Below are 69,747 nucleotides of genomic sequence, written 5' to 3'. Positions count from 1 at the left end.
GCCCAAACCTCCCTGTTCTTTGGATGCCAGTGTAGGCCTTCTGGGACCATCATATCTCAAATATAGACAGTCCCCAACTTACGGTGGTTTGATTTAGGGTGTTTTGGCTTCATAATGCCGTGAAAGCGGTGCATCCATGGAAAACTGTATTTGGAATTTTGAGTTCGGATTGTTTCCCGGGCCAGCGATGTACAGTGCACTCTTCTCGTGATGTAGCCACGCCCTCAGGAGGGTGAATAATCAATACGTATGTTACCTGCATGTAACAATCATCCTGCATCCACACAACCCTGCTGCTTTTCACGTTCAGTGCCCTAAAGGGAGTTGGGATTCGACATTGTTATAAAATATATCGGCTTTGTGTTAGATGATTTTGCCCAGCTGTAGGCTGATGTAAATGTTCTGAGCGTATTTAAGGTAGGCTCGGCTAAGCTACGATGTGTAGTGGCTAGGTGTGTTTAGTGCATTTTTGATTTGTGATAGTTTCAACTTTTGATGGGTTTATTGGGACAGGAGTTGGTGCTGGACAGGGAGGCCTGGCGTGCTGTGATTCATGGGGTCGCAAAGAGTCAGACACGACTGAGCGACTGAACTGAACTGAATACTGTTGTAAGTTGAAGCTCTATATGTCTTTTCCTATCTTAATTTCTAGCTGAGCATCTCAGTCTTCGGAGCCCTCATCATAGTGTACACAGTGTGTCATTATTGTATTTATTTGTTGATTTCCTCCCTCCCATCCTTTTTCTCTGTTGTGGGAATGTCTGTTCTCAGATGCCTATCTGGTTGACAGGGTCAATAGTTAGCAGGTATCTGCTGAATGAGTAGTGATGCAATGAAATGGCAAGTCACCATTAAACAGAGTTGGAGATCTGTATAGTTAATTGGAGGGGTTTTTGTGTTGTGATGTTAAGGGAAAAAATCTTGTTATAGAAGGATGCTTAAGTGCTGGGCTTAGAGGGGAGGGAAGGGCATAGACTTTTTTTTTTATGTGTTCTTGTTTGACTTGTGGCATTAAGTACAAATTTCATGATGAAAAGTTTGGCCGACAACAACAAAATCACAAAAGAAAAAAACTCATATTCAGTCAGAGGGAGCATCAGCACTTGAACCCTGGTCCTTCTGATTCCCAGCTCGTGTTCTTACGCACCACGCGACACTTCTATAACCTTTCCACAGCTGGCTTCTCAGAGTCACCTCACTGCAGTTCGCAAGACAGAGTATGAGTTACTAGCTGTTTGTATTTTATTTTGTAAATTGAGATGCAATTTTCAGACAGTAAATCAGGGTATAGTTTGATGAATTGTTACAGGTGTATCCCCTGTGCAACCCATATTCAGAGCAAGATGTGGAACATTACCAGTGGCCTGGAAGGTTCCTGGTATCCTTTCCCAGCCAGTTACTGGACCCTCCCATCCTCTCAAGTGGCCACGCTTCTGAGTGCCTTTCAAGGATTGGTCTTGTTTGTTCTTGAACTTTATGTGAATGGAATCATACAATATGAGGTGTTTTTATCTGGCTTCTTCTGACTTCTTCCTTTCAACGTGAGCCCTGTGATTCATCACTGATGCTGCAGCTTGCTCCTTTTCACTGCTGTGTAGTATTCCACTGTATGGATGTATCACTATATATATATATATATATATATATATATATATATTTTTTTTTTTTTTTTTCCTGTAGCTGGACTTTTGTCTTTTTTCCAGTTTTGGAGGGATTCTGAGAAAAACTACTGGACACTCTTGCCATCTCTTGGTGGACACAAACACTCGCTTCTCTAGGATGTAGATTCAGGGGCGCTTGCTGGGTGATGGGGTAGAATCCTGGTTTTACAAGGAAGGCAAAGAAGATTTCAGAAGATCCAGAAGGGGAAATGACTTGCTCAAGGTCACATGGTGACTTATGGGGGAAGTTCAGTCTATCCACCCACCCCGCCAAGGCCTCTCACCTGTGGGCTTACCCGCTTTCTGCCCTTGGCCTGCTTCTCCCCAGCGTTGGTGGGTGTTGGTCAGACCCCAGCTCACATAGGAAGGAGCCTGGCTAGCGCTGCCTCCTCTCACAGCCCTCCCAGGCAGCCTTTTGTCTCTTTGTTTAGCTTCCTCCACTCAGGTTGGTGCTACCAACTTCCTGGCGGGTGGAGCCTTTAGCTTTTCACATACCTGTTCCAGCTCTCGATCCTGAGCTCTCCAAGGAATGTGAACATTCACAAAAAATGTTCTTAATGGGTCTTACATTTTTTATTGAGGTAAAATATACAGACCATAAAATGTACCCTTCTAACCGTTTCAAAGTGTACAATTCACGTTGCTGTGTAACCCTCATCACCATCCAGAACTTCTTAGGCTCCAGAGCTTCTTAATTTTCCCAAACAGAAACTGTGCCTGTTAAACACTGCCTTCCCACCCCCTGCAGCTCCTTGCTGCTTTCTGTCTCAGCGAATTTGACTTCTCTAGGTACCTCATATAAGTGGAATCATTGTAATTGTCCTTTTGTGTCTGGCTTTTTACACACTTAGCATGTCTTCAAGGTTCATCCAGGTTGGAGCATGTGTCAAAATTTCATTCCTTTTCAAGGCCTTCATTGTTCTTTTGAGCACATTTTAAAGGCACCTCAGATCTTCAGGACTGAGTCAGGGGATCAACTTGACAGTGTGAGTGAGAAATAAATAACATTTATTCACATCTACTAGGCGCCAGCCCTTCCCTTATGTTGTCTCATGTAATCCTCTCCACATCCTTATGGAATATGTACTAATATTATCCTCAACTTACAGATAAGGGTATTAGGCTCAGAGAAGCTCACTAGCTTGGCCAAGGTCACACAGCAGGCCATTGGTTAGCTGGGATTGGATGCTGAGTCTGCCTGCCTGCACAGCCTGTGATCTGAGTGCCCAGCACCACCCAGGGCAGTGCCCAGCCCAAGCTTAGAGTTGTTCCCTTGAATCCTCATCAGCTGCTGGGAGCTGAGTATGGAGCCGACAGGTGCCAGCTGGCGCTGAGGAGGCAGTGGCAGCGGCCCCTCCTCCCTCGCCTGGGTCCCTCTTCCTGGACCCTGGCTTCTGTTGAAAGTCCCTTTGTGAAGCAGCGTTCTTGGGCCAGATAGGGAGCTGCAGGGGTGGGTGTGGGCCTCAGCGTCCCCTGCACTGAATCTGGCACAAGCCTGGCTGGGCAGTCACCAGCAGGATGTCTCTCTTGGCAGACCTTGCTTTGGACAAATAGCTACCAGGAGCTCTGGGTTTGAGAGGATAGATAAACAGGAAGAGGGAAAAGCTTAGAAATATTTTTCTTCCCCTTCTGTGCCCTGGTGTTTGCTCCCCGCTCTTTCCTTGGCCACTGGAAATTTGAGGTGGTGGAGCTCTCCACCTGTCAGAAACCACGCTGAGGCTAGGGAGCCGAGGCTAGGGAGCCGAGGCTGGCGCTTTAGGTCTGAGGGTTTCAGGTTTTGTTTTCCCTGATGGGCTGGGCTAAGCGTGGGTCTGGCCTGGGTTTGAATCTTGGCTCCGCTATTTCTTTGGCATGTGATCTAAGCTAATTCACTCCGCCTCACTGTGGGTCAGAATGGAAAGATAACAAACTGAATATGCATTGAACACGGGCTGTGGGTGCTCAAGTGGTGTGTACAAGGATTATCATCTCAGTTAATCCTCACAGTCCTCAAAGTGGGGCAGGGGTTTGTCTTTATGTGACAGCTGTTGGAGCAGATAGATCAAGTGTTTCTGTCAAGGTCACACAGGTGGGGGTGGTGGAGCTCACAGGAACCTAAGTGGCTATGTACGTAGGGCCCTGCTGTTTTATCAGTTTGGCATCTGGTGCAGACCTGGGTGCACTGAACTGTCAGTTCAGTTCAGTTCAGTTGCTCAGTTGTGTCCGGCTCTCCGCGACCCCGTGAATCGCAGCACACCAGGCCTCCCTGTCCATCACCAACTCCCAGAGTTCACCCAAACTCATGTCCATCGAGTCAGTGATGCCATCCAGCCATCTCATCCTCTGTTGTCCCCTTCTCCTCCTGCCCCCAATCCCTCCCAGCATCAAGGTCTTTTCCAATGAGTCAACACAGGTAGTATGAATACCTTTCCCTTCTTTTTTACAGAGAAATCAAGTTGAACTGGGTGTGATGGCATGGTGGAGTAAAGCCTGCTGAGGTCTAGGCCCCAGACGTCCCCCTTGCTAAGTTGGCTCCCCTTAGGTTGCCTCCTCCATGCAGCCGTTTTGGGTTGACACAGGGCATTGTCATGGCTCTCTCCTATTGCCTTGGCCTGGACAGCACATCTCACCCCACAGAGCAATATTCTAACTCTCTGGCATGGTCCTCAAGACACTTGGGACTTAAATCAACCTTACCTTATCTTGTATTCTGGCCTCGCAAGGCCAGAGTAATATTACTTCCTAGGAGGCTCTGCACAGTGCCAGGCATCTCTCTCTCTATGCTGTTCCCTCTGTGCTGAATGACTTTCTTATCTGTCATATGTTGCTTATCATTCAGGGCCCAGCTCAGTGGCCTCCTCTTGCAGGAAGTCTTCCCGGAGTTCCCAACTCTGAATTAGCGTCTCCCTCCTCTGTGCAGCTCAGGGTAGTGGGAAAGGTCTCAGAAACCCTGCTCTGTTGTCAGCCTCTCTGAGCCTCACTTTTCATCTGTAGGTTGCGGATCCAAGGACAGAGGGAGAGGAGAAAGCCTTCATTTTCTTGCCCCGGCCTGTGTAAAGGTGGCCGGGGCCAGTGAAGCGTGGCCACCTCAGGGTTAACTCCCTGCCATGCCAGGGGCGGAGGCGAGGAGGACTGAGTGTGAAATGAAGTCACTTCCCCGCCTGGGGGTCTGCCGTGTGCCTGGCCTTCCGCAGTAAATCCTGTTTCCTCCTGGGCTTCTGTGTGCCCACCCACTCCTGGCTCCCATGACCCTGAAGGTCATCAGCAGGTGGGGCTCCCCATGGAATGTTTGGCCTGTCATTCATCCGGCAAGGTCACTTCCTGTCTGGATAAGTCAGCCACTTTTCCTGCCATAGCCTTCCATGTGGGGGTTTCACAGGAATCATGGGTGTGGGGCCCAAGGGAGGCTACCTGAGGTCAAGTTCAATGTCCAGCTGATGCCTTTTATTCTGGGGGCACTGAGACCCAGGGAGGGCAGGGCACTTCCTGAGGTCAGGACTCTGGACCACACTGCAATTGTAGGGCCTCTGTGGGTTTCCCCTGGGGTCGCAGTCCTGCAGGGTAAAGGAAGGAGGTCGCTTGGCCTCCCTGGGCCTCCTTTTCTTCTCCTGTGGAACCTGGGGGAGCCTGTTGTCAGATCTGCCTCCAGAACTGATCTGGTCAGCCCTGGACGTCCTTGACTTCGTTTAGCCCTCACGTCACTGCAGGGACCCTGAGTTTCATGGAGGTTCAGGAGCTGACCTGGGTCTCTATCGGGAGTGGTGCTGAGGGTCTAGCCAGGTCTTTCTGACTCTAAAACCCTGGTTTCTTCCATCTTCCAGGGAAGGTATTTAGTTTTTGCTCAATGACAACTCAGGAACAGCCTCTTCTGACCTTTTCCTGTGGATCATGGTCTTTTGGGGCTGTTGAGTTGACACAGAACCCTGGTTCCTGGCATCAGTGTGGTGTGTATACTGTGAATGTCCTTTTATCCCCCTCTTTTTTTTTTTTTCTCTGTAGATAGTCTCTGTTCACATAGGAAAATCAGAGAAATAAAAGATATGCAGAAAGATTAGGAAAATCATCCGTGGTCCCACTTCCCAGTGATAACCACAGTTGACCATTCATGTTTGGAGATTTGTTCTTCCGGACATTTTTCGTTGTGTAGCGTGAGTGCGTGTTCTTGTACAGGATCCCTCTCTCCTTTTTAATGGGGCAAAGCTCTAAATTGCTGTTTAGTGTCTTTTCTTCCCCCACCACCAAACTAAACGTACAGTAGATATTTTCCTATCAGTAAATAAGGGGCTCCTTCTTTCTTTTGAAACTCTTAAGTTGGAGCTTAACAACACATCACGGATGTACAGCTTGATGGTCATATGAATTGAGCACAGCCTTCAGAGCTTTACCAGGTCAAAGAACATAATTCCTCCAGCACCCTGGCCCCGTATCCCATCGCTGCCCGCTCCTTCCTGCTTCCAGATGTGACTCCCAGCTCCCTGCACCAGTTTGGCTTGATTTTGAGTTTTAGACAAATGGAATCATATAGTGTTTGCTTAGTCTGGCTTCTTCGGCTCCACAGTCTGTTAGTGACGGTCATCTGAGGTTCCGTCTGTTTGAATGATGATGTGATGACGTCTGTGGTATGTTCAACTTCGACCACTGTTGATGTGAGAGATGTTTCCAGTCTTTGACTAATGTAAACAGAGCTGTACCGAACACCTTAGTGGCCATATCTTTGAGTATTTCCTGTGACTTGATTGAAAAATTGCTGAAGAGATGTACATTTTTAAGGTACTTTAGAATTATTGCCAGTTTGTCCTCCAGGGAGCCATGCCAGTTTACACCTTGCCCCGTCCTTAGGAGGGCGCCCATCCCTGGCACCCTTGCAGAGACCAGGTGTTTTCACCCTGCTGAACCTGTGAGGCCATGAAAGGCAACACGTGGCAGCCGCTCCCAGTTTTAAAATTACAGCTTAGGGTGAATATCTTTTCTCACATTTATCAGTCATTTGTAGTTCTTCTTTGTTGTGTCTTTGGGTTTTTTTTTGTTTTGTTTTGTATGCTTTACTTTTAAGATATACTTGTTTTCTCATTTAAAAAAATCCCTCTATATAAAATGATAAATAATAAAAATATGTTGAAAGTATTTTTATCCAATTTGTCAGTTGTCGTATAACTTTGTGGTTTTTCTGTGTTAGATGAAACCTGACCATTGAAAAAAAATTATTTTTAATTGGAGGATACTTGCTTTACAGCGTTGTGCGGTTTCTGCTCTACAGCAGTGTAAATCAGCCATAAGTATACATCTATATCCCCTCCCCCTGGAGTCTCCCTCCCCACCCCCAGTTCCACCCCTGTCAGTTGTCACAGAGATCAAACTGAGCTCCCTATGTCTGCAGCAGGCTCCCACCTGTTCTCTGTTTGACACTTGGTAAAGCATCTCTCAATTCGTCCCACCCTCTCCTTCCTTTGCTGTGCCCATAAGTCCATTCTCTATGTCTCCGTTGCTATTCCTCCCCTGCAGACAGGTTCATCAGTACCATTTTTCTAGATTCCATAAATATGCATTAACATATATTTGTTTTTCTCTTTCTGACTTACTTCACTCTGTATAACAGGCTCTAGGTTTGTCCATCTCAGTTCAACTGACTCAAATTTGTTGAAAAGCTGGCTATTTTATAATGTAGTCTGCTCTATCAATATTTTACTATATTTGTCCCCTAGCATTATGCATAGAAAGTTCTTTTCTGCCCCAAGATTATCTACATATTTACTTAGGTTTTCTTTTTTCGCTTCTCTGGTTGCCTTTGTAGTATCCCATTATATGTTACACATAAATAATTTTTTTTCTGAAATATAACTATAGTGGGATAAGTGGCATTGTTTGGCCAATCTATAAATCTCTTTAATGTCTGGTTGAATAGAAGACAGCTGGATTCTGATATCTGTTCCTGCATTTGGTCTGTCATGATATGCTGATCAGTTGAAGTATAGGAAGAAAATCTAGCTTCACACAGGTAAGTCATTGGAAAGGGCAGGAATAGCCTTTGTTAGCCTGAGGATGTTTTCCTTTGATGCTGCATAAAAGTAATAATTTCTTAAAGGGAATATAGAATCTGAAAACACATTGATGAACTTTTCATATTTTGTTACATTAAAATTCACTGGACTCTCTGGTACTGTGAATGGCTCTGTGACCAGGTGTGGTTTGGTGACATATATCAGTGATTGGGAAAATACTGGTTCATTGAGTTTGGATCTTCCAAATGTGGGACAGCTCATTTCATCATATTCCACAATTGCATGTGTTAGCATCATCAGTTATATCATTGCAAAATCTCTATGTTTTAGGAAGCTTTCAGATTCACAGTGACTGATTGAGGTTTTCCAGAATTCTAATTTTTCTTTAAGTGTTCAAACTTATCACTGGCAACAAATGCTGTCAGTTATTTTTCTTGAAGGGACAGGCTCACTTAGTTCGTTCTGGAGAAAATGTGTACCAGATACCCAGTTCTGAATAACATTTTTTTGTCTGTCAGCCATTCTTTTGCATAAAAGGGATGCTCCACGGACAAAGGGGCTGCTTCAGCACAGTGCAGACCGGTTCACGAGGGTTTATCTTGCAGACAGCTGCCGTGTGCTGGTAACCAGCCCACGTTCTTCCCAGGTTATTACTCACGTTACTGAAAAGACATGTACTTCACTGCTCTATCAAGGACATCTTTAAGTGACACTGGTGTATTTTGTCATCGCAATTGATGACCAGCCCAGTCTGGGGCCACTGCTGAGCCTCCTGCTGAGCGTCTAGCACTTTCACCCACTGTGGCCTTTGTTCCTCATGGTGAGAAGGGCAATGATGTCTTAGTACCTGAGATCACTTTGACCTTGTGCTTCATTCATTGGAGCAAAAGAGCTCTTCCTGGTCAGGGTCTTCCCTGCTCAGGAAAGTGAAGCAGATGTACAGGGAGGTGAGGGAGAAGGGTGGGAGGCCCCCGGTCCTGGCTCTTTCTTCCACTGTCTCTGTGACTGGGCAGGTCTCTGGACCTCAGTTTGCTCTTCTGTAAAATGAAAGGGACAGACTGGAGTCTCAGAGGTGGGTGTGGCTCTAACTTAAGATACGTGTTGCTGCTTAAGGGGAATTTAGACCCTCTCCCGCGTCTGCATGTGTGTGTGTGCTGGATGTTGGGGGATGAGACCCAGGGCCGAGGGTGGGCTGGTGTGAGCCCCTGCCCTGGGCCCAGGCTGAAAATCTGAAACCCCCCCTCTCTCCCCTCCTCCCCAGCTCTCCCCTGGCCCCGCAGTAGGGGAATCCTGGAGCATGGTGACTTCCTCTGTGTTTGTTCTGTGGCTGAGACAGATGTTTCCTGCAGCTGGCCACTCAGCCTCCTGCCCTATTTTTAGCTCCATTGTTACCCGCCCCAGGCATCTGGCTGCCAGTGGTCTGTGAGAGGCTGTGGCCCTGGAAGGGGCACTCTTCCCTGGGTCCAGCTTGTTCTCTGCCTGCTGCAGGTCCCTGGGTTAAGCTTCCCAGTGTCTTTTGGGAAACTGAGGCTGGCTTCAGGAGAAATGGGAGAGTGTTGGGTGGATGGTGCAGTGGAAAGGGCCCAGGCTGCGGAACCAGAGGCCTGGCTCTGTTATGTCATGTAGTGAACTCTCTGAGCCTCAGTTTTTCCATCTGTTAAATGGCACAAAAGGTTGCGCGTCTGCCTTTCTCATAGGGTTGTTCTGAAGCTGAAATGATAGTAGATGTGCAGTTTGTTCAGCACAGTGACATATTGGAACCTACAACTATTGTGGATTCTACCCTGGGTGGGGGGTTGAACAGGGCGTGGCGCAGAGGAGCATCAGATCCAGAGTGGGAGATGAGGCTTGTACTTACCAAATGCCAGTCCAGTGGGTTCAAGGTCAGGGTCGTTTGGGGTCCAGCCTGTGTATTGGAAGGTTTGGAGGGGAAGGGGACATTTCCACTGCACGGTAATGGATGGGATGAAGGCGTGAGGGTAGGGATGGCATTCCTGGTTGTAGGACCAGGAGGGCAGAGGCATGGAGGCAGGGAAGGGCCAGATGCATCCTGGGAGATTCCAGCAGTCAAGGGCCTTGAGCATCCCTGGTCAGCGGCTCTGGTGTGTTCCTCCCTGGGAGGGGCCCCACAGTGGGTCTGGGGACCAAAAGCTTGGCAACCGTCTTCCTGGGCTAGCCGTCAGCACAGCAGCTCTGCTTCTAGCTGTTTTATACATTGAACTTCGGTGAAAGATTGATTTTGTGCAGAGGGTTGAGCTGCTAAAATCTCATCCTACCAATCTTGACCAGGCCTCCTACTTCCTAGGTGGACATCAAGTGTGACCCACAGAGGGCTCGGTCGAACTTGAGGCTTCTCAGAGAACCTGTGCTGGAGGGGAACATTTCCTGTGGCTTCACCTGCTCCATCCCATGGGGCAGCTGAGAACTTGGCTTTGCCTGGAGTGTCAGGGGTGTGGAGGGTAAATAGGGGATGCTGAGGGTGGGAGCTGGAGGCTTGAAGGCCAAGCCCGGGAGTCTAGACTGGAGGCCACAGGGCTGGGACGGATGGGGACCAACTGCAGAATTGGGTCATCATTCTTTCCAGCTCCTTAAAGTGATGCTTCAGGTCCCTGTGGCATTGCTGGAGGTCAGGGATGGGGTTCAAGTGTAAGTTCCCGCTGGCCCTTTGGAGCCCAGTCCCTGGAAGCAGCCAGGAGAGTGTTGGCAGGGTCAGGGCCCTAGACGTGGTGTCAGGAAACTGTAGGTTCTGCTGGCCTTGAGAAGCCCAAATGGCCAGCTTCTTGAGGCAGCGTCACTGGGCGTGTGAGGGTGTCCAGATTCTTCTAACTCTGCTCTCTCTGGGGCCCTCCCACTACTCCTAATCATAGATGGAGAGGAGTTTCAGCCTCTTTCAGGCACAGAAGGAATGTCCTTCCCAGAGTTGACTGACATCTTCCCGGGGATGTCTGTACTCCCCTCCTGCTCGACAGACCCTGTAGGCAGAGTCCCTCCCAAACGGATAATACCTTCTTGTTTTCTGCAGAGTTGTCCTCCTCAGAAAGGCCTCGAGAGGGACTTGGAGAGACTCCAGATGGGGAGACTTGTGGTCTCTGTCTTCCTTTTTGGAGGAATGGAGCCCAAGCCTCTATCTATAGGGTGGAACGAACGTTTAGCAGCTTGGAACTTCTAGATTTCTGCAGCTGGTTTGGAGAAGGCTTCTGCATCACATGATCTGTCAGTCAACGGTGGAGTGACATTTGTGCATATCCTCAGCTACCCCATGGGCCCTGGTGGCTGTGGACAGCGTCTTCTGTATTCCGTGAGCCGCTGTGGCCCCAGCGTGGGATCCTGGTGTTGTTGACCTGCCGGAGCACGACCAGAGAGAACTTGATGTTCTCCTGAGAAAGGAGGAAGAAGGAAGTTGTGCCTTGCAGCTTGTGGTCATTGAGGGCCATCCCTAAAAATAACGGAGTGTGCATTAGTCAGGATTAGATTTGGCTGCGAGTGGTAGGAAAAGCCAAATGACAGTGGTTTACACAAGATGGAAGTTTATTTCTGTGTCCTGTCTGAGCCCGGAGCTCTGCAGTCCAGGCCATGATGTGGTGTTTCTGCTACACAGATTCCCAGGGTGTGGCTTCATGTGCTCACAGCTCAAGACGGCTGCAAAATGTCAGCCATCATGTCTGTGTTCCAGGCAGCAGGCTGGAGGAAAGGAGTAAAGGGGGCTTATAGGGAAGGATCCAGAATTTGCCAAGGACACTGCTCCTAATGTTTCATTAGCTAGGATTAGTCACCTGGCCCAAGTAGCTGCGGGGGAGATCAGGAGTTTGGCCCTGGCTGTAGGCAGCCACACGCTCCGCTAGCTGCCCTGTCCCTTGTCCGGTTTGTTTAATACAGATGAAGGGAGGGAGGGGGGCTGAAGACAATGTGGGCCTTCCTTTTTTTGTGGGGGGGCTATGCATCTTGTGGGATCTTAGTTCCCCAGCCTGGAATTGAACCTGTGCCCCTTGCAGTGAAAGCACAGAATCTTAACCACAGAACCACCAGGGAAGTCCCCACTGTGGGCATTTACTGGAGGTTTTTCCCAGGCTGAGAAGCTGGGCCAGTGGTTCAAAGGTGGCAGAATCTCCACGAGGGAGATTTCTCTGGAGGAGGCCAGTCCTGCCTTGGGACCAGAAAGCCACATGCTCCAGGACAAGAATGGAAGCAGGGGCTGAGCCTAAGAGAGAAAGGCTTTCCAGGGGCTGGAGCCAGCCCGATGGAGTGGTCACAATGAGGGAGGTGGGCCACCTTCTGCTCAGAGGGTTGGTGTGTGCTGGGACAGTGTGGCCCTGTCTGGGCTGCTGGGGCCTGGGGGAAGAGGACTCACTTGGGAAAGATGGAAGACCCACAGGTGCAGGGACACGAGTGGACTGGATACGGTGCCCATGGGGCTGGCCCAGGACGAGGGCTAAACCGGAGCATGGTCCCCACCTGGCCCACGGCCTGGAGGGTGGCAGGGGCCCCTCCAGGGGCATCCCGTAGCACCCTGTTGTTGGGCATATTTGGGTTCTCTGGAGATCTGGAGCTGTGTTTGAAATTCCTTGACTTTCAGGTCCTAGCAGCTAATGAGAATGGAAAGAAACAAAACCACAGGCCTCAAGCACTTTGCCTGTGTGGACTGAAGACTTTCCCCTTCCAGATGAGATGCCTTCTCTGAGGCTTCAGTGAGGGGAATGTGTGGGAAGGTAGCTTCTTATAAGGTAGCTAAATATTTAAACGTTTTTTAATTTTAAAAATACTTTAAATACCAGTTTTTTATTTTGAAAAATTTCGAAGCTACTGGAAAGTTGAAAGAAGAGAACGCAAGCCCCTCCTCACCCGTCGCTAGCGTTTGCTCCCTCTGCTTCCCACTCCCTGAACCATATGAAATTCACAGACGTCAGGATCCTGTACCTGTAAACCCTTCAGCTTGTATCTCCTAAGAATGAGGGCATTCTCCTCGTTTCCACATTTCATTGTGGCATCCAAGGAAGTCAGCTTATTTATCCAACAAAATATAATCTATGTTCAGATTTTCTGACTTTTCCTCAAGATGTCTGTTGTAGCCCCCTGCCCCCGTCTCCAATCTAAGGTCCCATCACATAGGCAGAGCTTCCTCTCAGGACAGCTGACCCACCATGGGGAGCTCCTGAGGTAGGGGGCTCCCTAAACCTGGGGGCAGACAACAAGGGGTGCTGGAAAGGGTGCTTTTCCTTCCTGAGGGTCCCAGATTCCAGGAGCGTGCAGGCCCTACTGGAGCCTCTGGTGACACGTGGCAGGGTCTTTGCTGGCGGCAGGAGCCCCCTCTCTGTTCTCCACCTGTCAGATGAGCTGAGAGTGACGCTCCTTTGCCCCTCATAGAGAGTGGGGGCCTGCTGTTCCGCCTGCAGCTTCTCCCAGCCCAGGGGTCCACCTGCAGGGTGATCCCCTTACTCTGACCTTGGCCCCTGCTCACTGTACTTCTTCAGCTGGCTGCCCAGTCACTCTGCCCTGCCTGCCTTTGTCCCACTTCGAGTTCCATCTCTTGGGGCTCCCCATTGTTTGCAGGCCGAAATCTGGAACTCAAGGCCCGCCTCACAGAGGCAGCCCACTGCTGAACATATGGCATTATTTCCAAACATTCATTCACCTTCTGATTTTAATTTTAAACCTTTTTTTTCTCAGTTTAGAAAAAATGGAAACATTTCAGAAAGATATTCAGCTGGTGAAGGTTTCCTGCAATCTCAGATCCCAGATAGCTTCATTTTATTTTATTAAAATATTTATTTCCTTATTTGGCTGCACTGGGTCTTAGTTGCAGCAGTGGGATCTTTAGTTGGGGCATGCAGGAACTAGTTTCCTGATTAGGGATTGAATCTGGGCCCCTTGCATTGGGAGTGCGGAGTCTTAGTCACTGAATCAGGGAAGCCTCTTTTAATTTTTTTGAATTGACCTCATCCTAGTTTTAAAGAGGCTAAGGAGCAGAGATTGTGTGAAGGGATGGATCTGGGTGACCTGCCAAAGACATGAGGTGATGGGCCACGCAGCAGGAATCAGATTTCTGCCTCTGCTAAGCCATATAGCCTGGGGAAATTCACATAGCTGGCCCTGCTGAGCGGTTTTCTTTTGGGAAAGTGGGAGCCATAAACCCTGTTCACCTGCCTTGAGGGTTGTTGTCAGGAGCAAAGACAGAGAAACAACAGAGACACCCCTCCAGGCTGTAGAAATAGAATGATTATCATGGGAACATGAACGACCACAGGCAGAGGGCACGCGGGTGGCAGACACCGAGCTGAGGGTGCACTGGGGGACCACGGGTGGGTGAGGTGTTGGCTACACTGGGTGGGGAGCTGTGACCTTTGTCCAGCTTTGAAACCGTTGCAAAAACATTCCCCAAGTAATAATGTTTGTTGTAGGAGATTTCGAAGTGGTGAATAAGCAAAGATAAATAACCATATTCACTCCCCCAGCTCAGAAATAAATACTATAATGTTTAGACATCTTTCCACCTTGTGTGCCTGCTTGTTGAGGACCATGCTTGGTCCCATCAACAAGGAGCCGGCCAGGGTGAGAGGGTGCAGTGATGGAGCTGATCTGTTCCCTCAGCAAGTGTGTGTCTGGTTCTTCCCTGGAGCCAGGCAGCGGGACCCAGGACATAGGATACCCACTGCTGGGAACAGCAAGCAGTGGAAGAGAATGGAGAGTCCCATTTTGTGATGCTCAGAATGGGCAGTGGGAGCTGAGAGATGGGGGTGGGTGTGTAGTCAGGGAGAGCTTCCTGGAGGAGCTGGCGGATAGGATGTGGAAGGGTGGGGAGGAGGGCAGTCCTGGTGAGAGAGTCCAGGGTGGGAGCATGTTTCCCCACACTCTGTTGTGTGGGCTGAGACTGGTCCTTGATGTCAGGCGCTCTTCTGTGGTCCTGGAAGATGCCCCCAAGTCATCATGTGTTCATCTCAGAAACATTTCCTGAGCATCTGCTGGGACCCACGTGTGGTTTGGTGCTGGGGCCAAGCCGTGGGCACTTAAGGCACCGACCAGCTCTTGGGAAGTTGGGGAGGCTACTGCTGTAGACATAATCCCATTGGTGAGGCAACTGAAAAGTAAAAGGAGGTCATGAGCAGAAGTGCTGAGGGGATGGAGTGTGGACAGCTAGTACTGCCAGGACCTCAGAGAGGCTTCTGAGGCTGGACATTTGAGCCACGACCAGGGGAAGGGGCAGCCGCGTGAACAAGCTAGAGGGTGTTCCAGGCAGAGGAGTGGTGGGTGCTCATGAGGAGGAGAGGGCCTGTGGTGTTGGAAGGAGGAGGTGGACATGACCTGTGGCTGGAGCATCAGAGCGAGGGGAGGGGGCGGGGGCCTGTCCGCCGGGGTGAGGGCTTTGCATGTCACAGCATGATGGACGGAAATGACATGACCTCCACCTGAGTGCCCTCTGCCTGTGGTCGTCCGTGTTCCCATGGTAATCATTCCTTTCCTGCAGCCTACTGGGGCCTTTCTGTGTCTCTGTGGCTTTTCTATCTGTGCTACTGACAACAGCCCTTAAGGGAGGCGAGACAGGGTTTATGACTCCCACTCTACAGAAGAGGAAGCAGCTAAGTAGGGCGGACGACGTGATTTAGGGCTTTAAAGATCCTTTTGGCTGCTTTTTGGAGGATGGGTGGCAGGGGGACAGAGAGAAGGAGGAAACCTTCTTTCCTGGAGGCTGCTATTGGTGTACTAGTCAGGGGCCAGTGACCAGCGGTGGCAGAGCAGTTGGACTGACTAAGGATGTGGCTGGGTTTTCAGAGCAAACAGAGGACTTGCCCAAGGCTCCAGAGAAGAGCTAGACTCTCTTGGTCCTTTTCTTTTTTTTTTTAAATAATTTTTTTATTTAAAAAATTAAAAAGAAATAATTGGTTGTGCTGGGTCTAGCTCGCTGCACGTGGGCTTTCTCTAGTTGCACCGAGTGAGGGCTGCTCTGCAGCTGTGGTGTGCAGGCTGCTCATTGCAGAGGCTTCCCTTATTGCGGAGCACAGGCTCTAGGTGTGTGGGCTTCAGAAGTTGCAGCTCCCGGGCTCGAGAATAATGGCTTAGTGGTTGTGGTGCACAGGCTTAGCTGCCGCACAGCTTGTGGACTATTCCTGGACCAGGGATCAAACCCATGTCTTCTGTGTTGGCAGGCAGATTCTTTACCGCTAAGCCACCAGGGAGTCCCCTCTCTTGGTTTTTGACTAAGACCAGAAGCAGATTGAAACTTTCCTAGGTGGCTTACTAAAACAGAGTGAAACGGGGAGACTTACAGTTGTGTGTTTCTACAGCAGGGCAGCTGCTGTGGCCCAGCCCCGCTCGGCCCTCTTGTTTGCCCAGCATGAGAGCCAGGGGATTACCGAGCCCACTTATTCCTCCAGGCTTTCCTTTGATAGGCAGTGTCTAGATGTGGCCCTGGTCCTGGCCGGGGAGGGTTAGATCTGGTACCAGTCTGTGGTTACAGGGAGGGGATATGGAGAAGGTAGGGAGAGAGTACAGGAAGCCTGGGATCTGGGGTGATGTGAAGGGCAGCTAGTGAGCTGTGCCCTTGCTGTGTGTTGAGCTGGGTAGGTGTCACCTAAACACACTCACTCACTTCATCCCCAGATGATCCAGTTAGGGGGCCGAGTCATAGTCGGGGTTATAGAGTTTATAGTTGGGGAAACTGAGTCCCAGAGAAGTTAAGCCACGTGCCACGTGACTAGCACATGGTAGGGATGGGAATTTCGGCCCCAGAGTCCGCCTTTCACATTAAGTTTTCTGTCTGCGTCTGTGCTTAGTCGCTCAGTTGTGTCCGACTCTTTGTGACCCCGAGGACCGTAGCCCGCAAGGCTCCTCTGTCCATGGGATTCTCCAGGCAAGAATACTGGAGTGGGGTGCCATGCCCTCCTCCAGAGGATCTTCCTAACCCGGGGATCAAACCCAGGTCTCCCACCTTGCAAGCAGATTCTTTACCATCTGAGCCATCACACTGAGTTGAAATCACTGTTTCTCCAACTAGGCGTGAGGATATTGGGGAGTTCTCACTTTTCTGTTGAAGGGATTTGCTAGCACTGCCTTCCTGGGGTTTTCTCATGCCCCACACAGAAGGTTATAAGTTCATACCTGCCACAGTCACTGGGCTCAACTCTGAGGAATCTGAGCTGACCGAGGGGGACCTTCGGGGACCATGGAGGACTTGAGACTCAGCAGCACCATCCAACAGGAATATGGGTTTCCCTGCTATCTGAAAGTAGAGTGTTCTATGGACGTTTTGTTAGCCGAAATGGCGTTAAGCGGAGACAGAATTACCTTAGGACACCTCTTGCTGATGGACGCACAAAATGAACGGATGTAAAGCACAGATGCTCACCCTGTGGTTCGGAGCTCCGGGGCTTGATGCTGAGATGTAGAGAGTGGCTCTGGGAAGGATTTTGGCGGGGCCACTCTTCCACATAGGGTGCACGGCCTCTGTCGTGTCTCCTGCAAGACAAATGCTCAATGCTATTTTTATCTTCCACTTTTTTTTTTTTGTAAAAGCAAAATCCTCTTTGGATTTCTTTTGGTTAGTGAAAACAGTTATTAATGTAGGTCTTTTGGAAGAGCAAAGTGGCATAAAGCGAACTTTCAAAAAGATGGGGGATACCTGTAGAAAGTGAGCCACATGTTTTTTCAGTTAATGGTTTATAATGTTGTGATAGTTTCATCATATTTGTCATTTTTAAAAAATTGATTAAGTTTTTGACTGTGCCATGCAGCATATGGGGTTCTTAGTTCCCTGACCAGGGATCAAACCCATGCCCCGTTCAGTGAAAGCACGGAGTTATAACCATTGGACTACCAGGGAAATCCCGCATGTCATTTTAAATAGCCACATAAAAAAGTAAAACTGAATAGATGAACTTAATTTTAGTAACATATGTTCAGTTCAGTCACTCAGTCGTGTCCGACTCTCTGCGACCCCATGGACTGCAGCACACCAGGCTTCCCTGTCCTTTACCTTCTCCTGGAGCTTGCTCAAACTCATGTCCATTGAATTGGTTATAGCATCCAACCATCTCATCCTCTGTCTTCCCCTTCTCCTCCTGCCCTCAATCCCTCCCAGCATCAGGGTCTTTTCCAATGAGTCAACTCTTTGCATGACGTGGCCGAGTATTGGAGTTTCAGCTTCAGTATCAGTCCTTCCAATGAACACCCAGAACTGATCTCCTTTAGAGTGGATTGGTTGGATCTCCATGCAGTCCAAGGGACTCTCAAGAGTCTTCTCCAACACCACACTTAAAAAGCATCAATTCTTCAGCGCTCAGCTTTCTTCACAGTCCAACTCTCACATCCATATATGACCACAGGAAAAACCATAGCCTTGACTAGTTGGACCTTTGTTGGCAAAGTAATGTCTGTGCTTTTGAATATGCTATCTAGTTTGGTCATAACTTTCCTTCCAAGGAGTAAGCGTCTTTTAATTTCATGGCTGCAGTCACCATCTGCAGTGATTTTAGAGCCCCCCAAAATAAAGTCTGACACTGTTTCCACTGTTTCTCCATCTATTTCCCATGAAGTGATGGGACCGTATGCCATGATCTTCATTTTCTGAATGTTGAGCTTGAAGCCAACTTTTTCACTCTCCTCTTTCACTTTCATCAAGAGGCTGTTTAGTTCCTCTTCACTTTCTGCCGTAAGGGTGGTGTCATCTGCATATCTGAGGTTATTGATATTTCTCCCGGCAATCTTGATTCTAGCTTGTGCTCCTTCCAGCCCAGCGTTTCTCATGATGTACTCTGCATAGAAGTTAAAGAAGCACGGTGACAATATACAGCCTTGACGTACTCTTTTTCCTATTTGGAACCAGTCTGTTGTTCCATGTCCAGTTCTAACTGTTGCTTCCTGACCTGGATACAGATTTCTCAAGAGGCAGGTCAGCTCGTCTGGTATTCCCATCTCTTGAAGAATTTTCCACAGTTTATTGTGATCCACACAGTCAAAGGCTTTGGCACAGTCAATAAAGTAGAAATAGATGTTTTTCTGGAATTCTCTTGCTTTTTCGATGATCCAGCAGATGTTGGCAATTTGATCTCTGGTTCCTCTGCCTTTTCTAAAACCAGCTTGAACATCAGGAAGTTCTTGGTTCACGTATTGCTGAAGCCTGGCTTGGAGAATTTTGAGCATTACTTTACTAGCGTGTGAGATGAGTGCAATTGTGTGGTAGTTTGATCATTCTTTGGCATTGCCTTTCTTTGGAATCGGAATGAAAACTGACCTTTTCCAGTCCTGTGGCCACTGCTGAGTTTTCCAAATTTGCTGGCATATTGAGTGCAGCACTTTCACAGCATCATCTTTCAGTAACATCTGTTATTTAACCCCAATAATATCAAAAGACTATAATTTTGACATATAATTAACTGAACTAAACATATAATCAACAATACTAAATTGTTAATGAGATGCTTCACTTTTTTGGTACTAAGTCTTTGAACCCAGTGTTTATTTTACACTTGCCGTGCATCCCAGTTGGCAGTTACTATATTGCACAGCGCAGCTCCAGAGTCTGATTGATGGGTGTTAGTCTGACATGCATGCTAGCAGCTGATTTTTATGGAGTACTCACTGACCAGGCCCTATTCTGCAGGCTTGTCTAATTACACGGTGGACCCTTGAACCCCACAGCTTTGAACTGCGTGGGTTCACTTATGTGTGAGTTTTTTTCATAGATACCTGCTGTGCAGTCTGTGGTTGGTTGGATCCATATACTTGGTACATACCTTAGATTGCACAGAGGGTCAACGTCTCTAACCTTCGTGTTGTTTAGGGATCAACTCTATTGTTTACCCTTCATGGCAACCCCGCAGTGGAGGTACTACCACTGTCCCCATTTCACAGACATGGCAACTAAGGTCCAGAGAGGTAGCTTTGAGGTTTCACAGTGGGTGAGTTCTGGAGTTAAGGAGGAAGAGGTGATGGGAAGGAGCGAGCTCCTCTTGTTTTTAACAGATTTATTTAGGTAAACTTCATACAACAGAATTTACCCATGTTAAGTGTACAGTTCAGCATTGCCTAATGTGTGTAGTTATGTAACCAGCCCATTCAATATATGGAGCAATTCCATCTCCCAAAGGTGCCCTCAAACCCCTGTGTATTGGACTCCCCTGTCCCTGACAACCATCCATCAGCTTTCTGCCCATAGGGTTTTACCTTTGCTTGATGTCATACAAATGGGACTATATAGTTTGAAGTCTCTGAGGCTTGGTGTTTCTCTTAGTATGATGTTTTCAAGGTTCATCCCATGTCATGTGTATATCAGTTACTTTTTCCTTTTTTAAAATTGCTGTGTAGTATTCCGTTGTGGGCTTCCCTGGTGGCTCAGGGGTAAAGAATCTGCCTTCCAATGCAGGAGACGTGGGTTCAGCCCATGGGTTGAGAAGATCCCCTGGAGAAGGAAATGGCACCCCACTCCAGTATTCTTGACTGGGAGATCCTGTGGACAGAGGAGCCCGGTGGGCTACAGTCTATGGGGTTGCAAGAGTGTCACACACAACTTAGTGACTAAACAGCAATTTCATTCTATGAAAGTGCACGTTTTTTCATCTGTTCACCGGTTGATGGACTTGTGGGTTGATTTCTGTTGGGGCTATGATGAATAATGCTGACGTGGTTTCATTTCTCTTGGATAGTTAGCTACCTGAGAGTGGAAGTGCTGAGTTACGTGTGTGTTTCAATTTGTAAGAAACTACAACGCTGTCTTCCAAAGTGGCTATGCGACGTCACACGTAAGCACCGTGTCTCCAGCTCTTCCCCAGCTTTACTAACACTCGATATTGTTGGTCTCTTCAAGTTCGTCATTCTAGTGCAGTTTGCTAATGATGTAAGATGCTGAACAACTTATATATGCTCGTTTGGCATCCGTATGTGCCTTCAAATCCTTTGCCATTTTAAATTGGATATTCTGTTAACTTAATACTGAGTTGTAAGAGTTGGCACCTCTTTTGTGTTGCTGCTGTTGTTCATTTACTGAGTCATGTCTGACTCTTTGCGACTCCATGGACTGCAGCCTGTCAGGCTTCCCTGTCCTTCACTGTCTCCTGGACTTTGCTCAAATATCCAGTCGTCTCATTCTCTGTCATCCCCTTCTTCTCTGGCTTTTAAACTTTCCCAGCATCGGGGTCTTTTCCAATGAGTCGGCTCTTCCTATTGGGTTGGGAATAAATGAGATATGTTAGGTGCTTTGCTGTCAGAGGTCCACCCATTGGTCCTCCTGGCATGCCCCTGGGTCAGTACTCAAGATCACTGGCTATCTCAGGTACCTGTTAATCCCCTCCCCTTTCTGTTCACCCCAGGTAGGCATGGGAATCACATACGCACCAACAGCCCCTGACTTGGCCAGCACAATCTCCCTGCGCTCACAACAAAGGCTCCCCTTTGCCTCAGGCTGGAGTCAGCACGCCCAGCCAGGGGACTTGGGATGGGGGCTAGGGGCCTTGGGTCCCCCTTATTTCCTTATGACCTCTTCCATTATGACTTGGAGCTCACCACTTTTCCTCTCTGGACCTCAGTTACCTCATCTGTAGAAAGGGAAGGTTGGACTAGTTGATTCCAGGGACATAGCTACTCTGAATCTGCTCTTGTGCTTTGGTGATGGCCATTTGTGGAGGTTCCTGTGGTCACAGCATTCCTTAAGGCAGGACTTAGGATTTTGCAAGAGGGTCTGGTGGGCAGGAAAGGCAAAGAAAGGAATGGGGCAGGGTGATGGCTGGTTCAGGAGCAGATGTCCAGCTTTCTGCTTCAATTGCAAGAGCCAGACTCTGGTTTGGAATAGCCACCATTCATCTTTTCCAAGCTCACAGGGTTTGACAAGCTGGAGATCATGGTTTCTGTGTCATGTCCAGGACAAAGGATAGAGGGGAGGTGGTGGTTTGAAATAGAGATGGAGAAACTTGAGACCAGAGTGGTCCTGGGTCTGATCATTATGTGGTGGTATGAAGGGAGTGATGAGAGCAAGCCACGTTTCCAGATGCCTGCAGCGCCACTGTGTGATGCGAAAATGTCTCTGAGCTCAATGGTGACTGTGTCCTGGGCTCCGACAGGGGCAGCCTTCACTCGTGATTGAAGGAAATGCTTGCTTTTAGTCAGAAGTTAGGAAAATAAGGCATAAATGTTTGCAAACCATCCAGGCTCATAGGTCCTCCTAATCATACTGTCTAGTCTCATCCTGGTCTACCCCTGATTCTCTGTCTAGCAGAGGATTGAGCAGTAGGGACCTCCCCCACATCTGCCCTTGCTGGCCCCTGGCCCTGACCGTGGATAGCAGTGGTATCACCACTAGGACTGCCAATCTTAGGAGGCAGACCCATGTGGAAGTGGCCTTTAGACTATCTCATCCTTCACTGTCACTTTGGGATGGGGACACTGAGGCCCAGAGGGGAAATGTAAGTTGCTGAAGGCCCCAGAGCATGGGGCCTGCAGGATGAAGGGTCCTGGACTGGTGAGGCTCACTCTAGACCGAGTTGAAAGAGATTTTTTGGGGGGAGTTGCAGAGTGAGAAACCTGGGAAGCCTGGGGTTCCCCCCTCCTGTAGATATTTCGGAGACAGGTCAGCTTTCAGAGGCTGTGGTCCTTCCCCCACTTCTGCAGCCTACAGCTGTGCACATCTGTGCTGTCTCTGGGCTGTCCTTTCAGGGACCGGCTGGGGCCTGTCATCGCCCCTGAAGAGCTGGAGCTGTGGGGGCGGCGAGGTAGAGGAGTCAGGCCCAGCCGCACCCCGTGGGAGCAGGGCTCGGCTTTGGCCTGGCAGCTGAAGCCAGCTGTTGCCTCCTGCAGGTCTTTCCCATGGCCCGTCCGTCACTCCCTCCTTTGGGACAGCCACCGAGCCCATTCTTAGAGGTGGCTGTTCCTGCCCTCACCCCCACCCACCCTGCCCGATGCCTTCTTGGCCCAGACTGCTGAGAGGGGTCTGGGGAACGTTGAGGAGCCATGGAGAGAAGAAGGTTCTGGCTCTGCTGACAGTCAGCAGGAGATCCACTGTGGAGCCCTTCACCTTCTCTGAGCGCCTGAGTTTCTGTTTGGAAATAAAGGCTTAGTCCTTGCACCTTCTACCAAGAAAAAGAAGAAAAGAGAGAAAAATGGGAGAGAGAGATTGGCCCGGGTGTGGAGAGCTGTGACAAGGCTCTTATAAACACAAGGTGTGTGTGTTAGCAGACCTGTCACACGCCTGCTGGGAGTTGTCAAGGATGACAAGGCTGGACTGGAGAGAGAGGGGACCCCTTCCAGACTGGGGAAGGAGAGGCAGTGGTTGGGGTGCTGAGGGGGGACAGAATGAACAGTTACTCTGTCTGGGTGACTCTGGGAAGGGGGGAGCCTGAGGGCGCCGCCCTGGAAGGCTTGGGGAGCATTGCCTTGGGACCAGGAACTCTGACCCCTGGGGAAATGAGGGTGTGGTGAGCTCAGCCTTCAGAGTGACCTGCTTCCTGGGCTCCGTGCTGACTCCTGACCCACCATCCACTTCCTGAAGTGCTGCTGCTGCTTATGAGAGGGCAGGGCTGGGAGTGTGTGGATGGTGGGGAACAGCTCATGCCCAGATTAGGGCAGCTTGGGGAGGGGAACAGAGGGGAGTCATCAGGTTCTAAAGACTGTTGTCCCTGTGCTTTCAGAATGGAGGGCTTCCCTAGTGGCTCAGATGGTAAAGAATTTGCCTGTCAATGCTGAAGATCCAGGCTCAATCTCTAGGTCGAGAAGATCCCCTAGAGAAGGGAATGGCTACCCACTCCAGTATTCTTGCTTGGAGAATCCCATGGACAGAGGAGCCTGGCAGGCTACAGTCCATGGGGTTGCAAAGAGTTGGACCCAACTGAGCGACTGACACTCTCAGGGTGCAGGTGGGAGTGGGAACCAGCAGGCAGGGAACTCCCTCCCCTTCCTGATCCTGGGCCATCAGTGCCATGGGGACCAGCTGCCACTGGGCTCTGAGAAAGTTCTGTGAGCCTGTCTCCCATGTCTGTCGCCCTCTTCTTGAGTCTGTGTGGAATTCCCAGCCCCTTCCCTTCCCAGCAGCCCTGGTTCTCGGACCCCTGAGCCAGTCTTCCCCACACCCTCTGCCAGCTGTTAGTGGCTCTCCTGGCCTGCTTCTGCAGCCATTCTTATGTTTTAAGTAGGTTTTACTACCCAGTGTTCAGAAAATGCAGATAAGGAAAAAGGAGAAAGTAAAAACTGTCTGTAATCTCATCACCAGGTGATGACTTAGGTTACCGTCTTGGTATGCGCCCTCCCAGACTTTTCTCCTGATTTGTGCTCACGTATTAAAATGGATTATATCCTGGGCTTGCTTTGCAGCCTGTTCCTCTTCCCTTCTGGTTGCCTAGCTTTCTTTCCACATCAGTCAATGTATTTTTAAGGCTGTTTAACATTCCACCTTAGAGATGCCCCATAATTTATTCAACAAATCCCCTGTTGCAGGCCGTTTCCAGCGTTTTGTTACTATAAATAACATTGTGATCAGCAGAACACCCTTGTAGCCCACTCTTCGCACACATCCTTCACTACTTCTCTAGGAGAGAGCCCTGCGGTGGGAATTGTGAGACCACAAGGATGCCCGGCATGCCGGATGTCGGGCAAAAGCTTTGGCTGTTGAGATGTTGTTGGTGATGTAGACGTTGTTGATGTTGAGGTTGCTGATGTAGAGTTCAGCGGCCTTGATCTGCTGAGAACTCACCCCGTCTGGACTTCCCTGGCCTCTTTTGTGACATTCACAGCTACGTTCTGTTCCCATCCAAACCCTTCAAAGCCATCTCCAGACTTCCCTCTGCCTCTGGTTCTTCCTCTGGTGACAGCCTTCCCTTTCTCCCGATCTGGAAGGCCTGGTCTCCATGTGGCCTGACCCAGGTACTTGGAGCCTTGGGTCCTGACCTGGTAGGGATGGTTAGCTCTTTTCTGTCTTATGTTCACTAGGGAGGGGTAAACTGTAAGGGGTCAGGGCTGTATCTGTTATCTGTCCATGTCCATAACTCTCTCCAAAGCAGTAGCAGAGAGCCAGGCACAGGGTAGGCCTCACCCAACACGTGCTTTGCTGAGTGACAGCTGCAGGGTGAGTAGGCCCTCTCTGGGCCTCAGACTTTGTTCACAGGGCAGAGGTGAGGGGTGGGCTGGGTCCCTTCCTGCTGTGGCTTTTCCCATCCCCTCCTTGATCGCACCTCCTCTTACCCCACAGGTCTTGGGTCCTGAGGCTGCCAGCAGACTATGGGTACAACAGCCAGCACAGCCCAGCAGACGGTCTCAGCAAGCGCCCCCTTTGAGGGCCTCCAGGACGGTGGCTCGATGGATGGTCGGCACTCACTCAGCGTCCACTCCTTCCAGACCACGGGCTTGCACAACAGTAAGGCCAAGTCCATCATCCCCAACAAGGTGGCCCCCGTCGTGATCACGTGAGTGGCAGGACAACTATGACCCTGTCCCCAGAAGGCATGGCGGGGGGGAGCTGCCTGGAGGGGTGGTGGCATACAGCACTTAACATCTCCAATCTGCTTCCATTGAGGAAGACACTGAGGCCCAGAGAGGTTAAGCAGTGTGTCTGGAGTCACACAACAAGTGGGTCGCAGAGCTGCTGTCTTTTGGGGTTCTCTTAGCAAACACCCTCTTCCAACAACACAAGAGAAGACTCTACACATGGACATCACCAGATGGTCGACACCAAAATCAGATTGATTATATTCTTTGCAGCCAAAGATGGAGAAGCTCTATACAGTCAGCAAAAACAAGACCGGGAGCTGACTGTGGCTCAGATCATGAGCTCCTTATTACCAAATTCAGACTTAAATTGAAGAAAGTAGGGAAAACCACTAGACCATTCAGATATGACCTAAATCAAATCCCTTATGATTATACAGTGGAAGTGAGAAATAGATTTAAGGGACTAGATCTGATAGATAGAGTGCCTGATGAACTATGGAATGAGGTTTGTGACATGGTACAGGAGACAGGGATCAAGACCATTCCCATGGAAAAGAAATGCATAAAAGCAAAATGGCTGTCTGGGGAGGCCTTACAAATAGCTGTGAAAAGAAGAGAAGTGAAAAGCAAAGGAGAAACAGAAAGATATAAGCATCTGAATGCAGAGTTCCAAAGAATAGCAAGGAGAGATAAGAAAGCCTTCCTCAGTGATCAATGCAAAAAACAGAGGAAAACAACAGAATGGGAAAGACTAGAGATCTCTTCAAGAAAATTAGAGATACCCAGGGAACATTTCATGCAAAGATGGGCTCGATAAAGGACAGAAATGGTATGGACCTAACAAAAGCAGAAGATATTAAGAAGAGGTAGCAAGAATACACAGAAGAACTGTACAAAAAAGATCTTCATGACCAAGATAATCATGATGGTGTGATCACTCATCTAGAGCCAGACATCCAGGAATGTGAAGTCAAGTGGGCCTTAGAAAGCATCATTACGAACAAAGCTAGTGGAGGTGATGGAATTCCAGCAGAACTATTTCAAATCCTGAAAGATGATGCTGTGAAAGTGCTGCACTCAATATGCCAGCAAATTTGGAAAACTCAGCAGTGGCCAAGACTGGAAAAGGTCAGTTTTCATTCCAATCCCAAAGAAAGGCAATGCCAAAGAATGCTCAATCTACTGCACAATCACACTCATCTCACACGCTAGTAAAGTAATGCTCAAAATTCTCCAAGCCAGGCTTCAGCAATACGTGAACCAAGAACTTCCTGATGTTCAAGCTGGTTTTAGAAAAGGCAGAGGAACCAGAGATCAAATTGCCAACATCCGCTGGATCATCGAAAAAGCGAGAGAGTTCCAGGAAACATGTATTTCTGCTTTATTGACTATGCCAAGCCTTTGACTGTGTGGATCACAATAAACTGTGGAAAATTCTTCAAGAGATGGGAATACCAGACGAGCTGACCTGCCTCTTGAGAAATCTGTATCCAGGTCAGGAAGCAACAGTTAGAACTGGACATGGAACAACAGACTGGTTCCAAATAGGAAAAAGAGTACGTCAAGGCTGTATATTTTCCCCTGCTTATTTACCTTATATACAGAGTACATCATGAGAAACGCTGGACTGGAAGAAACACAAGCTGGAATCAAGATTGCTGGGAGAAATATCAATAACCTCAGATATGCAGATGATACCACCTTCATGTAGAAAGTGAAGAGGAACTAAAAAGCCTCTTGATGAAAGTGAAAATGGAGAGTGAAAAAGTTGGCTTCAAGCTCAACATTCAGAAAATGAAGATCATGGCATCCAGTCCCATCACTTCATGGGAAATAGATGGGGAAACAGTGGAAACAGTGTCAGACTTTATTTTTGGGGGCTCCAAAGTCATTGCAGATGGTGACTGCAGCCATGAAATTAAAAGACGCTTACTCCTTGGAAGGAAAGTTATGACCAACCTAGATAGCATATTGAAAAGCAGAGACATTACTTTGCCAACAAAGGTCCATCTAGTCAAGGCTATGGTTTTTCCAGTGGTCATGTATGGGTGTGAGAGTTGGACTGTGAAGAAAGCTGAGTGCTGAAGAATTGATGCTTTTGAAGTGTGGTGTTGGAGAAGACTCTTGAGAGTCCCTTGGACTGCAAGGAGATCCAACCAGTCCATTCTAAAGGAGATCAGCCTTGGGTGTTCTTTGGAAGGACTGATGCTAAACCTGAAACTCCAGTACTTTGGCCATCTCATGTGAAGAGTTGACTCATTGGAAAAGACTCTGATGCTGGGAGGGATTGGGGGCAGGAGGAGAAGGGGACGACAGAGGATGAGATGGCTAGATGGCATCACCAACTCGATGGACATGAGTTTGAGTGAACTCCGGGAGATGTTGATGGACAGGGAGGCCTGGCGTGCTGCGATTCATGGGGTTGCAGAGTTGGACACGACTGAGCGACTGAACTGAACTGACTAGGTCGTATTACTGATTATGTCATGGTTGCCAAGGAGTGTAGGAAAGGGGGGAGTGGCTGGCCGGGGGGAGGTTGGGATACTCTTTTGAAAGTAATTTTTTGCTGAACTTTTTAAAAGGAAGTTTATGTACTTCAGTTCAGTTCGGTTGCTTTACTTAGATACATGAAATTTAGAGTTTTTCTCCCCACAATCTGTAATTATGGTTCAAAACTGAGGTTGACACCAGGCTGTTATAGGGCCTTGGGCTGAAAAAGCTGGAAGCTGTTGGTCAGCTTTCCTGGAGGGCCTTCAGGGACTTTCCTGGAGACTGCTGCGGGTTTGTTCTGGCCCTGTCCGTTGAGAGACCTGGATACCCTGCATGAGTCCCGTGGGCCAGGGGAAAGAGCGGGTGCCGAGAGCCTGAGGCCAGGGAGCCGGGGGACACTGGCTCTGTTTCCTGGTGACTTGGGAAGCCTTGTTTTTCCCCGCATCCACCCACTGGGCTCCCTGCCTTTGGACCCCTCCAGGATGGACGAAGGTAGACAGGACTAGCTAAGAACTGGATGTGTTCCATGGAGTGACGTTTGGTGGAGGCCTGGCAGATGGGGCTTTCTGTGTAAGGAAAACTGAAGGAGTGATAAATCCGGCCTGCTGGCCTTGGGGCCTGACAGGAAAGCTGTAATCATAATACATTACTTTGCTCGTGATAAGGGGAGGAAGGAGATGTTAAGTAAAAGGGACCTGATATGTAGTCTTTTGACTAGCACACGACAGAACTTGGTTTGGGTCTTGAGCACAGTGTTGGAAATCCTGGGCCCAGCTCTGCCTCTCCCCTGCTCTGTGACCTTGGGCAAATCCTTTTCCCCTCTCAGAAAGGCTTAGTTTCCTTATCAGGATATGTGGGGATGACATTCAAAAAATTTAAGCATGGCGTGGCTCAGAACATTCTCTGGCCTGCTGTAAAAACCCACTTCAGTGGTATTCTGCGTGCCTCCTAGAGCCAACTGTGACCTAGTGATCCTTGCGTTGTGGCTTGTTTGTGGTAGAAGGGACCTTAGAAAATCATCCAAAACCGGGGCTGGCAAACTGTATCCTTCAGGCCAAATCAGGTCACTGCTTGTTTTGGTAAATAAGTCTTTGTTGGGACACAGCCACGCCCACTCATTTGCATATCGTCAAAGGATGGTTAAGGCTGCAGTGGTAGAGGTGAGTAGTTGTAGCAGACTGTGGGGCCCACAAAGCCTAAGTGAGTTAAGTGAAGTTGCTCAGTCGTGTCTGACTCTTTGCGACCCCATGGACTGTATGTAGCCCACCAGGCTCCTCCATCCATGGGATTCTCCAGGCCAGAATACTGGAGTGGTTGCCATTTCCTTCTCCAGGGGATCTTCCCGACCCAGGGATTGAACCCAGGTCTCCTGCATTGGAGGCAGACACTTTAACCTCTGAGCTACCAGGGAAGCCTTTAAAGTGTTTACTATCTGGTCCTTAATAGAAAAGGTTTTCTGACTCCTGATCTAATCAATAGGTTTTTAAGATCAGATATGAAAACTGACCTAGATATAGAAACTGGGAGTTTTGGGAAGGCAGGATTTGCCCGCCATGGGTCATGTGTGAAAGGGAGACAGAGCTGGCTGAGGGACCCCAGGTCTCACGACTCCTGTCTAGTGCTCCCAACCCTAGTCATTCCGTCACCTTGCCTGTCCTTTTCTAAAGAGATGTCAGACCCCAGATCATGAGCCCTGGGAGGCTGTGTCTGATTCATTGTTAAAATCAGCACAGAAGCATTTGGGGTCTGTAATGCACAGCCCTCCCTCAGGTTTAGCATCTTCAGAAATCTGTGTGTTTTGTTTGAAATGGCCCTGGGTGGAGGTAGAACTCTTGCTTGTAACAGTAATTAGATTACTAGATGATGCGAGTCCCTGAGGCACTGTGCTAAATAAGCACTTACTTCACTGATGCTTGGTCTTCTCACAGCAGCCCTTAGGAGGTGGGAATTCCTGGAGACTACAGACCAAGTAACTTCAAAGCGGTGGAGTCGAAGTCATACCCAGGCCCCAAGGCCTGTGTCCTGAGGCACTGCACTGTGCTGTGGGATTGTCAGTGTGGGGGCTCTTCTCAGAGACAATCTGATGGAGGGACCATCTGGGGCCAAAGTAAGCCTTGTTTAAGGAGGCTTTAAACAAGATGGCAGCTTCTCTCTACACAAAAGTCCAGGAGGCATTCCAGGCTGGAATGACTGCTCCATAATCGGCCAGCCTCCTCCTTTTGTTGCCCTGCCATCATCAGCATCTACCTCCTGCCTTCACTTTTGGGTGCTTGCCAGAGGGAAGGAAGGGAGAGTAGAAGGAGTACGTCTTCTTTCCTTTAAGGGAATGGCCCAGAAGTTGCATTCTTCGTCTCCCATCCCACTGGGCAGAACTGAATCACATGATCATACTAGGTGCAAGGGATGCTGGGACTTATAGTCTCCAGCTGGATGGCCCAGTCACAAATTCAGGGAACTATTGCTGAGGAAGAAGGGGAGAGTGGATACTGGGGGACAGTAGGCAGCGTCTGCATAAATGCATGTGGGGCCTGGTGAGGGTGGAGTGTATCCTGGCCACTGTGCTTGCCTGACACCGTCTGCATCCTGCCCCTGGCAGGTACAACTGCAAGGAGGAGTTCCAGATCCACGATGAGCTGCTCAAAGCCCATTACACCCTGGGCCGGCTCTCAGATGCCACCCCCGAGCACTACCTGGTGCAGGTGAGGCCAGGCCTGCCCCTCTCTCCCTTCCTGCCTCCCGCCCCTCCAGCCCTCCTTCCTCACAGGTTCCCTCTCCAATCTCTCCCTGCTTTCCCCATGGCCTCCTTCTCTGCCTCACCCCATCCTCTGGGGCCCTGATCCCACTTGCTCTCAGTCTCTGATACCCTAGGGCCTGTTCTTGCTGCCCTGTGGGGACCCTGCTCTTCTGTCCCCATGTGGCCCCTGCCTGGCCCCAGCCTGGCCACACCCCCCTCTCTGAGCACCAAAGAAGGCGCACATGGGAACCTGAAGGGCTTGGGGCCCCAGACTGCTCTTCTCAGGCTAGGAATCGTCATCCCATGGTCTTTTGAAGCTTTAGGGCTTCTTTGGTGCATAGACAGAGATGCAGGCATAGATGTACATCTATCTAGATCTGTCTTTTTTTTTTTTTTTTATCCTTATAATATCCCCTGGAAAGTAAAGTCTCCAAGTGTCAGATGAGTTTTCATGTGTCTTGTTGACTGCTATAGTCCCAGGTCCTAGAACAGTGCTTGGGTAGTCATGTAGGTGTTCAAAAACAGTCAGTGAATGAACTAATGATTGTCATGATGATTGACTGTATTTGTTGAAAGAGGGTCTGGGTGGGAGGTCGTGGTGGATGGGGAGGTGGGTGAACAGGTGGATGAGATGACTTCATGGTTTCTTTTTGCCTGGGAATCTCCTGGTTCCTCCTGCTCCCACCTGACCCCTCTTTTCTCTGTGGTCTGCGTCCCCAACTGGGGAAGGGAGAGACTTGCCCCTGTGCATAACTGCAGGCCCCTGGGAAGTGGCTCACACTTTTCTCCTAGCTGGTTGCTGGTGCCCCAGCTGTGATTCCCTACTTGAACGCCTTCTCCCTGAGCTTCGCCTCTGGGTGAGGGATGTTTGTCTTCTGCCCTGGGGGCTGTAGGCAGCCCTGCAGGCAGCTTTGGTCTCAGTTCCCTGTCCCTGTAGCGCTTCTGCCTGCTCTGCTTCCTCAAGTCCTGGCTCAGATGCCACCTCCGGCCTGAAGCCTTCTTTGGTTCTCCTTCAGGAAGAGCTGTCTTCTCTCTTCCCACGCTATAGGACACCCCTCCTGGCATCACAAGTATTCTCTCTACTTTGCCCATGAGTCTGTAGACAACCTGAGGACCGTGTTTCCCACCCCATCTCCCTGCTCCCCATCCTCTGGGGCCTGCGGTAGAGCCTTGTCTGTAGAAGACGTCCCTGCGTCATCTGAGTGACCCCTGTGGCTCTCCCCTGCCAGGGCCGCTACTTCCTGGTGCGGGATGTTACTGAGAAGATGGACATGCTGGGCACCCTGCAGAGCCGTGGGGCCCCCAACTTCCGGCAGGTGCGGGGCGGGCTCGCTGTGTTCGGCATGGGACAGCCCAGCCTCTTGGGGTTCAGGCAAGTCCTCCAGAAACTCCAGAAGGATGGACACCGGGTAAGCATGGCTGTTTCCCAGGCAGGGGCCAGTCCCCAAATCTGGGGAAATGGGTTTCCCGGAGGGGCAACTGCAGAGGCTCTGGAGGGGCCTGGGCATATTATGGGGGAGGTGGTGACTGATGACCAGGGCCAGGTGCTGCCAGGCCTTGAAAGTCGATGGTTGTTGTGCTCAGCATGACGGGGAAATTCTGGGCAAGTGTTTATTGCGTTGTCCTGTATGGACATGGGAGCCCCGAGGTCAGAAGCCCCTCTATACACCCATAGGATGATGATTATAGCTAAGACTTATATCCTCATGTTGACCCTACATGGGTGGGGCAGCTATTGTCCCATTTTACAGAGGAGAAAACTGAGGCCCAGAGAGGATAAGAAACAGCCCGCGAGTGGTGTCCCAAGACCCAAACCCAGACCTCTGGACTCCATGTGTCTACTTTGCATGACTCCTCTCTCCACCTGCTGTGGCGTCTCCAGGACAGAGGTGGAGGGTCCACTGTCATTGCAGGCTCGTAGTGGGCAGTCTGATTTAACCTGGGTAAAGATGGAGAGGCTTTAGTGAACCAGAGTGACGAGGGGTTGTTAGCTGAGCCTGGATCCCACTCCATCGTCCCAGCAGGTTCTGTAGGGTAGAGCCTGCCCACCAGCTCCCTCTGTCTGTATGGTGCTCAGTGAGTGAGTGATTGCATGGTGGTGGTGGGCATTCATGTCTTCAGCTGATGTTTATCAGCACTTGATTTACTCAGGGCTCTATGTTAGGCTTTGTGGGGACATGAAAATGACCAGGACATGATTCTACCTGCAAAGACCCTGTAGTCCATAAAGGGCGAAAGCTGTAAAGAGGAGGGAGGGTCAGGAGCTGGTGGCATTTGGCCTGAGCTTTGTTTCTGGGGTAAGATTCAGGTTGCAGGGGCAGAGTGGGGTGATGGGCCTTCGAGGGGGTCCAGGGAAGGGGCGGTGGAGCGGGTGTCCATGCCGGATAGCGGTGATGGCTCCTTCCTCCTTGGATGCCCGGCAGGAGTGTGTCATCTTCTGTGTGCGGGAGGAACCCGTGCTGTTTCTGCGAGCTGCTGAGGACTTTGTACCTTACACGCCTCGAGACAAGCAGAATCTTCATGAGAACCTCCAGGGCCTTGGACCCGGGGTCCCTGCGGAGCGCTTGGAGCTGGCCATCCGGAAGGAGGTGAGGGCCACCTGTGTGGGTGGGAGGCCGCCCTTCTGGTAGCCTCGGGCACCTGAGCTGAGCCCCAGCCCGCTCTGCTCTCACCCGCTCATGCTTGCCCACTTAGCTGTCCCACTTGGGCCAGTGGCTGCTGCAAGGCCAGCTCAGGGGCACCAGGGTAAAGACTTCTCTTCTCAGCTCTGTTTGCCTCTGCTCTTTCCCCACCCTGCTTTTCTCCTCCAAACTCAGCATTCTTATTTAGAAAAGGGTCTGGTGGAGGGCAGAGAGTACTTGACTGAAAGTCTCAAGACCAGGTTCAGCCTTCTGTGAGCCGTGAGGCCTGGGCTGGGCCGCTTCTCTCCCTGGGCCTCTGTTTCTGAGGTTCCTCTGGCCTCCTCCTTCACAGCATGGGGACTTGTCCAGGTCTCTGGGGCTGTTCACACACCACAGAGCTGTGTTAATAGTGTATAGAGGTCATGGTGTCCCCCCTCCTCCGAGACATCCCCAGGCAGGAGCAGAGGTCGTGCTGGCTGTGGTCGTTTCCCCGTCTCCTCCTCAGGCCTCGCCCCCTCCAGCTCCCAGCTGACCAGCTTCCTCCTGTCCTTCAGTCTGGCGGTTTGGCCAATTCCTGCTGCCCACCGGGCAGAGCCCTCCGAGCCTGACCGCGGGGTGGGACGCAGCAGCTGAGGCATAGCTGGCTGCCCTCGGGCCAGCGGTCCCTCCGGTCCCTCCAGCACTGCCAGGGTGCAGAAAGCGCCTCTGGCTGTAGTTCTCCCTGGAGGGCAGGCAGCCTGTCCATGGCCTCCGGGTGGCTTAGGTGCCTCCAGAGCTCAGCCAGCAAGGTGCTTCATGGCCCTCTGGCCCCTGGCCTCCGTCTAGGTCCACGACTTTGCCCAGCTGAGCGAGAACAAGTACTATGTGTACCACAACACCGAGGACCTGCGGGGGGAGCCCCACGCCGTGGCCATCCGGGGCGAGGACGACGTGCACGTGACCGAGGAGGTGTTTAAGAGGCCCCTCTTCCTGCAGCCCTCCTACAGGTACTGGGGGCCAGGCCTGTGTGGAGGCCCCAGTGTGCTGGACATGGGTGCTCGCTGGGCCTGCTCTCCTGGTGTGGCCTCAGTCTCACCGTCTGCATGTTGGGCTGAGTCCCCCATGCCTCTGTCTCCCCTGGGAATGGTGGATGTCCGGGGTATGGGGTGTGTGGCTTACCTGATGGGCTGTTCCCTGTTACCTGGCAGGTACCACCGTCTGCCCCTGCCAGAGCAAGGGGCCCCCCTGGAAGCCCAGTTCGATGCCTTTGTCAGTGTCCTCCGGGTGAGTGGGGACTGGAGGAGTGGTGGGGTGCGCAGGTGCTTGGAGAGTGAGTCTATGTCAGGGCCCTGTCTCCTTGGAGGTGCTTGGGTGGTGTGTCTCCTGGAGGAAGGCCGAGGGGGTTGTGTGTGTCTGTGTGGGTGTGCACTTGTATACTGCCTAAGGACAGAGCCCAGCACGGAGCGTCTGCAGGACTGGGCCCTCTGGCTGTGGCTCGGCTCCTCACTTTGTTGTGTGATCTCCTAACTTTTCTAGGTCTCAGGTTCCTCATTTCTTTATTAGAACTACAATTTCTTACCCGTGGGTCTGCAGCTGGTATTTCCTGAGGACCCGTGTTGCAGTCTATGCGCCCCTGGGAGGTCGCCGTACTGAATCTGCATTGTAAACTGCATAGCAGTGTAGCTGCCGCCCTGAGTCCCCTCTGAGTAGTTCTCACCTCCTGGGCCTCGCTGAGCCCCCTGGAGTGTGCGAAAGGGGCGGGGCCTGTGCTCCTGGGGCTGGTGGAGCAGGCTGAGCTGTGGGATTGCTCCAGAGGCTGCTGGTCTGTCCCCATCTTGCCACAGACCGGGGGAGGCATCAATGACATGATGTCCCTCCACCCGCATCCTAACTTGGTCCTCAGCTGAGGGCTTTCCGGTCACACTGTTCCCTGCTCTTCACGGTCCTTTCCCAGGAGACCCCCAGCCTGCTGCTGCTCCAAGGTGCCCACGGGCCTCCCCCTGCTCTCCTCTTCAGCTGCCAGATGGGCGTGGGCAGGGCCAGCCTGGGCATGGTTCTGGGCACACTCGTCCTGTTTCACCATGGTGGGACTGCCTTGCGGCCGGAGTGAGTGGCATGGGAACCAGTGCCCCAAAGGGCTGCGGGGATGAGGGGCGGAGGGGGCGGGCCTCCTCAGGATGCTGGGGACACATCAGAAACCCAGAGCTACAGCTGGATATCAGGCATCGGCAGCTCCTTTCCTGGTTTGCATAGGCTTCCCTGGGTGACCTGGAGAAAGTCACTTGACCTTTCTGGCCTCGGTTTCCCCAGCAGGGCAAAGGCCTGTTGTTTCCCCTACCTGATTTGGAAGGGAAACTTGAGCGTGTAGTCCAGTGCAGTCCAGGTGAATGGGAGGGTGTTGTCGGCGGCCTTCGGGAGCGCTGATTATGCTGTTGTCCCTGCCTGTCAGGGCTGCCCCTGTGAAGACCAAGCCTCTGTCCATGGAGCAGCTCGAGGTGGTCCAGAGCTTTCTCCACATGGTGCCCGAGGGGAGGAGGATGGTGGAGGAGGTGAGCGTGGGGACTGGGCAAAGAGCTGGGGGTGGGAGCAGCGGGGACCACTCGCTGCCCTTGCTGAGGAGCTCTCCTCCCCAGCCCTCCCGTCCTAACCGGTCATTCTCTCTGCCCCTCTCTGCTGCCTCCTGGCATCTTTCCTTGGCCCTGCCCCCTCCCTGCCTCTGTCCTCTCTCCCCTGCCCCGGCCCCTGACTCCAGGTGGACAGAGCCATCGCCGCCTGTGCAGAGTTGCACGACCTGAAGGAAGTAGTCCTGGGAAACCAGAGGGAGCTGGAAGGCAGCCGGGCACAGGTGAGGCGCGGAGAGCTGCTGCTTCCGCTGGAGCTCAGCAGCCTCGTTGGGTGAGGCCTGTTGACTGGCCCCTTTCAGCCTGGCTTTTCTTGATTGCTGCTGCTGCTTCCATGAGTAGAGAGCAGTTTTCAGAGGAAGGGGAGATAGGGAGCTGGGCCTGCAGGAAGAGAGGAAGTTTACTTTCCCTAATTAGGACCCCTCACTGCAGAATAAACAGGATGGAGGAAGGGGCTGCTGGCGAGGTGCTGAAGGCCTCTGACTGCAGACGCTTTCCAGGCTGCTCCGGCCCGCCTCTGCAGATGAAACGCTTGCTGTTTCGTTGGGAAGGCTGGGGTTAGGTCCAGCCCATCTTCTGGAAGAGCGATGCGCTCTGGGCTGTCTCAGCAGGCCCATGCTCGTGCTCTGGAGAGAGGAGGCTGGCTTGACAGTATTTGCACCCAGCTCATGGAAAGAATCTAAAGCCCACAGAGCCTTTTTCTTCTTTAATGCTTAAAGAAATATCTTATAAAAGCAACATTATGGAAAATTGAGAAATTAGAGAAGAAGTAAAACTGCCCGTCACCCAAGCACAGCTGCTAGGAGCGTTTGGGGCTGGCTTCCTTCAGTTTCCGTGTTTCTGATGTTCTTCTGTGGCTTGCCCAGGGCATGTTCGCATCCTGTTTGTTTCATGTAACCCTGTCTTTTCCATGTCATCCCTGCTTGTCGTCGTTGAGATTTATTGCTGTGGAACCAAAGCCATTGTGAGGCTCGGCTTTCCCTGGGCTGTAGGTTAGGAGCAGGGCTCTGGCCTGATTACCGGGCTTCTGTTTCTGGCTCGGCCACCTACAGGCATGTGGGCCTTCACTGCTCTGTGCCTCAGTTTCCCCACATATAAAATGGGGCCACTAACAGTAACTACTCCGTAGGGTTGTTGTGAGTTAGGGGAGCTCAGGCCATAAAGTCTCAGAAGGGAGCCCACAGAGCACCTGTTCCCGGGCATCCCCTGCTGTGATGTACAGCCCCTTCCTGTTGCACAGTGGGGTCACCAATGTACCTACTTTGCGTTGAACTGCTTCGTGCAAATGAGGCGTTTTTGTATTTAGGATTTTCTGCCTTATAAGGTCTGGATTAGGACTTGACAGACTGTGGCCTACAGGCCAAATCTAGCCCACCACCTGTTTTGATAAGTAAGTTTTGTTGACATGAGATCTCGCCCATCCATTTACGTGCAGGCTACGGTGGTCCTGTGCTGCGTTGGCAGTGTCGAATTGTCGCAACACGGATCTGGTAGCCCGCAAGCCTAGAATATTTACTGTCTGGACTTCTTTAGAAATAACTTTGCTGACTTCAGGCCTAGATTCCCAGAGGTGGGATTAAACTTCATCCAAGGGCATGGCCTCTCTTTCTGGGCCTATACAAATCTCACTTACCCTCCAGAAGGTGGTGCTGACCCAGCAGGAGAAGTCTGAGATCCACAGGTGAAGAGAAGGACCCTTGGAATTCTCTGTGACAGCCCCCCTGCCCAGTGGATGCTGGGGTGGGGAGGGTTACAGCTCTTAGGCGGGGCCTTTGGCTCAGGGATGGGTGTTTATACACTTTGCTGCTTCAGCATGGATTGTGTGGGTGGCACTGGGGCCATGCAGCGAGGCCCAGCCTCTCTGGGCACAGTCTCATCGAGAACTGGAATGCTTGGTCCAGCAGCAGCTCTGGTCCCTGAACACGGATAAACCACAGCAAATGGGATAGAGTTAGGTGCTTGCAGGAACTTCCAGCCTGGCAAAACAGTGTTATGAAGGGCAGGGTAGATTGCCCTCTGGGAATTTCTGAGGCTTGACTTCCAGGGAAGGGGTTGGGTGGCCTGAGCTGCCCCGTCTTTACCGCTGGCCCTTCTGGGTCCCTCCCTCTCAGGGAAGCAGCAGCCAGCCCGCTGTCCAGCAGAGGGCGCTTCAGAGCCTGGAGCGGTACTTCTACCTGATCCTGTTTAACTACTATCTCCATGAGCAGGTGGGGCTGGGGGATGAGCGGACACACACCCCCTTCTCCTGGGGCCCCTCAAGTCTCCCCACTCAGTGACTGGCATGGGGTCGGTGGGGACCTCTGTGGAGCTGGGGAGGGGAGTGGGCACGTTCGCTGCTTTTAGAGGAAGATGGGAATGGAGGAAGCAAGGAGAGACCCAGATGGAGGGACAGTCCCTGAGCAGGGCAGCCAAGGAGAGGCCCCATCTCTCTTTCCTCTGGGTCCATCTCTGTATCCTTAGCCAGGGCACTGGGGCCTGGAGGGATCTCGCTCCGGACATCCTGTTACTCTCTCCCCACCCCCTTGCTCCTGCTCTGGGCCGTGATGGGTGTCTCCTGGGTCCCCCACCACGGGGTAGGCAGGAGGAGTTTGGGCTGGCCCCGTGCCCCTGAAATCCCGTCTCTCTCTGCCTTGGGCTGCAGTACCCGCTGGCTTTTGCCCTCAGTTTCAGCCGCTGGCTGTGTGTCCATCCTGAACTGTACCGCCTGCCTGTGACACTAAGCTCAGCGGGGCCTGTGGCCCCCAGCGACCTCATCGCCCTGGGCTCCCTGGTGAGTGTGCCTGACTGACTGGGGAAGTGGGAGTGGGTGTGGGCTGGCCCTGGGATTGGTTACAGCCCTGATTCCTGTGGGGTTGGGCTAAGCATTGCCCTCAATGATGATGGGTGATGGGAACTGCCTGTGAACAAAATGGGGCCATTCTCAGGCCTGAAGAAGTGCTTGCAGCTCTGGTTACTGTTCAGTACCTGCTCTTCTTTCTCAAACCCAAGTGCTCTGGGCAGGGAGTGAGGAGAACTGCTTCTGGTAGCTTTGCCACCAGCGTCACGTCTTTGAGTCTCAGCTTCCTTATCTGGAGAGTGGGCACCATCGTTCTTGTCCATGCTGGGGTGGTTATAAGGCTCCACGCGTGCAAAAGTGCTTTGTAAACTGTTAAGTGCTGGTCTTATCCCCCATCCCCCACGCCCACCTGGGGCCAGGCTCTGAACCTCAGTGGCTGCTGTGGGTCCCAGGCTTGCTGCTGTCCTGACAGGTGGCAGATGACCTCGTCTCCCCAGATGCACTCAGCACCATCAGAGAGATGGACGTGGCCAACTTCCGCCGGGTGCCCCGTTTGCCCATCTACGGCATGGCCCAGCCCAGTGCCAAGGTGACCACCCTGGGGGGCACACTTGTGGGGCGGGGGAGGGTGATTGAGCCCTTTCACTGATGGCCTTCCTGTCCCCCAGGCCCTGGGGAGTATCCTGGCCTACCTGACCGACTCCAAGAGGAAACTGCACCAAGTCGTGTGGGTCAACCTGAGGGAGGAGGCTGTGCTCGAGTGTGACGGGCGAACCCACAGTCTGCGGCGGCCTGGGCCCCCCATGGCCCCTGACCAGCTAGAGGTGGGGCTCCCCTGCCTTGTACCACCCCTCCATTGGAGGCCTTCTGGGGAGCTGGCCTGAAAGGGTCTTCAGAAGCTTGTATGCTCCTGTTGTACAGTTGGAGAAGCGGGCCCCGAGAGGAGCGTCTCAGGGAGTGACTGATTCAAGACTGTCGTGCTAGCCCCGGTCTGCTTAGAAACCTAGAGGCTCGAGAAGGTGCAGTGATAGGCCCCAAAGCCAGGACTGTCCTGGCTGCAGCCGGCTCTGGTCTTTCAGGGCTGGCCTGGGGGTTGCCTTGTGGCCTGAGCCCTCTGTCCCACCCTCCCCTAGAACCTGGAGACCCAGCTGCAGGCCCACCTGACCAGGCCTCCCCCCGATGCTGAGGGCCCGCGGACCCACAGGTTCCAGACGTGCCTTACCACGCAGGAGGTCTTCAGCCAGCACCGCGGGGCCTGCCCCGGCCTTACCTACCACCGCATCCCCGTCCCGGACTTCTGCGCCCCTCGCGAGGAGGTGAGAGGGCCGAGCGGCTGAGGCCTCCGGGGAGGGGAGGACGCCCTCGCTGTCTCCCTCGGGCCTGGGTCTTGGCTGTGGGCACAGCTCCCTGGAGGGACTAAGAGCTTGTGCTGCACGCTTCCAGAGCGGCCTCCACGCTTTATTCCCGTGCCTTCCAGGCTTTGCATTTATATGTGTGTGTTTTATGTGATGGAAGTGTCTGTGGGGTGGGTGAGCATGTCTGTGCTGTTGGTGGAGTCTGTGTGTGTTCAGAGTAGTTGGGAGTGTGGTTGTGGAGTATGTGTGTGTGTGTGTGTGTGTATCTGGCGGCTGTGAGGTGCCGCTTGTCTTTCCTAGGGGACGTATGGAGAGTGGGTTTTGGGGAGTGCTGTGAGGTGGTGTGTGTATGGGGTTTGTGGAGGGGCCGCTGCAGAATGCTTTGCGTGACGGAGGGCATTTGTGTGTGCGTGTGTTATCTATAGGTTTGTGCGTGTGTATGTCTTGTGTAGTCTGTCTCTAAGGTTTGTGTGGAGTGTGTGGCTGGCATGTATTGTGTGAGGGTCACTGTGTGCCTGTGTGATGTGTCCGTTGTTGGGGGGGCATGTCTGTCTGCACCCGGCCTGCTGTATGCCCGGTGTGATGAGTGGTGACGGCTTGTGTTTCCCCCACGCTTGGCTCTGTGGTCTGGTTGCCTGTGGTTTGTTGCCCCCTAGTGGTCATCTGCTGCAGTGCTTGGCTGAGGTCCAAACTGCCCTGAAGCTGGGACCTGGGTTGGGCCCACCTCGGGTGGGCAGTAGGGCTGGGGGTCCACATGTGGCCTGGGGGCACAGCACATGGGAATATGTATGTTCTCCCTGGCAGGTGGTAGCAGCTGGAGCCTCAGGTGTGTGCTTGTGTGCGCTCACCTGTCCAATGCCAGGTTATATGGGGGTATGGCTGTTTACACGCACAAGGTCTTGTGTGCACCTCAGTGAGCTGAGTGTGTGCAATACCAGGTTATGAGCCTGACACGACCGGGCACTGGACAGGCACTCCCAGGGCAGCTGCCTGGGCTGCCCTGGGAATCAGTGCAGCAGGAGCACCCGCTGACTCCGACCTCGGTTTCCCTGTGCAGGACTTTGACCGGCTGCTGGGGGCCCTGCAGGCTGCCCTTGCCAAGGACCCGGGTACTGGCTTCGTGTTCAGCTGCCTCAGCGGCCAGGGCCGGACCACGACCGCCATGGTGGTGGCTGTGCTTGCCTTCTGGCACATAAGAGTATGTGAGGACAGGGGTCTGCCCAGGCAGAAGGGCCAGCTGGTCCGTGGGGACCCCGCTAAGGCAGGATGGTCTGGGGGGGCTGAGCTGGTGCCTGGTGTGGTCCCAAAGGCCCCTCCCATTAGCCCTGGGCAGACGGTGTGTGGGCCGGCAGACCCCCGTACGGGCTCTGGGCGCGGGCCTTGGGGACGGTGCAGCCTGGTAGCTGGGCTCCCAGTCCCACCAGTCGTCCTCTCTCAGGGCTTCCCTGAGGTGGGCGAGGAAGAGCTCGTGAGCGTGCCTGATGCCAAGTTCACCAAGGGCGAGTTTGAGGTGAGTGTGCCCCCCTAGGGTTTCCGGGGGACACCTGGGGGAGGAGAGAGGGTGAGTCTCCCTGGCAGGTCTGGAGGGATGTTCAAAGCTCCTCCCAAGGCCATCGCCTTCTTCCACCTCCTCGTATCAGCACTTCCCTGTCTCCATTTCACAGATAAGCAAACCAGGGCACAGGGTAGCTTGGCTCTGGGCCCTGGCAGATGCCTATGAGAAGTGGGGGCTGGACCCCTCCCCATTCTTCCTGCCCCTGCTGCTGGATGGCTGTGTGCCCTCGGGAGGCCACTGGCCACTATCTCGTCTAGGCAACATTGACGACCACCTCACAGGCACCTGGGGCCCAGCTGTGGCTGGCGGCCTTGTGCAGGGCCATATTCCACCCATCCCCATTTCAGGTCAGGGTCCTGGATGGACCGCACTGACCGTGCACATTCAGCCACCAGGTACCCTACCCTGCCATGTGTCATCTTCCCCGACACCCTGCAGGGAGGTGGCAGTGTCCCTCCCTGTCTGACGGACCGGGCATGTGGAACTCAGGAGTTGGCACGGGGCTGCCCAGTGTCAGCGTCGTGCTCAGCTCCTGCCTACCTGGCCAGCCTCGCCAGTGCCCCTCTGCTGCCCAGCCCCTCCCTGCCGTCCTGACACCCGGGCCTCGGTGCAGCGCCTCAACTGCCCCAAGCGCTTTCGGCCTCCGGGCCTTTGCATATGCTTTCGCCTTGCCCTGGACCACTTCTCTCTTCTTTCTTCTGGCTGATTCACAGATTCTTTTCCTTTGATTTTTTTATTGTGGTAAAATATGCATAACATAGAGCCTGCCTTCTGGCATTAAGTACATCCACGCTGTTGTATGGCCTTCACCACCATCTCCAGAACGTTTTCCTCATATCCCCTAACTCCCCATCATCCCTCCCTCCTCTAGCCTCTGGGAGCCACCATTCCACTTTCTTTCTCCACGAATTTGACTACTTTACGTGCTTTCTGTGCGTCATGCAGCCTCTGTCCTTTTGTGACTGGCTTATTTCACCCGACATGATATCATCAGGGTTCACTCATGTCGTAGCAAGTGTTGCGATTTCCTTTTAAAAGGCTGCATAACGTTCCACTGTAAGTACTGCCCGTGTTTCGTTTATCCATTGTATCTGTCTCTGGAGACCTAGGTTGTCCTCTCCTTTTGGTTATTGCGAGTAACGCTGCTGTGAGCATGGGTGTACACATACCTGTTTGAGTCTCTGCTTTCAATTCCGGAAGAGGAATTGCTGAATCAATTGGTAACTCACTGCTTAAGTTTTGAGGAACTGTATTATTTTCCACAGCAACTGCACCGTGTACCTTCCCACCAGCAAAGTACCAGGGTTCCGGTTCCTCCACATTCTTTCCAACACTTGCTGTTTTCTGTTTTCTGCATGTTTTTTTTTTTTTTTTAAATAGCCTTCCGAGTAGGTGTGAAGTGATACTTCACTGCAGTGTTGATTTGTATTTCCCCAGTGATTAGTGATGTTGGATGTTGTTTCATTTGTTTTAAGGCCATTGGTTTATCTTCTTCAGAGAAATGTCTATTCAACTCATTTTTGATTACGTTGTGTTGTTGTTGAGTTGTAGGAACTCTTTATATATTCTGGATATCAATTCCTTCTTAGATATGTGATAGTTTGGTGGATTGCCTTTTTGCTCTGTTGATAGTATCATTTCATGCAAAAGTTTTCAATTTTCTTTTTTTTTTCCACACCATGCAGCATGAGGGATCCTAGTTCCCCAATCAACGGTCAAATCTGCACCCCCCCCCCCACCCGGCGGTGGAAGTATAGAGCCTTAACCCCTGGACTGCCAAGGAAGTCCTCCAAATTTTTAATTTTGATGAAATTAGTAGATTTTTTTTCTTGTTTTCTGTCCTTTTGATGTCCAAAAAGTCATTGCTAAGTGCAGTACTATGAAGCTTTTCTTCTAAGAATTTTATGGCTTTAGCTCTTAAGTTTAGGCCTTTGATCTATTTTGAATTAATTTTTGTATATAGTATACGGTTAAGGGTCCAAGTTTATTCTTTTGCATGTGGATGTCCAGTATTCTCAGCACCATTTGTTGAATGGAATGTCCTTTCCCCATCTAATGGTTTGGCAGAAATCTTTTGAACGTATACATGACGGTTTATTTCCAAGTCTGCGAGCCCTTCAGGCGTGGTAGTTAGAACTCTCTCCATTCACACCCAGCCCTGTGCCAGGATCTCTGCATGTGCTTCCTTCTCCACCCTTCACAGATCCCAAGGGTTAGGTGCCCTGACTACTCCCAGTTGATGCAGGGAGCCAAGCTCATCACCCTAGAACCACATCAGGGATGGGACGGGACCAGAGCACAGCCAGGAAGTCAGCCTCTGAATCTGTGTTCTAATGTTACATCCTGTGACCCAAGAATACTCTACGCCCACATCCTCACCCGTCTCTAGCATCCTCATGTCTAGACCAGCTTCCTCTGTGATTAACTGAGGTCTGTCAAGCCCACAGTCCAGTGGGGAGCATTTAATAGAGTATGAAGAGGGCTGAAATAGACATTGGTGCTGAGGGCTGAGGGTATAGCTCGGGGGAGTCCAGGAGGGCTTCGTGGAGAAGGTGACATTTGAGTGCATTTTTAGAAGGACGAAGGAGTCTGCCTGGGGCTGTGGGGAGGGGTAGTATGCGGAGAGGATCAAATGTGCAGAGGAGGGAGTCTGGAAAGGGCAGGAGCTATGGGAGGCTGCGGTTGAGCAGAATGGAAGGGTTTGAGGTGGGGGACACTGATTGTGAGAACCTTGGAGGGCCACACTGTGTGTTTGATCTTAACCTTGAGGCCAGTAGGGAAGTAGGGGAGGTTGGGATCAGAGTCTTATGCTGGAGGCCAGTGTGTGGAGGAAGGCATGGAGAGGGGAAGCTGGGGCGTAAGTGAGCCTGCCCAGTGAACAGGAGCCCAGTCCCCGCTGGTCGGTCTTGGGGACCATTAATGGTGGGGCAAAGAGGGAAGACAGCAGGATGACCTCGGGTTTCCAGCTGGTGCTGGTGAGCCAAGGAGAGGAAAGGGAGGAACGATTTACCAGGAGAGGCTAAGAGTTTGGTGCCTTGCATTTGAAAAAGCTGCAGCCCTCTGCTGGGGAGCTGCCCTGGGGTCATGCTGGGGGCCTGCCTGTGGTCTATACTCCTCTCCAGTGAGGTGTCCTACCCAGAGCTCGGAATCCAGGCGTGGATTAGCCCAGGGTCCTCCCAGGGGATGACCCCTCTCCTCCCACTGGGCTGTAGCTCCACCCCCGCCCGGTGTGCCAGCTCAGGGCCAGTTCCTCTGAGAAACAGGGGTGAGGGAGACCTATCTCCCCAGCCCAACCACCAGTGTGATCCCGCTAGGACGCAGCTGTGGGGATGGGTTAGATTGAGAGAAGAGCTGAGTTAGTCGGGTTTCGGTCTTTTGTTCATTTACATCATCCCACGGAACACCTCCTAGGTGGAAAATCTCTTGCTCTTGGTCTGGGGGCTCCTTGTCTGGTGGGGAGTGGATGTGAACAGGTGAGCACGTGGGTGCGTGAGATGGATGTGTAGGTGGCGGTCGACCTCGGGGCTGTGAAAGGACTATGTGGGCTTTTGCGGTGGGTAGACTGAGAGGGCTCCAGGAAGGCGCTGGGCCCATCCATAGGAGGAGTTTTGAGTGAGGCTGGGAGGCAGGCAGGGTCAGACACTGGGCGACCTTGTAGATGTGGGGAACCTTTCAGTTTTTATGTTGAGTGTAAGGGAGCCAGGAAGAGATTGAAGTTACCCAAATAGGAAGTGCTCACACTTACACTTTTGTAAGGCCTCTCTGGCTACCAGTGAGGGGGAGGAGGCGGGGCCGCTGCAGTGGGTTGGGGGTGCTGGAGGCCTGGATCGCTGCTGGCGCAGGGTGTGGGGGATGCAGGGTAGAGTGAGCCAGAGCGAGACCCACAGCAAGTGACTGGGAGGGTGGGAGGGGCCCTGCACTGCAGAGTGGCCTTAACTGGCCTCAGTCTCCCCAGGTAAAGGAACGCTGTCTACACCGGGTTTCCCAGAGCTGGGTGTCCCTGAAGTGCCTGCAGGGTGGAGGGAGAGCCAGTGTGGCCCCACCTGAGGCCTATCATACACCCGCTGCTCACCCCTCCAGCTCCAGTTACACGACAACTATCCGTTTTATGGATTAGAGTCCTGGATAAGGTTCCATTTGAAGCAAGGTTCCTGCTGCTTGAAAAAATAAGCCCCTCGGGAGCCCTCGCCTCCGAGCTATCCGGGAACACCCTTGGGTCCCCTCCCTGTCTGAGAAGTGAGGGGCCATCAGGGCCAGCGCGGCCCTTAGTGTGGGCGAGCCAGTTGCTGGCGCTGGAGGCCCCCGACTTGGTTTCTGTTCGGCTCACCCCCTGCCTCTGGCCCCAGGTGGTGATGAAGGTGGTGCAGCTGCTGCCCGATGGGCACCGGGTGAAGAGGGAGGTGGACGCGGCGCTGGACACGGTCAGCGAGACCATGACGCCCATGCACTACCACCTGCGGGAGATCATCATTTGCACCTTCCGCCAGGTGAGCCCCGGCCCGCGTGCCGTCCCCACGTGCACAGCCCAGGAGGGGCTGACCTGGGTGAGAGGTGGCTAGGGCGCCCCACAGGACCTGCAGGGGCTCTCAGGCCCTTCTCCACCTCCGGGAAGTCAGGGTGATCCCTGCCGTGCAAGCACGCCCGGCCCTGACTTTTCCCAGCTGGATTCTGCGGTGCTCTGTGGGGTGTGTGCGGGGGTGAGGTTCAGAGGATTTGGCAGCTGCTGTGGCCCTGGGACCTGTCAAGGCTGTGACTGCTCAGACGGAACACCCTGTCCTCGATCCCTGTGGTGCCAGGCATTCACCCTCCAGTTTCTGGGCCACGGGAGGCCCTGGGGGTCCTGGGCAGGAGGCAGGTGGGTGGATGGGTCCCGGGGAGCGGCTGTTTAATATCCGGCAGGAAAGCCATCCAGTGTTTTCACAGCTGATGCTGCCTGAGGGACTCAGCATTCAGTTATACAAATCAGAAGTTTTCTATAAAAGTCCAGATTTCATATAAAAATTCAGAATTTCAGCCGATTTAGAAAAAACAAGCCCTTTAGTAAACCATGGTCCCAGGCACTCTCGCACGTGGCCCAGCTGGTGCAGTCACATAACCCACGGGGGCTGCTCTGGCCCTCAGACTCGGGCCTCTGGTCTCTGTGTGGAGCATACTGACCTGTCTAATTCTGTTCCTCTCTGACCCAGTGAACTTGACTGCCTGCTGGGCAGAGGAGGGTGCTGGCGTGGGAGGGGACAATTGTGAAAGGAGCGGGAGCTTTGAGAAGACTGTGCCCCGAGTGAGTGAGCACCCCCGTGGGTGCTGAGCTGCGGTGGGGCAGCGGTCCCCAAGAAGGGGCGGCCCTGAGCCAGCCCCACGCTCAGCCTGCCCTGGGCACGTGTTGAATGGCTGATCCAGGCCAACCTTTGCTTAGGGTCACAGATCAGGTCGCGGTTGGGGGAAAGGGTGTTTGGCTGGAGGCAGGCCACCTGGGGTCAGGTTATGCCCAGGGTCAGCGGTCAGTTGGAAGGGATACCAAATTTGGGGTGGAGAAAGTGGTTAAGGAGTTTCAGACTTTGCTGGGCTTTGAAAGATGGGAGATAGTTTTCCCCACGGCCAGCAGCTCCCTTTGGAGTTGCCTGTGAGTCTCCCTCCTGGCGGTCTGGTATTCTGCCACCAGGTGGCAGCAGTGAACCGAGAGCCTGAGTGCCTCCTGCTCAGGAGACGTTGAGAGAGCAGAGAACCAAGCTTCCACTTCTCTCTGTAGCTAGAGGCCTGAGTAGTAGGAAAGGAATGCCTAGCTCTGCTTCAAAATACCGCCGCTCCCCTCCCGACGCTGACCACACTCAGTCAGAGTACCCCTCTTCACAGCCTCTTCCTTCTGGCCCTGCTGGCTCTTCGCTGCCTTCAGGCAATCCAGGGGTCTCCCCACCCCACCAAAGCTGATAGACCCTCCCCTCCTCTGAGCTCTGCAGCCATGGATGCTCACTGTGGGGCACACAGAGGGTGCAGCAGGGGGCATCAGGAGGGCATGAGCCTCCGGGAGAGAGGAGAGGTCCCACAGAGCAGGCCTTGAACCATCCTGATGTAAGGAGAGCCAGGGGGCGTTGCTTCAGATGGGAGGGACTGCGTGGGCAAAGGCCAGGGGCTGGAAAAGTGCAGAGAGTTCAGAGGTGGTGAAGGTGCTTCGGTGCCCACGAACACAGTTGTGTTGGAAATTGTCAGAGATGAGGTTGGACGGGTAAGCTGGCTCTGCTCTGTTGGCAGCGGGAGGGGAGGGTGGGGTGGCTGGAACTAAGTGCAGAAGATGCTCTGGCTGATTTTGGAGTTTGGGGTGTTTTAATGGAAACAACCAGCAGAGGACTCTCGTTCCCTCTCCATAAGATCTGGCCACTTACCCCTATTCCAAAGGCCAGGATGGTGCCAACCTCTGCTGTGGGAAGAGGGGAACCCCTGAACCCCATCCCTGGTGTTGGTGATTGGGGGATAAGGGTCTGGGACAGAAGCAGGGTACGGAGTCATTCCCCAATGTGGCCACCAGGTGGCCCCAGTGAGCTGCGCTTGGGCTAAACTCTGAAAAGAGCTCAAGAGCTGAGGGGCCTGAGACACCCTCCAATTCAGTTCTTCTCACCCTGGCTGTACAATAGATTCACCTGGGAGCTTTAAAATAGGCCCATGCTTGAGCTCCATCCCCAGAGAGTCTGATTCAGTTGGTCTACTAGGGATGGGGGTGGCCAGGGCATGGATCTTTTCCTAAAGTAACTTAGGTAATTCTGAAGAGCAGTTGAACGCTGCATACTCTAAGCCAGGGCCCTGAATTTTAGGAGGTCCCGGAGTACCTGGAGGATGTTAGATGCATGTTTCTGGGCCCAGCCTGACCTTTGCTCCTGTAGGTCTGGGTGTCTAGCAAGCTCCTAGATGCTGCTGCTACTCCTGGGCGGGGGCCACAGGGGGGTCTAACATGTCGTGTCTTGCCCTCTTGCTCTCTCCTTTGCTTTTTTTTTTAAATATATATATTTTATTGAAGTATAGTTCACTTAAAACATTTCAGGGGCGTAGCAAGGTGATTCAGTTATATATGTAATATATATATGTTTTCAGATTATTTCCCATTACAGGTTATTATCAGATATTGGCTATAGTTTCCTTGCTCTCTCCTTTTCATAACAGTTGTTTTGAGGTGTGACTCATACACCACACAAATCACTTATTTAAAGTGTGCAAGTCAATGGTTTTTCGTGTATTCACAGGGTTTATAATCATCATCACCACAATCAAGTTTAGAGTATTTTCATTGCCCTAAAAAGAAGCTTCCCGTACCCATTAGTTATCATTCCCCTATTTCCTCCCTTCCTCCAGCCCGAGGCAACCACCAGTCTGCTTTCTACCTCTGGGGATTCGCCTCTTCTGGACATTTCATATACTTGGAGTTATACAGTGTTTAGCCCTTTGTGACTGGCTTCTTTCACTGAGTGTAGTACTTTTGAGGTCTATTCGACTGTAACATGTATGAGTATTGCACTCCTTTTTGTGACTAAACCCTCTTCTTGTTGTATGGACAGATCCCATTTTGTCTCTGTCTTCATCAGTTGATGGGCATGGGCTGTTTCTGCTTTCTGGCTATCATGAATATAAAGCTGCTATGACATGCATTTGGGCGGACGTCTTTTGTAGGAGTGGAATTGCTGAGTCATAACTTTAGGTTCCATCTTTTGGGGAAACTGCCAGACTGTTTTCCAGAGTGGCTGTGCCATTTTATGCGCCCATCAGCAGTGTGTGTGAAGTTCCAGTGTACTGTATCCTCACTGTTACTGGTGATTGGCCTTTTTTTTTAATTAAAAAAATTTATTTATTTATTTGGCCATACTGCATGGCTTGTGGGATCTTAGGTCCCCGATCAGGGACTGAACCCACATGTTCTGCAGTAAAAACATGAAGTCCTAACCACTGGACTACCAGGAAATTCCCTGGAAATTGTCCTTTTTGGTCCGTCTAGTCAAGGCTGTGGTTTTTCCAGTGGTCATATATGGATGTGAGAGCTGGACTGTGAAGAAAGCTGAGCACCGAAGAATTGATGCTTTTAACTGTGGTGTTGGAGAAGACTCTTGAGAGTCCCTTGGACTGCAAGGAAATCCAACCAGTCCATTCTGAAGGAGATCAGTCCTGGGTGTTCATTAGAAGGATTGATGTTGAAGCTGAAGCTCCAGTACTTTGGCCACCTCATGCAAAGAGTTGACTCATTGGAAAGGACCCTGATGCTGGGAGGGATTGGGGACAGGAGGAGAAGGGGATGACAGAGGATGAGATGGCTGGATGGCATCACCAACTCAATGGACATGAGTTTGAGTGAACTCCAGGAGTTGGTGATGGACAGGGAGGCCTGGTGTGCTGTGATTCAGGGGTTGCAAAGAATCGGACACTGTTGAGCGACTGAACTGAACTGAACTGAACCCATGATAGCTGTGGTCCAAATGATTAGGTGGCTTCTTACCTGGTCACTGAGGACTTTTGTGGGTGAAATAGGACCTGAAGTCCTTGCCTCCTGTATGGGAGACTGTGTGTCTCTCTGCCCCTCTAGGAGGCAGTGACTGGGTGCTCTGGCAGAGTGTGGAGTGATGGGTTTCCCTAAGGTCCCTGCGTGGGGGTCCAGCAGATCCAAGAGGAAGGGGAGGTGGGATGCTCTTGCTGACAGAGTCAGCTGGGAAGAGGCAGGGAATCAGTTTGGGGAGTATTGCCATCTTAACAATAGTCACTCTTCTAACCCATGAAAATGAGGTATTTTTCCATTTACTTAGGTCTTTAATTTCTTACGTGACGTAGTTTCCAGAGTGTAAGTTTTGTACTTCCTTTGCTAATTTTATTCCTAAGTGTGTTGTTATTTTTATGCTATTATAAATGGAATTGATTTCTTAATTTTATTTTTTAGTTTGTTTAATGCTACTGTATAGAAATACAACTGGTATTTATATATGGATCTTCTATTTTGCAATCTTATAGAACATATTTTTTAGTTTTAATACTTTTTATTAGTGAATTTCCTTAAATTTTATGTATACAAGATCATGTCATCAGCAAATAGATACTTTTGTCTTTCCAATCTACATGCTTTTTATTAAATTTTCCCTGGCAAGGTCTTCATGTACAGTATTGACTAGAAGTGGCAAGAACAGATATCTTTCTCTTGTTTCTGATCTTAAGAGGAAAGCTTTCTGTCTTTCACCATTAAGTATGATGTCAGCTGTGGGTTTTTCACAGATATCCTTTGTCAGACTGAAGAAGTTCCTCTGCATTCTTAGTTTATTGAGTGTGTTTTTTAATGAAGAGATGTTAACTTTTATCAAATGCCTTTTCTCTTTCCATTGAGATGATTCTTTGGCTTTTGCCCTTATTCTGTTGGTGGAGTGTATTATTGGAATTGATTTTCGGGTGTTAAACCCAGCTTGCATCTGTGGGATAAATCCTTCTTGGTCATGGTGTATGATCTTCTTTATGTCTTGCTGCATTTGGTTTGTTGAGGATTTTTGCATCAAATTCATAAAAGCTACTGATCTGTAGTTTTCTTTTTCTATGATGTGTTTGTGTGGTTTGACATCAGGGTGATGCTGGCCTCATACAATGTTGTGTGTGTGTGTGTGTGTGTGTGTGTGTGTGTGTGTGTGTTAGTTGCTTAGTCATGTCCGACTCTGCGACTCTATGGACTGTAGCCTGCCAGTCTTCTCAGTCTGTGGGATTCTCCAGACAAGAATACTGGAGTGGGTTGCCATTTCCTTCTCCAGGGGATCTTCCTGACCCAGGGATTGAACCCAGGTCTCCCTCATTGCAGGCAGATTCTTTACCATCTGAGCCACCAGGGAAGCTACCCATACAGTGTTACCTTCTAACTTTTACAGACGGGGACACAGAAGCCTAGAGAGGGAGAGAGGGCATCCCAAGTGTGTTAGTCAGCTTGGGCTGGCATACCAGAATCCCACAGACGGCATGGCGTAACCAAGAGAAATTTCCTGTCTCACGGTTCTGGCGGCTGGCAAGTTCCAGACCAAGATTCTGGCTGATCGGGTTTCTGGTGAGGCTCTCATCCTGGTTTCCATACAGCTGACTTCTCACTGTGCCCTCACATGGCCTGTGTGTGCGTGTGTGTGTGTGTGTGTGTGTGTGTGTGTGTGTGTGCAGAGATGGGGGAAGGCAGGAGGCTCTCTGGTCTCCTTTCTTATGAGGACACTAATCTCAGAGGCCATCTAATCATAGACTCCCAGAAGTGCTGTTGTAGAACAAAGACAGGACCTGAAGACCTTATTCCTTATTTCACACACCAGAGTAAACAAAGGGAAGGACCTTTCAAGGGTTGCCAATATGTGATGTTGTTAAATGTGTTCATTTTAAAGGAAGAAAGGAGCAAAAATGAAAACACCCAACTACTATCTAACATGGTTGGTGTTTTATAAAAGAAAGGCTATTTTAATACCAGAAAAGTAGAGTGAGTGTTCTCTGAATAGAGGACAGGCCTTGAAGAGATTTGTATGTCTGAATGCCTGTGGACTTGGGGAACTGGTCGTGAACCTAGATGTGGGACTTGCAGCTTTTGGCAACGAGGCTGCTGTTTACTTCGAAAGGCAGCATACCTCCCCAGGGTCACCCTGCACCTGCCCTGGCCTGACTGGACCCAGAGTGCCTGTCCTGCCTGGGAGCAGGGTGACCTGAGCTGTCCCAGCGGCTTCCAGACTTGAAGGAGCATCTGGCCTCCCACGTGTGTGTGTGTGTGTGCGTGCGTGTGTGCGTGCGCGTGTGCACGTGCATGCACCCCAGAATGGACTTCCCTATGATCGTCGATCCCTGTGTGGATGGGAAGGAAGCAAGTTAGGTTGTCCTGGGTGGACTGGCGCGAGGAATGAGGATGTGGGAGCTGGAGGGAGCTGGGATCTGACAGGGCCACCTTCATCCTCTCTGGCCGCCTGTGTCCCCCACCTGCCAGACTGGACTGTGGCTGCTTCCTGGTAGGGCTGTGTGTGGGAATGGCAAGGGGACTGGAAGCACAGGGCTTGGGTGGTACAAAGTGAATGCTCCAGAAAGGGAGCCCCAAGGATCTTTGTGGGGTAGCGTATCCTGTGATATTCTTCCTAGCTTTAACCCCCTGAACAGACTCTCAGATTTTAGTGCCACAGGGACTTAGAGAGCATCTGACCACTTTGTTTACAGATGAATAGAGGAATGGGATGCCCAGGCTCCCACATGAGTTATCACAGGCAGAGCAGAGGTGAGAGGCAGAGACCCTCACTCCCAGCCCTGAGCCCCTCCCCTGATGCCTTAACCCCCGGTCTTGGTCCTTGTTGCCCTAGTGGGCTGTGTGGGGCTTGCTGAGGCTCCAGAAGGCAGCTGTTCCCTCTCCCCTTTCCCCCGATGGACTGACTCCTCTGGAATTTGGCAGCTGTGTCTCACTTCTGGTACGTGGCTGTGTATTTAGATCCCTGCCCTCCGGTTTCAAGCCGGAAGCCCCGAGGTGCTCTCCAATGGAGCCTGCAGTGTCTGCTCAGAGCAGGCCAGAGCGCTGTATGTATACGCTTGTTTGCCCAGTTAGAGCCCCAGAACCTCTGCCTGGCAATGGGTGTACCACCTACATCAGCTGTCCACGTGCCTGGCAACATTCCAGGTCCAGTCCACACTCTGCTCACCTCAAGGTTTCCTCCCAGGAGCCCACCGCCTTGGGATTCTGAAACCCTCTGCAGCACATGGCTTCGTGCCCTGCACCCCAGAACCCTCAAACAGTGCATTTCCCTTCCCTGCCAGGTCCAACAGTCAGCTTACACCCTAATCACAAGCAAGTAAGAAAACAACTCCTGGAACTTGGCGAGTGCACTTCTGCCGGCAGTAAAACCATTTCAGGGCCCTCGGTGGAGACGAGCGGGAGGATGTGGAGGTCGCTGCTCTGTTGAGGATCAGGAGGGAGGGCTCAGAGCGTGTGTGAGTCTCCGTCTGCACGGTGAGGTCACACAACAGTGATGAGGACTGTTTGTTGCTTTTTTCTGTGGTTATGGGAACGATATCAGACCATTACCCAGTCTCCCAGGAATGGTTTCAGTTTGCCTTCTCTTTCTAGTCTTTGTGCCTGTGCACACATCTCCTCTAACAGGAGGATCGTGATGTGTGCCCAGGCTGTCCTGGGTGTTCACCCGGATGATGTTCTTGGATCGGAACGTGTACTCAGCACATTGCTTGCTGAGTGCCTGTCCTGGGTCTGGGGATGGAATAGTGAGTGATGCTTCACTGAGATTACCTTCTAGTAGAACGAGGAGAGGCTCATTAATAAATAGTTGGGGCTCGTGGACTTTTTAGCCTGTCTGTTGAATACCCTTTATATCCCCGTATGTAATGTCGGCGTGATAACGTGGTGGAGTGGGCATGTCGCAGCATCCCCTGCTCTTCCTGTGGAGGTGGCCCGTGAGGTTGCTTCCTGTTGTGCTCTGAGCAGGTGATGGTACCGTGGATCTCACAGCGTGTGCTGCTCTCTCATCCACGTGGCTTGGTTCTGTAGGCTGATTCTTAGAAGTAGGATTATTGACTGAATTGAAAAGTAGGAACTTACTTTTTGTAATTATTTTGGAAAATTTCAAAGTAGGGAGAAGAATTCCATGAACGCTTGTGTTCCCAGCTTCAGGAGTCAAGACCAGTCTTATCTCATCTGAAGCCCTGCCAGTGCTGCCCACCACCCTCTCTGGATTCTTTTGAAGCAAGTCCTAGACTGAATATTACTTTCTCTGAAATATTTCAGCATATACATTAGAGAAGGGATCTTTTAAAAAAGGCTGTCATAATGCCATTATCACACCTCAAACAATAGTGATTTCTCATCCTGCAATACCTAGTTGGTGGTAGATTTTCTTACTGGTCTCCCAGGGTCTTTCTGCAGTTGTATCAGGACCCAGAAGATCCACACGTGGCCTTTATCTGATGAGACCTTAAGTCTCAGTGAACACAGAACATTTCCCCTCCTTTCCTCCCCTGAAGTGAAGGTGATGTAACCGGTTATCTTCCTGGGCGGCCCATAGTCTAGATCTTGTCGATTGCACCGCAGGGTTTGGTTGAGCCTGTGTCGCAGTCCCTGTGCTTCCTGTAAACCCAGAGCTTTGGCTCGATCTGATTTGGCTTGGTGTTTGGCCGGCACAGTTGTGGGTGATGCTGGTGTTGCCGCGGGGCCCTGGAAGGTCCTGTGATCTCTCTTGTGAGCTGGCAGCCTCTGGCGCTCATCTTCTGGATTCCTTATTTTATTCAGGGTTTACAAAGCGGTGATATCTTGGCTCTCTCATTCCCTCTGCATTAATTGATTGCAGTGCTTCCAGAAAGGGACTCCCCCCAAATGCTGTGAGGACACGAAGGCAGGGCCAGTGCTTGCTTTTCCCTAGATTTGCCATTCTCAGAGGAGCTTTGGGAGGTGCTTCTCTGAAGCCGAAGGGAGGGACTTGGTGAGTCCTAATGTTCCTGCAGACTCGGATGGCACTGGAGTCTGTGTTGAGGGTCTGAGGCTGACTAGGTGGGGGTGGTCTGAGAGAGGGGAGGTGGATGGGAGGTTGGGAGTTGCTGGAGGTGGGAAGACCCAGGCCTCATGTGTCCTTGGCCATCTGGGAAGTATCCTTGCCAAGCTGACTGTACATTTTCACATCCATGGTCTGGCTCAATCTTCACTGTGTGGCTGTGCCTGACCAAGGCAGCCTGTAACATTACCTACATTTGAGGAGGGGAGGCACTGGGCTTGCCCAAGAACACACAGCTGGTAGATGACAGCGGGAGGAGGGCGAGACCTCAGCCCCTGACTCCCAGGTCAGGCCCTGGCCGCTGTGCTGCGCTGCTGCCCAAGGAGGAGAAGGCACCATTTCCCCTCCCTTGCCCACCTCCAGCCCCACTGGGAGAATAGTATGACCTGGAAACCATGGCCCAGCCTGAGTAGGGGAAGGAGGCCAGAAGACAAGAACTCATCTCAGACTCAGGTCACGGCTACAGAAGGGCGTGGGCCCAAACCTGCACACACGTTTTCCGTAGAGACAGACCTTCCCTGATGCAGCAGCCTGGGCACCTCTCTCCACTGAGGCCTGCCGCAGGCTGCCGGGCCTCTGGGCTGCAGCTCGTGATGCCTCCTCCATTCCAGAGTGTCAGTGAGATTGGGTCTGGGCCCGATCACCCCACTTACGCGAAGGGGCCAGAATGCTCAGGGTGTTTAAAAGAAAATACCTCAGATGGAAAAAGGAACAAGAAAATCCTTTGAACTAAGGCACTCCATGAAGTTGGGGTAGAGGTGAGAAGGCTGGGCCCCTGACTGAGGAGAATCCAAGATGGCCACCAGCCCACAGTGGTGACACCATCTGGTGAATGAGTTGTTTCCTGCTGGGTCTGGAAAGGGAAAATATTTGTGACAGAAACCAAGGTCAGGGCTCCTGCAGGAAGTCCTGTTAGAATCATCAGTGCCAGGGGTACTTTTCCTTAGCCTTGGCTAGGGATGCTAATTCTGTATTGATTCTGTGTTTGAAGCAGTATGGTGTGTCTCTCTTTCCTTCAGAAAGAGGCTGAGGAAAATCCGAGGTGAAGGTAGCCACAGAGGGAGACGTAAACATCCCTTGGTCTCAAATTGAGGTTTGTTTTATAGACTGATGCTTTAACTTTGAGCTGTTCCTTTTGAGTTTTCTGAGAACTTCCCTCTCTTTCTTTGGATCCACAGAACAGCTGGTGAGGAGGCGCGGGTGGGTTTTATTAGACCCATTTTCCTGAGGGAGACACTGAGGCCTAATGAAGTTTTGTGACCAGCTGAAGGCAGAATCAGAACCTGTCTCCCAACTCCTCGGTCCATATTCCTTTCCCTCACTGCCACAACCCAGGGAACGGTTCTCTTGTGGCAGAATAAAAGGATTGGCAAGGAAGCCACCAGCCCTTCCTGGATGCACCACCCTGGGTTGCTAAGAGGTCAGAGAGGTCCAGCTCAGCGCCCCAGGGACTAAGATTACTTTTTAAGAAAAATGTAGCGAGACAGCTCTGGCCCTGACCCCCACATGGGGTCTCTCTCAGTCTCTCCAAGACTCTGGCTTGGCCAGAGTTGTTCCTTGGAGACCTCGTTCTGGTAGGTAAAATGTCTCAGGTCGTGCAGTTAGAGCAGTCCTGGAGTGCTGTGAGCTGTCACGTAAAGCATGTCAGAAGGATCCTTCCTGAGGCTCTTTAACGTCGGCCCAAAATAGAGCCAGCGGATTGGTGAGCAGCTTTCAGATAGGGTGGGTGTTTGTAGGTCTGTGTGTTAACGTGAATGTATGAATGAGTGTGAGTAGGCTCATGTTCTCAGTCTGAGACCTCCTTAGCTTTTTCTTCTTTCCTATCATATGGCTGAGCTGGAACTGCTTCCATCCTCTGGGCGTACTTGCCTGGTTTCTTCAGCAGCGTCCATCCAGTGAGCACCGATGGTGTGCCAGGCCTGGTTTTCGAGCAGGCACCATCAGACTTGGTGTTTTCAGTGGTTTAGAAGGGGTTCACCTCTCAACCCCAGCATATTCCCTGCTCGCCTGATACCCAGCCTGTGTGCTCACAACTGTTGTCAAGTTTGTGATTGTCACTGAAGTAGACTCTTTCTGCTGATCGTCTCTGTTCCATGCACAAGGGCTCATCCTGACCCTGACTCAGACCCTGCCTGGCTCGAGCAGGACTCCATGAATGTCTGCCCGTAAGTGGATGGAAGGGGGACGAGGGAATAGTCACTGTATGAATAAACAGGAAACTGGCCCCCACCATCTCTGTACCTTTTGGTTCTTTGTCCTCATTGTTGGTCTCCAGGAGAGGGCGCTCTTCTCCAGTGACTGACAGAGCCCTAGTGGGGGTTGGTAAGCTGGGTGTTAGCCCAGGCTCTGCTGGTAACTTCCGGTGCAACCATGAGCCCATCACTTTGACCTGCCTGGATCTGTGTTTTCCCATCTGTCACTTGGGCTCACTGCTGCCGCCCGGCCTGCTTTGAGGGGTGGTGGTGAGCGCCAGCCTGGGTACGGAAGATGTGGGAGTGGGCTGTAGGGTAGCTGGGACACCAGGCAGACTCCCTGGGTCGTGTGCAGGGACAGTGGGCTCCTGAGGCTGGCACCGTATCTGGTCGGCCCTGAATCCCGGAGCCTGGCCTCCGGGTGACAGCGATTGTTGAATAAACAGCACACAGAGAAGCCCATGGTGCCAAGTTTAGCTCCTTCATGCTTTGAAAGTGCTGATCCAAATATGACATCTTCGGAAAGCCAGTCACCCACGTCTGGGCTGAGGGCCTAATCCCTCTTGGGGATTAGGTGTGGAAAGCTTCCTTGGGCTTGAGGCCCCTCTTTCCCACAGGCCTGAGGATGGAGTCTGTAGGGACTCACGTGGAGCCCCCAAGGAGAGGGTAGCATTGAACTTTGAGAAGGAGGGTGGGGTCTGAATTCGGGAACCCTGCCCCTTAGGAACTGCCATCTTTTTTTTTTTTTTTTTTTTAAATATTTTGGCGGCGTATTTCGGCATGTGGGATCTTAGTTCCCTGACCAGGGATTGAACCCATGTCCCCTGCATTGGAAGCTTGGAGTCTTAACCACTGGCCCACCAGGGAAGTCCAGAAACTGACCATCTTTGAGTGCTGTCAGCCTCCTGACCAGTCTGAACCCCGCTTCAACTGGAGAGCAGTGGTAACCAGAGGAGGGCTTGTTCTTGGGGAGCAGGCAGGGAGAGGGCAGCAGGGGGCTCCAGTAATGGTTCCACGTTCTTGCAGGCTCTCTCTGGTGCTGTGGGGAGAAGAGACGGCAGGGACGGGGGTGAGGGCAGCGGCAGGGAGGCCAGGCAGGAGCAGTCCCTGAGATGTGATGGCTTTACTGGAGCATGAGAGGTGGGTAACGTCTGGGGGGTGTGTTGATGTACAGTTAGTGGGATTCTCTGATTGGTTGGATGTGGGGCTGGGACCCACTGACTCATTAGAAAAGACCCTGATGCTGGGAAAGATTGAGGGCAGAAGGAGAAGAGGGTGACAGAGGATGAGGTGGTTGGATGGCATCACCAACTCAATGGACGTGAACTTGGGCAAACTCCGGGAAATGGTGAGGGACCAGGGAGCCTGGCGTGCTGCAGTCCATGGGGTCTTGAAGAGTCAGACATGACTTGGTGACTGAACTGAACGAAACTGGAGAGGTCGAGGAGGAATGTCAAGTTCGGGCCTGAGCAGCAGGAAGGATGGAGTTTCCTCTAAGAGGGCAAGTTATGGGCGGATCAAGTTTGGGGAGGGCTCCCAAGGTCCGTTTGGGGTGCGGGTGGAATTTGTGGAGTCTGAACTGTATCCATGTGGAGCTCATGAGCAGCGGTTGCACGTCTGAGTCCCGATGCAGGTGTGTGTGTGGGAGTCCGCAGGGTCCTGCCTGCACTCTCGGTCCTGGGTGACACTGAAAGGGTGACATGACCTGGGAAGTGAGTGTCCATTGACTAGTCAGGCACCCTCTGCACACCGGGTCCTGTTCAGACACTTGGGGCTGTGGTGGGGAGGCAGAGATGGAAACCTGCTTATAATCTGACATCTGCCCCAGCTTATCATTGTCTTGAGGAGACCAGTCATGCCTTGGAGAAGCAGTCAGAAACCTTCATGATGGGACTTTGCTGGTGGCCCAGTGGTTAAGACTCTGAGCTCCCAATGAAGGGGGCATGGATTCAATCAATCCCTGGTCTGAGAACTAAGATCCCGCATATCGTATGACATGGCCTAAGGAAAAAAAAAAAAGAAACCCTCATGATGGAATGTATTGTAGTAGTTAATGAATTGGTGCAGAGAATGGGAGCCAAGAAGGGCAGGTTGTGGGACTGGATGGTTCAGAGCCTTGGGAGAACAGGGGCTTGTCCAGGGCCTGGAGGGACAAGGTGAACATCACCTGGCCGGGTGAAGGGAGAGAGCATTCCAGACAGGAGGAAGAAGGAGGGTAAAAGTACAGCTCCAAGAGTGAGGCAGGGAGTGGTTGAACTCGAATGTGGTGAAGGGGGCTAGGGTGCTGGTAGGAAAGCTGGAGTTTTGGAATTCATGTCCCAGCTTAGAACTCTGCGACCTTGCTGAGCCCCATCTGCAACATGAGATGACCCTCCTCCCTCATGGAGTCGCTGGCGGGCATATCAGAATCTCATCATCAGATCTGCATGAACGTGCTCAACCTGGTACCTGCACCCAGGGGCCCTGTAGCCTCTGTGGGGCTCTCCCAGGTGGTCCAGCAAGCAGCAGAGCTTCAGGGGAGCCGCTGCAGGCACCGCTGGGCCCGTGCTGATGCCGGGTAGAATGGAGGCGGGAGAATCCTGACCTCCCCAGCGCCTGGGCCACCTTTCCCGGGCCCTGTCTATTTTAGTGTTCAGTCCCCAATGGACGAGGAAACCTTTGCTCTGCCACAGCTAATGACAGCCTGGCCTGCCAGGCCACTTAAAAACAGCCACTATTTTTGTCTACTGGAGGCGGCTGGCCTGTCTTCCTCTCCAGACAGTGCTGACACGGGGTGATTTTGAGGAAACCAGGGCTTTGCTAGGAAGGTGGGTCATTGTCTCAAATCATAGACTGCGGTCTGGCAGGATGCACCTAAGGAACCTTCTGGCGGGTGTCAGGCGTCACCTTGACCCAGTGGTCTGAATTTAGAGATAATTCTACCCTACCTTGCCAGTAGGACTCGGAAGGAATCACTTGACCTCTCCACCCCAGATGGTCCTCAGAATCCTTGCTGGAGTTTCAGGGCACAGCAGGATTGTGTCCCCCCCAGCTGCAGGGGGTGCCAAGAGGATAAGGGCTGATGCGGCTGTGCCCCTGGGCTGAGCCCAGAGCTGGGGCCTCTTCACACCCCAGGACCTTACTTCTGAGCTCTCAAAAGTAGTTTGCAGTGGCTCTCACTTGGTGGGACAGTGGGTGAACTCCTTTCCTTCTCTCTAAGAAACTGTATTGAACTAGGCTCCTGGCCTTTGGATGGAGATTGGGGAGCAGGGTAAGTGATGGGGTGGTGGATGCCCAGTGCTTCTCAGCATGACGTATTCATCCTTAGAGACAAGCAGAATTGTGCTGTGTTGGCCACAGTTGGTATTTAGGTAAAAAAATTTTTTTTTTAAAATTTTTGGTTCACTGCTTAATTTCTAAACAAAAGTGTTTGTTTTTTTTTTTTTTTTGAGCACTTGGTTGCCTGATTCCTAGAAGAACAGGCATCCTGGCCCGACCCTGCCCAGTCATCTTCCCAGGGCAGCAGCCATGGGGCCATTCCCACCCTCACATCCGCCGGAAACCTTCACCGGCTCCTCTGTCTGTAGGGTCCGGGCCTCCCCTGGCTCTAGGTCCCCTGCTGCTACAAACCCCTCCCCACTCCCTCCGTTGAACCCACCTCACTCTTTGACCCTTGCCTCTCCTCTCAGGACACCTTCCTGCCCCCTTCTTCCTAAGGCACCTCAAATCTTCCTTCTCTCAGAGCCCCTTCCTCTTCCAGCCACCCGTCTTGCTCCGATCCCGCCATCCAGCTGCTCTGGGTGTTTGCCGATTGTCCTTAGCCTCCCCCAGACCACAGGCGTCTCCACGGGCAGGGCCTGTGTGTGCCCCACCTTTGTGCCGGGCCCCCACCCCCTGTTCCATGAATGGTTGGATCCTTGTGGCTCCCCAGGGCTTATAGGTGTTTCCTCATACCATACTTTACTGAGCTATCTGACCCCTGGCGGCGTGGGGCTGAGAGTTTAAATGGCAGAACTGGGACCAGAACCCAGTCCCGTCTCCCAGGGAGTCAAGGCATTGGCCGTGGTCCCCTCGCCCCAGTGGGGCCCCATTCACTGTCTGCCTTCCACCCCTGCTCCGTTCGCAAGCCTCCAGAGGTGCTTCTGGAAGGTAATGGGAGGGGCCAGCTGTGCAAGTGAGCGTCCACTCCCGACCCTGGAGCAATGATGACAGAGGCCCCAAAGGCCGAATCACCTGAGGCAGAAGTGGGAGGGCCCACAGGCCCCGCGAGCCTGTCTGCTGCAGCTCACTGTTCAGGGTGCTGTGGGTTGTGTCACGTCTGGGGTAAGGGCCCGCCTGGGAGCCTTCCCGAAGGAGATGCATGAAACTGACATTGTGTGCCTGCGAGGGAAGGCTTCCAGCTGTGGCCCAGCTGTTAGGAGACCGCCCTTCCCGGTTCCTGGGGGCTGGGAGTCATCTATGCCCTCCCCTGGGTGCTCCTGGTGCCTGAAGGTACAGCCGCTATGCCGCACCCTCTTCCTGGAGTAGAGAGGGCTGCTGTGGGCCCTGGATGGTGGCCAGGCCTGGAATGGTGGCGTGGTGGTGAGAAGAGGGAGGGTGCGAGGTGAGGTGTGGCATTCAGTCCTTGGGGCTCCCCTTGGGTGGCGATCCATCTGTGGTGGGCTGAAGGGGCACGCTCCAGTGTCGGGGTGGACACCCTGCAGTGAGGGAGCTGGCCCTGTTTGTCCTGGGCCTGTGCCCCTGGCTGCCCGCCGACCCCCATGCTGAGGAGAACCTGGAGAGGCCCTCGAGTAAGCCTCCTTCCTCCTGCGCATCAGTCTCCTGTGAGTCCTCCATTAACAGGTCACCCCTAGTCTCAGACCTTCAGTGGCTCCCCAGTGCTGAAGCCTCAGCCCTAGCTCTGTAGATGCCCAGGGAACTTTTCACAATCTAAAGCCCAGGCCCAGCCTGTGGAGATGCTCGTCCGGTCTGGGGTGGGGCCCAGGCATCTGCAAGCAGAGCAGCTGATTAGAGGAAGGCTGTCTCAGCCCAGGGCTGCTGCCAGTGGGTGCACCCTCCTTCCAGCCAAGCTGGCCCCTTCCTGATGCCCACCTGCCTCGCGCCACCCTCACCTCTGTCTTTCCCTTCTGCTGCTTACTGTCCATCCGAGCCCACGGAAGCCCTCACGGTCCAGCTGCACCCACGCTCTCTGGGGAGCTCTTTAATCCCTTGGCTGTCTCTTTTCCCCTTAGCAGGGACCTCGTGCTCTTCTCCTAGAATGTGCTCGGGGGTCACTCTTTGAAAGGGTCTGTGTCCCATTCCAGCCTCTTCCTTCCCTGAAGTGCTGCACCTCTTGCTAATTCTGTTTCTGTGGTCTTTCTATGATCTGTCCCCAGCTTTGGAGAGAGTGTGTGTGTGAGAGAGATTTTGTTTGTGTGTGTGTATGTGTGCAGTGTGTGTGTGACTCTGGTTGTGTGGGGTGTGTGAATGAGGGTATGTGGTATGTGAGTGAGGTATTTGTGAGTGTATACATATATGTGTATGAGTATGGGTGTGGTGTGTACAATTGTGAGAGTCTCTGTGTGTGGGATGTGTGTTGAGTGTGTGATTATGAGAGTCTGAGTGTGTGTGGAGTATGTGAATGGCGTGTTTGTATATCTGTAGAGTGTGTATAGTGTATATATGATTGTGAGAGTCTGTGAGTGTGTGTGGTATGTGTGACTGGGTGCATGTAGTGTGTGAGAGGGGTGTGTATGTATGAGTGTATGTGTGTTGTATGTGATTGTGAGGATCTGTGTGTGGTGTGTATATGAGAATGTGGTGTGTGAATGGGGTGTGTATATGAGTGTATGTGTGGTGTGTGTGATTATGAGAGTCTGTAGGTGTGGAGTATGTGAGTGGTGTGTTTGTATATGTGTAAAGTGTGTGGAGTGTATGGTGTATATGACTGTGAGAGTCTGTGAGTGTGTGTGGTGTGTGTGTATGTGTGGTGTGTGATTGTGAGGCTCTGTGAGTGTGTGGTGTGTGTATGTGAGATTAAGATGTGTATACATGTGTAGAGTGTGTGTGGTATGTGTGTATGAGTGTATGTGGTGTGTGTGATTCTGAGGCTCTGTGAGTGTGTGTGGGGTGTGTGACTGAGTACCTCTGGGGTATGTGTGAGTGTATGATGTATGTGATTGTGTGTGGTGTTTGTGAGGATGGGGCATGTGTACATGTGTAGAGTGTGTGGTGTGTGAGGATAGGGTGTGTGTACATGTGTATGGTGTGTGTGGTGGGGATATGTACATGTGTAGAGCATGTGTGTGAGTGTGGGATGTGTGTACATGTACATGTGTGAGTAGGGGCATGTGTACATGTGTAGAGCGTGTGTGGTGTGTGTATGAAGATGGGGCATGTGTACACGTGTAGAGTGTGTGTGGTGTGTTTATGAGTGTGGGGTGTGTGTGAGGATGGGATGTGTGTGCATGTGTAGAGTATGTGTGGTGTGTGTGTGAGTGTGGTGTGTGTACATGTGTAGAATGTGTGGTGTGTGTGTTTGTGTGGGTGTGTGTGCCTGTGTGGTGTGTGGTGTGTGTGTGTGGCATGTGTGCCTGTGTAGAGCATGTGTGGTGTGTGTGTGAGTGTGGTGTGTGTACATGTGTAGAATGTGTGGTGTGTGTGTTTGTGTGGGTGTGTGTGCCTGTGTGGTGTGTGGTGTGTGTGTGTGGCATGTGTGCCTGTGTAGAGCATGTGTGGTGTGTGTGTGAGTGTGGGGTGTGTGTGAGGATGGGATGTGTGTACATGTGTAGAGTATGTGTGGTGTGTGTGAGTGTGTGGTGTGTGTACATGTGTAGAATGTGTGGTGTGTGTGTTTGTGTGGGTGTGTGTGCCTGTGTGGTGTGTGGTGTGTGTGTGTGGCATGTGTGCCTGTGTAGAGCATGTGTGGTGTGTGTGTGAGTGTGGGGTGTGTGTGCCTGTGTGGAGCGTGTGTGGTGTGTGTGTGAGTGGAGGGCGTGTGTGCCTGTGTGGAGCATGTGTGGTGTGTGTGTGAGTGGAGGGCGTGTGTGCCTGTGGAGGGCGTGTGTGCCTGTGTGGAGCGTGTGTGATGTGTGTGTAAGTGGGGGGGCATGTGTGCCTGTGTGGAGCGTGTGTGATGTGTGTGTGAGTGGGGGGCGTGTGTGCCTGTGTGGTGTGTGTGGTGTGTGTGTGGGGGGCGTGTGTGCCTGTGTGGAGCGTGTGTGATGTGTGTAAGTGGGGGGCGTGTGTGCCTGTGTGGAGCGTGTGTGGTGTGTGTGTGAGTGGGGGGCGTGTGTGCCTGTGTGGTGTGTGTGGTGTGTGTGGGGGGGGCGTGTGTGCCTGTGTGGAGCGTGTGTGGTGTGTGTGAGTGTGGGGCGTGTGTGCCTGTGTGGAGCGTGTGTGGTGTGTGTGTGTGGGTGTGCAGTGTGCTGGGGTGGGGATGAGGTCCATTCTGACCGTCCGTCCTGCAGGCGAAAGCGGCCAAGTCGGAGCAGGAGGCCCGGAGGCTGCGGCTGCGGAGCCTGCAGTACCTGGAGCGCTACGTCTGCCTGGTGCTCTTCAGCGCCTACCTGCACCTGGAGAAGGCCGGCTCCTGGCAGAGGCCCTTCAGCGCCTGGATGCGGGAGGTGAGGGCAGGAGCCGGGACGGGCTCCCTGGCGAGCGGGCTCAGCTCTGCGGCACTGCTCCCTGCGGCCGAGGTTGCGTCTGCTCACTCTGGTCCAGCCGGCGTCTGCGCTGGCAGGCCGTGAGCGGGGGGTGCGGAGGAGCAGACAGAGCCGGGTGGCGGCTGGGCTGGGCCCCTGCGCCCTGCGTCCCCGGGGCAACGTCGCCTGGGTGCTTCACGCCCACCGCCGTGTTCATCCCTCACCTGCGCCCTCTGCTCCCCTGCCGCCTTCCAGCCATGACCGTGGGCAAGGCGCCTAGCCGCTCCGGGCTTCCGTCCTCAGAGTCACCACGGAAGTACTGTCGGCACAGTGGGCGCCCCCTCAGGAGGCCGCGGCCGGGATTCTGTGAGAGTCGCGCGCTGCCGTCTGCCCCAGCTCGCGTCAGCAGGCCTGCCTCCCGTGGCCGCTGGACGCTCCTGCTCTAGAGGAGGGGTCTGGGCGCAGAGGGGTTCAGTGCCGTGTCCATAGTCAGCGCTAGAGCAGTTGGTTGGCTCCAGAGTCCACCATTTCCGGCCTGGGACAGACATGTCCCCGGCCACCTCCTCCCTCCCCTCTGCTTGGCTCTTCCCGGCTTGGCTAGTTTTAGAGGCAGAGCTGCCGCCTCGGCTCCTCTAGGGTAGGAGAAAGGTCTCCCTTCCTGCTTGGCAGAGTGGCCTGTAATTACCCCTCCACTGGGACGCTGGCCCCTGCTGACCTCACCGGCCTGTCCTGGTGGTTGACATCTGGACTCCAGGCTGGAATTAGCTCCCGTGGGCAGGGTGGACGGGAAGGCGGGAGTGACAGGTGTAGGAAGGGTGTGGTGCTTCAGGAGGTGTGCAGGTGGGGTCAGAGCTGCGAGGGGACAGAGGCTGGGAGGCCACTGCAGGGCCCGGTGCCAGGACGGGTGGCTGCTGGGGGTTGGTGCCGAAGACAGGCCTTCAGGTAGTCCTGATGTGGGGGTGGGTCACGCCAAGGTCACAGTGGGGCCACCCTCTTGAGGAGGCCTGGGCTCAGCTTCCTCTTGGCAGTAGTAGGGGACCGAGGACACCTGCTGGGAGAGCTGAAATAGGGGGAAGGAGCTTGATCCCCTCCCCAGCTGAAGCTGGGTGGTGGGTCGTGGGAGATGTCAAGGTTCTAGCCTCCGGGGATGAGCAGAGGGGCAGGGGGTGAAGGTTGCCTGGGGATGTTAGTTTGGAGTGGAGCCTACATCCTTCCCAGCCCCAGGATGGTGGGGAGTGAAGAAGGCTGGTCGTTGAGTGGTTTGAGTCTAAGGCCAGGGCCTGGGCCCTACAGCTGTATGGAGAGTGTCTAGGGAGGCCTCAGTCAACCTGCCTGAGTTGAGGCCCTTGGTGGGCCTGCCGGGTCCACAGTCGGAACTCATGGCAAAAGGGCTCTTGCCGGCTGCTGCTTCCACGCTGGCTTCTCCAGCGCTCCCCGTAGGCCCAGCTGTAACACCAGGAGCAGCTGGGCTTGTGCTCCTGAGTGTGCCCGTGGGAGCATCGGGGCTGAAGGCATGGGGCGTGCTTGGCCTCCCCCTCTGCTCTCCGCTTCCTACCTGCCCTTACTGCCTGCCGAGCGCTTTCTGTGCAGTGCAGCCCTCCACGCTGTGCTCTGCCTTCACAAGGAAACGGAAGCTCGGAGTAGTTAATAGGAATCAAGACCCAAACTTGTGCAGGTCGCTGAGCTGGTGGGAGGCAGTGCTGGGTCCCAGACTCACACATGTGTCAGCGGAGCCTGGTGAGGGGTGTGACAGAGGAGGGCATGGGACCCGAATGACACCCTCCCTCCCCTCGAGCAAACTCTCCTGTCCTCCCCAGGTGGCAGCAAAGGCCGGCGTCTACGAGATCCTCAACCAGCTGGGCTTCCCCGAGCTCGAGAGCACGGAGGACCAGCCCTTCTCGAGGCTGCGCTGCCGGTGGCAGGAGCAGAACCGTGGCCCCGAGCTCTCCGCAGCAGGGGACTTCCTGTAGGAAAGGGGCTTCCTGTGGGATGCGCTCCCCCTGCCCCTGCTATCACCGCCTCCCGCAGGGCCACCTCCCTCCCCGTGTGGTCTGGGGGTACCCGATGCTCTTTGGTGGCAGTGGCCCTGAGAAATGACTCCTCGGCTTCCCAGAGACCAGGGTGGGTGAGGATCCCCTTTTTGAAAGAGTTGTTACAGGATAGTTGGCCACAGTGATGCCTTGTGAATGGCCGCTCCTGGAGGGCCTGCGGGAAGGTCCGGTGTGGCATCAGCTCTCCAAGGCGCTCACTCCCCAAGTTGCCAAATCAAACCTCTCGCCATTTCTGTCCTCCCCTCTGCCCCGAGCAGTTCTGATGGCCCCTGGCCTAGAGCAGTCCTGGCCAGTGTTGGTTCCTTCCCTGCAGCTCTCCCACATGGCTTCTCCCCTTTTGCTGCCTGAGCGTTGCCCTGGTGGCCCTGGGCTCCCTGGGAGATGGGAGATGGGCCCTGGGAGGTGGACTTTGCTCTGGCTAGATTTGTTACCTTAAAGGCAGTTTTCCGCAGTGTTCTTGCCTCTCATTCCTTGTCTCAACCTCAAGACATGAGAAAAGAGAACCACATTCCCTGTGGGTTCAGTGGAGGCCTCTGCCCCTCCTGCCTTTGCCTGCTCCCCTCCCCTGGGCTGGCAGGACTGTAGAGGTTTCCATGGAGCTGAAAACAAAAGGGAATCCCTCTTGGAGTTGGAGGGGGCAAGAAAGAGCTCCCAGAGGTGCATGCCACCCTGTGGGAGAGGCCTGCTCCTTTTCCCTGGAAGCATGGGGGGGAGGTTTGGGGAAGCACCTCCTCCCTGCTCTGCCTGGCCCCCCAACAGTGGTCTGAGCCCCCACCTGGTGTGGCAGGAGCCGTGGGGACTCCTGGGTGACCCTGAGTGGGCAGTGGGGTGTGTGAGAGTGGGCCAGGGATGGCACAAGGGGGCACGTGGATTGCAGGCCATCCTCACTGAGCACCCTCAAGTTGCCTTGTGATGGGAACAGAAGAGGCCAAGGCCTGCCGAGTTGGCAGCTGCTGGGACCAACTCTGTGTGGATGGTGGGAAGGTTGCTCAGAGAGGCAGGCGGCTGTTGAGCTGAGCCTGTGGCTCTCCCTCCGGGGACTGGTCTCCTCCTAAAATGCAGGGGCTGAATGGTGTGGACTCCGTCCCCCTGGCCTGGCTCACTGGGGCCAGGCAGGCCCGTTTTGGTTGGACACCAGCACTTGGGCAGAAAAATAGATGATGTATCACTGGTCATGGTATTTTGAAAAGGTGGATGAGGCCAAATTTGTTCATATCTACCTAGTATTGGAAAATTTATGACCATTTTGGCTGAATTCTTTTGCAAATCTACTGTATGTCTTTTCACTACCTTTTTAGATTTGTTGTTTTTGGTTTTTATTTTTGCATGTAGTGAAAAGTGTTAATTTCTCTGCAGACAAGGTCTAGATGAGGGGTCAGAGATCAGGGCTGAACTGGGAGGGATCCTTTGCGTTCTCATAGTTGGCCCTGACTTTCAGCTGTGCTGGGATTACTCGCCGGTCACAACACCTCTCTGCCTCAGTTTCCCCGTCTGTAAAATGGGAGAATAATACTTGCCTACCTACCTCACAGGGGTGTTGTGAGGATTCATTTGTGATTTTTTTTTTTTAACAGATCTTTTGAGCATTAAAAATGGCTAAATGTGAAGTGTGCTTGGCTGCCAGTGTCTTTAGTGTGGGGCAGGTATTACAGAACTGGTACCAGCTGAGGTCCCTGTTCCCTCAGAGTAAGGGTGGGAGGGCAGGGTGAGCCAAGAGCACCTGCCCTTTGTGCACCTGATTCTCAGAGAAGGTGGGTTTTCCTGGACATCATTCTCTTTCCTTCACATCCCCAATCATGTATGACCATCTCATTCTGGATGCCCAGGGCTGACATGCTGAGGAGCCCCTCCTTGAAGAAAGTAATGTAACAGGCTAATTCACACTAAAGTGTGAAGGACTGTTATATTTAGGGAGATGGAGCAAAACTGAATTTCATAGGCTATGAAGCAGAGAGAAAGCAGGGTGGTCCTCAGCTTCTACTTCCTTTTCTCATCCCTGCAGACTTTTCTTGGTCCCTTTAGGCCCCTCAAAGGCTCGAACACATTTGTGTTGAGAAATGGATGTGTAAAGAGGCAGGAGGGAGAGTGAGTCAGGCAGAGTGCAGACCTAGGCTTCTCCCTAGGCTCTTCTAGGATTAGGGGGAATCAGAACTCTGGGCTGTGGTTCCGAGGTCAGCTGGAATGGAAGTTTCAAGGTCAGAATGGAATCCAGAGCCCCTACTGCGCTAAGGTTGGGTTTCTCCCCAACCTGGGTGAAGGGAGGCCTCCTGGGGTTACTTCCCAGTGCCCTGAGTCCAGGGATGCTCTGTGTGGCTTCTGAATGAGTGCAGTGGTGTGTATACCCACATGTGTGTGTGTAAGTGTGAGGGGTGGTTCTGCACTTCTCTGCCTGGGATGAAGGGATTATAAAAATATGATCAGTACAAAAATCTGGGATCCTTGATAGAGATGCGGCAGGCTCTTGGGACGACCTGGATTGGGAACTGGAAAACTGCCCAGGGACCCCCGGAAGCCCTCTGCAGCATCCACGAGGTACACTGCTCTGGTTCCCCCTCAGGAGGACCAGCTGCGAGAGCAGTCGGCACAACCTCCAGCCGTTGCAGCTTCGATCCAGCTCGTGCCAAGGCTGCGCTCCTTGTACAGCAACCTCCCCCACTCGGGCTCTCCCGGACGATGACTGAGCCGGCAGGACTCTGAGCCACTAGCTACACTGTTGCTGCCCGTGGCAGCCTTGCCTGGAGCCTCCCCACTGGTCTGGCTGGGCGTTCCTCAGACCCACCCTGCTATGTGGGGCTCTTCCTTGCCCCTCTCTACTCATGGGTGTCAGACCTGCACTGTGGTTCTGTTGGCTCTTCCTGCCTTCTTCCTCCATCCTCCACAGGGGTTTCCACAAATAAATCTCTTGCAAGTCGAATCCCAGTGTCTGCCGCTCTAGGATCTGAGGGACACACCCTCACCCTCATCTTTGTCTCTCTGGGCAGCTGCTTTGGCCTTCTTTCTGGTGAAGGCAGTCTTCTCTGGCACTGCTTAGGGAAGCCACCACCCCGGTTTCCAACTTCATATGTTATAGTTCCAGCCAGAATCAGTTGTCTTTCTCTCTCTTTGCATCGCCCTGCCCTTCCATCTTGAGTGTAAGGCCACTGGGCCTGTGGACTGTGGCTGGAAGGGCAGGAAATGATTGCTCATCATCTGTATAGAGAAGGGTGGGGTGGGGAAGGCAGGCCTGAGGCGCTC

The 69,747-nt window shown here is 52.5% G+C and overlaps 1 protein-coding gene across 1 annotated transcript; it reads left to right on the top strand.

Annotated features, from left to right (window-relative positions):
* The first annotated feature begins 24,826 nt into the window (after window positions 1-24,826).
* PALD1 (phosphatase domain containing paladin 1) lies at window positions 24,827-66,432 on the top strand. The gene is made up of 19 exons (XM_068983017.1): window positions 24,827-25,011; window positions 30,123-30,225; window positions 31,490-31,669; window positions 32,684-32,848; window positions 33,707-33,867; window positions 34,069-34,144; window positions 34,815-34,966; window positions 35,310-35,409; window positions 35,613-35,705; window positions 37,593-37,688; window positions 38,123-38,251; window positions 38,730-38,846; window positions 38,926-39,081; window positions 39,391-39,573; window positions 40,670-40,810; window positions 41,051-41,122; window positions 45,514-45,654; window positions 64,289-64,444; window positions 66,280-66,432. The coding sequence occupies exons 1-19, from the start codon at window positions 24,827-24,829 to the stop codon at window positions 66,430-66,432; spliced, it is 2,559 nt and encodes an 852-aa protein (XP_068839118.1).
* The last annotated feature ends 3,315 nt before the right edge of the window (window positions 66,433-69,747 follow it).

This window comes from Capricornis sumatraensis, chromosome 10, assembly GCF_032405125.1.
Source record: "Capricornis sumatraensis isolate serow.1 chromosome 10, serow.2, whole genome shotgun sequence".
Classification (NCBI taxonomy): domain Eukaryota; kingdom Metazoa; phylum Chordata; class Mammalia; order Artiodactyla; family Bovidae; genus Capricornis; species Capricornis sumatraensis.
The sequence above is the reverse complement of the archived record's forward strand: the minus strand, read 5'-3'. Positions and strand labels throughout refer to the sequence as shown.

Coding starts and splice junctions, on each gene's coding strand:
- PALD1 (XM_068983017.1), top strand. CDS start 24,827: ATGGGTACAACAGCCAGCACAGCCCAGCAGACGGTCTCAGCAAGCGCC. Junction 31,670..32,683: donor TCCAGAAGGATGGACACCGG/GTAAGCATGGCT, acceptor GATGCCCGGCAG/GAGTGTGTCATCTTCTGTGT. Junction 33,868..34,068: donor TTCCTGCAGCCCTCCTACAG/GTACTGGGGGCC, acceptor GTTACCTGGCAG/GTACCACCGTCTGCCCCTGC.